We start from the raw sequence: 52932 nt of genomic DNA, 5'->3' as shown, positions 1-52932 counted from the left end.
TGAACTCAGGTCTCCTGACTCCAAATCAGTGCCGTCCTCTAAATATTACTGAGTCCCCATAGCTGGAAAACCCTGGGGGGGAGGAGATGTCTCTCTATCTGTCCTTATATCAGGCTGAAAGGTGGACACATTATTAACAAAAGTTCACTATATTAAATCTGGGCTCCTGACCTCCATGGCTGGCAAAATGCCCTTGACAACCAGGTCACAAGTACTTCTAGGGTCTCCCTCCTCTCTTCCTCTCCTGGCCTAGGTACTCACAATCCCCAAGGGAAAGAACAATTCTACCTGTAGTTGGAAGCATTTACTTTCTAGAAAACAGTCATAGCTACATTTATAAAACTAGGGTACAGACAGCTGGCACTACTCACTGGTCCTCAAATGCATCGTCCCTTTTCCTCTATTGAACCTTTGCTTAGTTTCTTCTCCTGAGTGCTCTCACCTCCATTTCTACCTGTTAAAATCTTACCCATACTCAGAATAGCCAACACAATATTGAAAAAAAGAACAAAGTCAGAGGATGGACACTATCCAACTTCAAGCATTCTATTGCTTGCAGAAGTTGCATCTCTTGTGGAAAGTATTTCAACCCGGATTAGGTCTTTCCCAGCCCTGCCACCAGGCAGCTCCTCAGATCCTAAGGCACTTGGTTCAGCACAGAGCGCAGCATCCTCTCCACAAGGTGTGGCTGGGACCAGACAAAGGACTACGAAGATGGGACCCTCCCCTCCTCCGTTGGTATCTCTCAACTTCCAGCCCAGCGCTGTATCTCCTCCACCACCTTGGGCGTCCTTCGGCGCCTGCTGGGCTCCGACTCCTCGTCTGCCCCGAGAAGCGCCTTCAAGAGGGTTGGCCAGGGGCTGCCACCTCTGAAAAGGGACAGTTGGCCTGCCCTTCACAGTGCCATGGAAGCAGAAGCTAGAGTTTTTCCTTCCGCGGCTCCATGCCTGAGGTTGGAGAAGAGCGCCCTCTAGTGTTAGTTCTTGGAAGAGACTCAGCGGCTTCCTCCAGCCTAGGTGAGGCCCCAGGGATCGGGTCCAGCAGGGATGAGAGGGGCGGTGCTTAACTGGGTGTGGCAGAGAGATGGAGAGGGTGGACAGACCCGACTCTTCAGCCCGGAAGCCCGGCGGTGCCTACTTGGCCTCTCGGGACTGTTCATGGACCAAACGCACCTGTTTCTTAACCCTTCTCTTGTAACGTCCAAAACTCAGCTCTAAGTCATCTGGCCACAACAAGCTCACCTGCCTCTGTGACTGAAGAAGGGAAAGGTGAGAAAGGCATCAAGCAGTGCGTCTGGGTATGAACGAGGGCACCCGGTTGTTGGTTGAATGCACCAGCCCTGGGGTGGCCTCCGTCTGAGCCTCCGTGGTGCTGCATTGACCAGTAGATCAGTAGGGTCTGCTGCAGGGTTGGGGGAGCTTAGCAAGGTGTGAGCAGGCAAATGTTGGGTGGCATGCCCTGTGAGGATGGTAGCAGGACTGCCTGGTGACGGACTTTTCAGGGCCCCACCGCCCCACTCTCTGAGAGGGGCAATCTACATTTTTTCCAATCCTCAGTAAAGTACAACACAATTCAGATTAAAACCTCCCCTCCTTTTCCTTCTAAATAGATTAGCTTGCCTAAGCCCCCTCTTTAGCTGCCAGCAGCCACAGGAAATGATGTCTGTGGTTCTTAGAGGGCAGAGGCTTTGGGAAATGAAGTGGGGAAATCAACGTCACCCAGAAACTTGTTAAATATGCAAATTTTCAGGCCTTATTCCAGACCCACCGAATCAGAAATGGGGGTGATTCTTTTGGCACACTGTGGCTTGAGAACCACTGCTCCAGGCTGTTCTTAGGGCCCTGTCTGGCTTCAAAGAGAGGAGAGAAGCAAACTCATGGCAATTCTCCCTTTGCTGCTCTCCCCCACCCGCCAGGCAGGTTGTCCTTTCCAACCTCCTAATAACCATTGCTTTTTCAGGTGTGGCTATTGCACCTGGATGTGCCCAAAAACGTAGTGGCTTGGCCTTTGTTTGATGGTTTGCCTAGCCCATGCCACCTTTCCCAAGGACTTCATCTGATGGCCCAGTTTAGTTTTGTTTTAAAGAAAAAGTACTTATCTCTTCAGCTTCTGATATGTATGGCTGATTTCCAGTTGGAATAAACTAAAAAGGATCCCATTTATTTTTTTAAGGGTAATTATGTCTCCAGGAAGTGACAGCTATAACAGTCCAGAACATAAAATTCTGTAGAAACTGCTATTTCCTCCTACAGAGGGCTTTTCACATTTCCAAATGGGTCTCAGCAGAAATAGTTCATCTGAGCCTGAAAGAATATTGATTCACTTTTCAAGGCATACTGAGCCTAACAGTTTTTCTTGCACGCCCTGCTATTGCAGAGAGCAGTGTTGTGAGTACAGACTTGTCAAATGGGGAAAGAACCCTTAACCTTCTAGCGGAGGGCGTTTCTTGACTAGATATAAACTAAAAAAGGAAATGAAAATAGTTCTGGCTCTGTGGACCTCAAATTGTCTTGTTCTGTGTCTTTTTTCCCTGATGAGCTTTCTGGACCGCTCAAGGCACTCTTCCCCAAGCTTTATTTTGTATGCAACATGCTACCAGGAGAGAGGCTGAAGCCTTGGAGTGTGGGGCCGAGTTCCTGGGATGCTGGGCAGGAGGGCACACCCTGGAGAGCTGACTTCCACTTCCTGACATGACCGGTGAGCACTACCCATCTGAGCTCTGGCGCAAGCTGCCTTGGCTAATATTGAGGGGGAAAACACTCTTAAGAACGGGGTAGAGTAACAGATGGAGACAAAGAGAATCAAGAACAGAAGTGTCTTTCCTCTAGAACACTGGTTCTCAGCCTTGAGCTGCACATTAGACTCATGTGGGAAGCTTTTAAATTTCTGAAAACCAGGCCATACTCTGGACCAATTAAATCAGAATCTCTGGGAGTGGTACCCAGGCATCAGCATTTTTTTAAAGCTCACCAGGTGGTTCCAATGTCAGCCAGGGATGAGAACCATCTTTTCAGCATTCGCTCCCTCCAGCAACTGCTGGTTCTCCTGCCTCCTCTCAGGAGAACCCTGCACGAGGGCATGAGCCCCTTCGGATTTGTCTCACCTCATATTTCCTTCATTCTTCTGGCTTTGAGGGCCGTGATGTAGAATCAGGGTCATCTTATGCTAAGTGAAAATTGTAGTCTGGACTTCTTTTGTTCAGGAGCCCTTATTTCCCTTTGGATCTTGTGTCTTTATCAAACACTGAGTTGGAGTCCCAGAAGAAATCATTGGTTTTATTATTTAATAATAAAATATAAAGACAGGCCTATCATTTGACTTTGAACTTCTTGGTCACTTCTGGTTGAGTATGATCAACAAATGACCCTTTCTTTGGTAAGGCAGTGCTTCATGAGAGTAGTTAAAGAAAAGCAGAGTCTCAACAATAGGATAGACTCTTAATGTTTTATTGTACAAATATGGTGTCCCCTTTCAAATGTATATCACCAGGACCCCTTCCAAGCAGCCATTTTAAAGTTTGCTAACTTATAACCAACCAGAAGGTCTGCCTTGCTCTCCCCCTCTGGGCATAGTGAGGTCTTGTCTTTTTTATAAGGCCCCTCCTTTTCTGACGACAAAGCCATTCTTAGAAGGGGTCTTGGGTTGAACTTGTATGTAAAAGACAGCCTGTGATTTTGGAGTCTTCAGGCACTTGGGCGTGGTAGTCACCAACTTTTGCCTAATGAACACTCTCCTCTTTGTTGCAATGTGGCTCTTCTTCTAAACATTAAAAGCCTTTTAAAAATTCTAAAACAGGTTCCCCTACTCCCACCCTCAAATCCCATCCCCCTCACATACATTAATTCATCATACTCTTGGCAGGAACAAGAGCATGATAGACCAGCAGAAAAAGCGGAAACACACTATAGGTTGTGGACCAAGTAAGCTGTGGGACACGAGTAAGCTCCTCCCTCTCCTTTACTCCCCTCTGCTGCCTGGGATGCCTCCACTAAGCGCCCTCCCCAGCCTGTTTTCAATGAAAAAAAAAAAAATTCCGTGTCATTTCAGAGAGGGCCTATACACTGGCCCCCGGGTATGTATCAAAGGGGGATTGGTTTCAGGACTCCCACAGTAGATACCAAAATCCAAGGATGCTCAAGTCCATTATATAAAATGGCATCATATTTTCATATAACCTGTATTTGCAAATAGGCTACAGCAGGGTGTGCCTACACATCACTTCATTCACGTGGATTCAGTGTAGTGCTCAGTGTGTGGCAAATTCAAGTTTTGCTGGTCGGAACTTTCCGGGATTTTTTTTTAGAGAATATTTTCCACAGATGTGAAACACACAGATATAGGGCTGACTCTATTTTGAACCTGTTAAATGTCTATTTCGTTTTTGTGTTACTCTTCCGAACCTCTTTTATCTTGCCATAAAAGTTGAGTTTGCCGTTTTCATTCCTAGGGAGGATGGACTTACTCTGGACACTCTCCAGTCCGAGGGCCCGGAGACTCTCCCTGTCTCAGAACAGGAGAAATCATTAAGATTTTTGCCTTAGCCCAGTTCCCCAGAAAATGGAGGCTGAGGCAAAGCTTGCATGCTAAACCTTTACTGCTGGGAGGGGTTGCGTTCCAAAAAAGTGTAAGTGAGGAAAAAAGGAAGTGAGGAAGCAAAGCAAATCCAAGGTCGCTTATTACCACACGGACCATAGCTTCTTAAGCAAACACAGCTGGTCGCTCAGGGAATGGGTGTTGGTGCAGGGGCTGGGGTATGAGGCTAGCTACGCAAGATCTGACTTGGGGGCACTTTCTCGGGATGACAGATGTAACTCTGCGGCAAGGACGCCAGGGGATGAGGTTCTAGGGTGGCTCCTAGAAGCCCTGAAAAGTGATAGACAATGCTGAGAGCTGAAGTGGAAATGCCCGACTTGCCTTGGCAGATGCAAGTGAAAGAATAAAAAGGCTGAGGAAAGTGGGCTTGCTGGAACGGATAGAGAATGTGAGGCCAGAAGATCAACCGGGGAGTACGTTCCGTGGGTTGGGGTGGGGGGATGATGTTAGCCCAGGAAGGTGAGGGGAGTTTTAATCTTATCTAACTAGTCATCTTTATTTTCTAAAATTTCTAGAATAAGCTCTCAGTATTAAACAGTAAAGCAAGTAAGTCACTGAGAGTTCCTCCCTCATGTGCTGAGTTTTCCTGGAGGCAGAGTGCAGATTGTACGAGAGGATGGACAACCTTCAGGGAGTTTGAGTGCTCCAAGTCCTAAGACGTGAGGGGCAGGAACAGTCAGCTCTTTGCGGATGAGGTGTGGTGTGGCGGGGGAGGGGACAGGCCCTAATGTCAGTTCAGCAAACATTTGTGCAGCACTGCCTGTGTATCAGGCACAGTACCAGGCATCGATGGTACAGATACTAATCCGATCTGGTCCGTGCCATCCAGGAGCTCCCAGACTAGTAATGAAGAGCTGTAATCAAGAGCTGGCCCTGGAGGACTTCATGCCTGGCTAGAGAGCATCTCTTTAGGCCTGAGAATCAGGGGTGTCGATATTTACTCCTGAGATGGGCTGACTTTGAGTTGTTTCCTAGTAAAGAAAAATCCTCTGATCCACTGCCCACATCCGTGATACTAGGCCAGGTCAGGGCCAGAGCTCCTCCCTGAGGTCCTGCACCGCCTGGGTGTGAACCAGCAGTTAGAGGGGCTCCCACCTACTGCCCAGGCTGGCAGCCTTCTGGGGAAATCCATGAAGAAAACACACTGCAATTGTGTGACATATTTCCTCCGAAGTCTCTGTAGGGTTTTGGCCACCTTGGAAATGAAGAGGAGAAAGACCCGGAAGCAAATGGCTGAACACAATTCCACTGGATTGGAAAGGAGATTCTCGGACTCGTGGTTGTTTCTCCCCAGTGCCTCGCATGCTGCCTTCGCGTGACAGGGTCTCAGTTGCTGTCGTTGATGGAGGCTGGGTTGTTATTGGCTGCATCTCAGAAATTTTACTCAGTGCCTTTTTTGGTATTATTGTAATTAGGAAAGTATTAAAGGCTCTGCACAAATTTAGACAGGCACAGATATAAAGTAAAAACTGCCCCTCATCAACCTCTGCTCTTACTAACCAGAAGTAATGACTCTTAATTGCTTCTTATAATTTTCCTTTTAGAAAATTTCCTAGCAAATGTAAGCATCACACACACACACACACACACACACACACACACACACACAGAGCTGGTCATACTATACATCAGATCCTTGATTTGCTTTTCTCACTTAAAAATATATATTGAAGCTTTTTCACACCAGCCTATCCCATTTAATGGCTGCAAAATATATTTCATTGCACAAGTATACCATAGTTTAGTTACCCATTCATCATTTGGTGGCTATTTATATTGTTTGCAGCTTTTTGATATCATAGTGTTATAGTAAACATAATGATGCATACACCATTGGGTACTTCTACAAGTAAATCTAGATGATATTACTAGAAGTAGAAATGCCAGGCTGACTTTTGAAAGATATTGCCAATTGCTCTCCCCCCAAATTTGTTTGATATAACTAGTGTATGTACCTGCATATTTCTCTACATCTAGTACCTCCCTGGGACCAGGGCCAGAAGGGCCCCTGCCATGGGGTCCCAAGCTCTATTCTGGCTCTCTTTTGGGTGTACCCTTCCCACAGTGCCTGGGTGTCAACGGGTTGTGTCCACCTAGAGCCTGCATCATTCCCCTTCTTGACTGTGCTCTGGGTATCTGGGACCCCAGAATTTCCTTTCCAGAGAACCCTAAGCTGACCTCTAGTATCTGCATAGGCCTCTTCTCAGATCTATCTTCTAAATTATGTATGGCTGGTACTCTCATCCCTAAGCCCTAAGGTGGCCATGGGGTAACCATATATGGGGTGTATACAGGGCTTGGATGTGTGGGCTGGGGTATACACACACACACGCACACACACACACACAGAGCCATGAGCACAAGGCATCTCACAAGTGGAGGATGGAACTAGGGAAGAGAAAGATGGGGCAGGCTGTGGAGTAGGGTCTGGGAGCTGGATCTGGTATAGGAGTCTGAGGATTGTGAGATTTCTAAATTTGAACCTGGCCTTTCAGATTGAGATACATTTAAGGTAAGAGAAAAGAACATTTTATTTAACAGTTTTCTTCATTTGTGACCTTGAAGTATTGAATTATATGATATGTGGGTGTATACATTTGTATTGTTTGCTTTACTTTGCAAATGTTAAGGGTGTGTCATTTCCAAATTTTTAAATCTCTGCCAATCTATTGGTAAAAAAATGATATATGCAACTGTGGTGGACATGTCTTTAAAATAAGTAAAGTTGAGCGTCTTACGTATGTCTCTTAACTATTTACTTTTTTCCTGTGCACCGCCTTTTCATATCCTTTCTTTCTTTTTTAATCTTTATGTTATTTATTTATAATTTTTTTTGTGTGTATTAAGCTAATTAGCTGTGTGTCATATGTGTGGCATATGTGTTCTCCTCCCCTTTTTCTGTTGTTTATGTTTTGATTTTATTGAGGATATATATTTTTTTGCCATGTAAGTGCTTAAATATTTTATGCTTTCAAATTTATCCATCATTTTTTTCTTTTCCCTATTTTCTTTTCTCTCTCTCTCTCAATGGCTATTGTTTACATGCTATTTATATGTTCTTCTACAACCTATCTTACTCTAAGATTCCTTTAAAACAAAAAAATATTTATGCATTTTTCCCCCAGCACATCTTGGACATACATTACCTCCTGAGCCAGTCAAAAAACAGCTGCAGAGAGAGGAGAAGAATGGCAGAACAACAACAAAAATTGAAGGAATGATGGCCAAAATTTTTCCAAATTTGATAAAAACGGTAAACTCACAAACCCAAGAAGCTCAGTGCACTCCAAGCAGTAAGTGGTATAGACCGTGTGGGTCAGGGGCCAGATGGCTTGGTGGTGGCAGGAAGCACAGGTATACATTGCAGAAGGAGCTGCCAAAGTCTGTCCCCTGCCAGTGTCCCTGCCACCAAGGAGGACCCATCATCAGCTGACCTGGATCTTTAAGAAGGTCACCAAGTTACTTGGCCTGGGTCTCAAAGACCTTTAAAACTACATGTGGGGTATCCAAAGGACTTGAGAGATAGAGCAGTTGTCAAGAAGGCAAAGGTTCTAAACACCCTCTAAGGATTGGATTGACTTTAAATGCCATGGCGCATTGGGAGCAAAATGATGCATTTTATTAAGGGAATAATTATCTACAACTGCATGGTATACAAATTTGCTCAGCTCTAGATTTTAGAAGTATTTTCCAGAGTCTTATTTTAATTAAAGCCCATTACATTCAGTTTTCTATTGTTTCTGGCCCAAACTAAGTTGTCACACTCAGATTAATTTCTCCTCGAAGAGAAGCAAGGCAATTATGGGTGTACACATGGTGAGTAACTCATTACTGGCAGAGACTATTGATATTTTAAGGAGTATTATTTACCTAAAATGCTCAGTGACACTGTTAGATGATTATATTTAATTAGACTATTAACTCAATATACGGCTTAGTTCTTTCTCAGTTAAATGGAGAGCTCCACCTCCAGCCAGTTTGGTTCATTGCGGCAGGTATCTCACAAGTGCTGGTACCACTGTTGGGAAAGGGTGCGGGGCACTTTTGTGGCCCTCCACCTTGCCTCCTGCTTTTCTGTCCTGATCACAGCTCTTTGAAACTTGAAAGGGCAGTGCGGCACATGGAGAAGTCAGGAGGGCATCACATTGGATGCAGCTCAGCTCCAGGTCCAGTTGCTGTTGCTAGTAGTTGCAGGGGACGCAGCCCACCATCCCTGCGGGAGTCGAGGAATCGAACTGGCAACCTTGTGGTTGAGAGCCCACTGGCCCATGTGGGAATCGAACCGGCAGCCTTCGGAGTTAGGAGCTTGGAGCTCTAACCGCCTGAGCTACCAGGCCGGCCCTGGATGCCTGTTTTTTGACTCAGAAGTGTTCAGACCTGCTGAATTGCTCATTTCTAATTAGACTCTGGAGTAGAAGTACTTCACAGCTTTGTCATTTTTGACGCAGGCAGCCCTTTAAGATCCTGTCCCTCAGAGAACTTTAAGCTGAGAATTTCTCTAATTTCAAAGTCAGCAGCCAGGACCTTGGAAGGAGGGAAGAGGTTTAAGGTGGGGATGAGAATGGCTTTGCTGGACTCTCACCTAGTTCAGCTGGCCCTACCTCCTGGGAGTCTCTGGTGCATCCTGCCTGTCTCTGAGAGCTTATTAGTGAGCCCCTGGAGGGCAGGGCAACTGGGAAATAAAAGGAGCAAAACCTCAAATTGAACAAACCAATTCCTCGTTAGCAGTCTTGGGAAAGGTCTGATGAGAACCAGGCCTGGAAGGTGGACTGAGATGCCCCTTTCTTGAAATTCTAGAGATAAGCTTTGTAGCCTCCTGCCCCCAACCCCAGCCATTCCTGGGTCTTATCTTTTCAGAGTCTTTTCATTTCTACAAGCTCCTCCTTCTCCTTCGGCCACTGGCTTGGGCCACAGCTTGCTTCCTGTTCAGAGCCTGCATCCCCATCCTGAGTCAGGGCCTTTTGAGATGACCTGCCTTTGCATGTCCTGAGCCCCCAGTTGGAGCTGCCCTAGAGGGCAGTCCTCACAGCCAGTACCTGGGGGCCTGGTCCTTGCTCGTCTCCCTGACACCCCCTCCTCTGCAGCACTGGCACAGAGGGCTGGGCCAAGATGCCAAGGGCGGGAGGGGAGGGCTTCTGGAGGAGTCTCAGGTTTTTGACTTGGGTGACTGGGAAGGAGAGAGAAGGGAGGGGATACAGGATGGGAGGGGCTGAAGGAAACATCCCTGAGGAAAATGGCTAATGAGGGAGCCGATAGACAATAGTAAAAGAAAGAGGAATGATACTAAAAGTAATTATGCTCCTTTTTATTTAATTGAGATTTTTCTCTTTTTTTCAATTAATAGTATATTGTTTACTGGAGATGCTTGGGAAGGAAGGCCCCATTGTTCAAAATACCTCTTCCAGGGGCCTGAGAATCTATCAGTTGAGACTCCATTTTTGGGTCTTGAAGGCTTTTTGGTCTTTGGGGCTCTTTTATGAAAAGCTAATATGCCTCCAGAGCCACAGTCACCTCTGAACAAAGGCCAGTGAACATGCACCAAACTTCCCTGGCCATTCACCGCTCTGCCCACTTACTCTTCTCCTGCCCCTTACCCTCCCCCCTGCCCCCATCCCTGTTCACAGGCTCTAGGCCATAGTGCAGCTCTCTGGGACCACAGCTATTCCCACACATGCTGAGCTTTTTCACATCTAAGGGACATAATTTGTGCTGTTGCCTGTGTGTGGTGTTCCCTTCCTCATCTCTGCCTGGCCGAATTCTGCTTAAATATTACCTATGTAGTATTCCTACCAAAAATGTTTAACCTGGATCCAATCATGAGGAAATAATCAGACAAACCCAGATTTTTGGATGTTTTACAAAACAACTAGCCTGGACTCATGAAACTGTCAATGTCGTGAAAGAAACCCACCCCCCTAAAAGGGCACAGTGCTGTTCTACATTAAGGGAAACTAAAGACACCTGACAACTAAATAGAAATCATGATTCTTGGTTGACATCTTTATTTAGGGAAAAAAACTATAAAACTGTAAAGGACATACTTTGGACAATTGAAGGAATTTGAGTGTAGATTACTTAGATCATATTATTGTTCTCAATGTTAAATTTCTTGAACGTGACAATTGTATAAGGTTCTGTAGGAAAATCACCCTGTTCTTTTGAGATACTTGCTGAAATATTTGGGAGTGATGTGTCATGATATCTGCAACAAAGTTTCAAATCACTCAGCAAAGTGTGTATGCGTATGTGTATATATATATATATATATAGAGAGAGAGAGAGAGAGAGAAAGCAAATGTGACAGTTAACAATTCATGAATCTAGATTATGGCTTTATGGGGGTTCTTTATACTCTTCCTTCATCTTTTCTGTAAGTTTAAACTGCTTCAAAATAAAAATTTGGAGGAAAAATATCTTATCTATTATTGAATCTGAGTTTGAAGGCAGTCACCTCCTCCATGAAGCCTGTTGTTTAGCCTCAACCTGAAGGAATATCTCCCTCTCCCATCCTCCCAGACCCTATGGTTTTGCCTGTTACATCATCTGGACCCAGCTGCCCTGGAGTGGAATAAACTGCAGTTGTGTCTGTCCCTTTCCCTGGGCTGTGAACACCTGGGAGGCAGTGGCCGCAGAGACATCAGGGGATGGAGAGGGTGAAAAGCAAGCCCCGCTGTGTCCCAGCTTGGCCTGGGACCAACCCTCCTCCCTCTGACCTGTGCTCCAGGCCCCTGATTAAGGGCCCTTCCTACTCCTGTTGGGTCGTGCCTCCCAGGCAGAAAGACAGACCAATTCCAAAGCAGAAGAATCTATTTCAGTGTAGCTTCAGGGTCCAATCAGGGTAGCAGACTACTCTAGTGGGTGTATTTGTTCGGGTTCTCCTGAGGAACAGAACCAATGGGATGTGCATGGATGGAGAGAGAGAGAGAGAGAGAGAGAGAGAGAGAGATGTATTTTGAAGAATGGCTTACAGGATTGTAGCAGCTTTGCAAATCCAAAATCTGCAGTGTAGGTGGTCAAGGTAGAGACTCAGGGAAGAGCTGCAGTTCAAGTCCAAAGGTGGTCTGCTGGCAGAATTCCCTCTCCTTCTGGGGAGGTCAGTCTTTTTCTACTAAGGCCTTCAATTGGTTGGATGAGGCCCACCCGCATCATGGGGCTATTCTGCTTTACTCCAAGTCCACCAATTTAAATGTTAATCACATTCAAAACACCCTCACAGAAACATTCAGAATAATGTTTGACTAAATATCTGTGCACTGTGGCCTAACCAAGTTGACTTGTAAAATTAACCATCGTAGTCCGCTCCCGGTCACCCTGGCATCCATACACATCACTTAACCACACTTAATCTCCAAATAAAGACAATAATAAGGTCATGGTTCCACCTAAAATGATCCACTATCCTGTGGACAACTGAAAATGCTCTAACCGTTTCCCCAGAAGAGGAGGCAAAGTCCCTGTGATGTGTACTCTTCTTGGTATCCCGTAACTTCAATAATCTGATGTAAAGTTAACAATATTACAATATATATGGTATAAAGTCAAAACATCTTATGTTACATGATAAGGGGATACAAAAGGAAAGAAAATGAAGACAACACACACACACACACCCCAAAATAAGGAAGACATACTCATGACAATTAGAATCCTTGTTTCTGTAACTGATTACATGGCTATCTCTGGTATTTATAATTACCTTTTCCCACTGCCCTTTCCATGTTCCCTTTGCCCTCAGCTGGTCATGGATCTTTCCCTGGTGGGGTGACCCTAACCTTCATCCAATGAAGGGTCTAGGCCATTAGTAGTTCTACCTAACTTTGGTGGTTGTAATTTTCCATTGACTTGAATCACAGAGCACGGTAATACTAAGAGACAACCTAAGGGAGCTCCTGTATTCCAGATCTACTCCTCCTTACCTCCATTGTGACGTTCAAGGAGTATGTTTTGGCACCGTCTTCTTGCAGCTGAGCCTTTCCAAAGCCACTTGACTTTCCAAAGCCACTTGGAAATTTTTCTCAGGTCCTCATTCTGCGTCATACTTAGGGTCCTCTCTGCATATTTCTCATTCTGTTTAGGTCAGTTACTGTGCTTATTTATGCCCACACATACCTGGCAGGGAGACTCAAGATGAAGTTGGTTGAAGCTAACCTTTGGCATCATTTTTTCTCATGTGTCCCGAAGCAGCGGCACCTACCCTTGATCTTCTGCTTGTTAGAGGACCAAACTCACAGACATTTTAAGCTTAAAACAAACAGTTACAAAGCTGAACTTTGCCTCCATGACAAACACACAAGCATCCAGAACTCCAAATATTGTATTCTATCATTAGTTAGCTTTGCTTATCATATGAGTGTGAGAATATCCCTTCCCAGCTAAAGGCAAGCATTGAAATAAAAGCCGGGAAGAGGTCTCCAGGGGTGTCTTTTATATCCTACCAACTGAGAATCAAGAGAATTCCAAGTGTATCCGGCTTGTAACTTGCTTGGAGAGGATCCCGTGTGCTGATAGTACTAAGGGAGACTTGTCACACAGACCGCAGACAGGAGACGGCTAAGGTGAGAGAATGCTGACTGTGAGAACCACTATCAGCAGGAGGAAAACCTTCTAGTCTTAGGAAGTGCCTGGTGTGAAGGAGGCGTGGGTTGGGGAGAAGCAAATAGGTCCTTGGAACCCGCAGCAGCTTTGCATTCAATTTCCCCTCTGAAATAGTAGGTTCTGTCCCTGGGAGCAGTAAGCAGAAAATATAAACAATACACATTCATTGGGAAAAAAACTGATGAAATATTCATCTAAATAAGCATATGGTTTTGTATCCTGGTTTTTAAAACTGTTTATTGTAATATATTAAATATTTATGGAAATAGTGGAATTTGAAGTTCAGAAAATTCAATCATATCGAAGGGTTGATCATCTTGTCTCATATTTTTGTCTTTTAAAGTTTATATGAATTAGAGCCTAGAATTACTTTTCCTAATTGAAGGCATCAGATCTGGGCATCTGTAGTTGTCCTCAGTGAAAGAAGTTTCCATGTCACAAAGTAATTCCAGCTTCTGTTAGGTTACTTACAAAAACAATGCCCGACTGGTTATAAAAATATTTTGTACTCCAAATAGCCTTATCAGTGGGGACTTTTATCCTTTTTTTCCCAAGGCCCTTGCCTTGGGACAACCTTAGGACAGTTGGTTTAAAAAGCCTTTTTAATAGGATAGACTTGGGTGGGATCTGTCTCTGCCACTTCCTACCTGTGTTGCTGTGGGCAAGTTATTTGTCCTCTCTAAGCCTCAACATCCTCAGCTGCAAAATGGGGATAATCTTGGGCTACTTTTAGCACTGTTGCAGAGACTAACTGCAATAACGCACACAAGGCACTTGACATAGTCTGGTACATAGCGATCAGTCACTCACCAACTACCAAGTTGTATTTCTGAAGACGGACCTGCACTAGGTCCCTGCATTGCATTCCAAGAACAAAGCACAGTGCCTGGGATGTAATAAGGGCTCAAACCCGTAAACTGAAGGAAGGAGGGAAGTTTTATGGGTTGCTGTAGCTTGGGGTGGGATGGACAGAGGTGGGGACACAGTTGTTTTTTTCATCTCCTCATACGCTTTTCAAAGATCCCAATTACCTCAAAAGAACTTTGCTTAAATTTCCAGTGTATAATTTCCAACTCTGTGGCTTCATCATTTTAATTAAATCTGTTAGAGTGAAGAGACAGAAAGGGGTGTGGGGGTGTGGGTGCTGATACTGCCCCTCTTTTTCCCTTAAGGTCCCAGCACTTGTTTTCGTTGCTCATTCACTACAGGGAAAACTTTGGGCCTCCAGTTCTCATTTGCAGAATTCAGTATTACAGTCATGTTACGAACAAGGGCTCTTTTTAACACGCTAGATTCTGAGCACCACAGCTTTGTTTTAGAATACATTGGGATTTTTCTTTCCTTCATTGTCAATTATAGAAAAAGCCATTTAATACTTCTAAAATTCTGCAGGTTAAGGGTAAGGTTTCCACACAATAATTTTTTTTTTTTTAAGAAAATTCAATTACACCAAGACAAACAGAAGAACCTGTGGCTTTGGATAGTAGATGGTGTTATTATTCTCTAACCCCAGCAGAACTGAGCACAGAGCGCTGCACACGAGGCTTCTGGAGGGTTTCGAGGTGGCTGGCTCAGCGCAGGATTTCACCTGCACCATCTGGCATTCAGCGCTTAACACAGGGCAGAGAAGACCAGGGGCATTCAGAGAGGGGGCAGGGAAGATGAGGTAATTACTAGCTTGAGCTGGCACTCAAGACAGGTGTGAGCTGGAAGGCAATTAGGAGCTGACACAGGGGACAGGAGCAAATACTGTGGCTCTCTGGGCAGGGGGATCTTCTGAGGGTGTTTCATCCCAACTGAGTCATTTAGGAGGCGACCTCTTACGAATCCTGTCCTGAACCATCACCAGAACTCCCACTACTCTGACATGTCCCTTTTTCAGAAGACTTACAGACTTCTGATGGTTCATTTAGTTTCTGCACATATCTTATTTCCCTCCTTGAAGGAAGGGAATAAGGGCTCATTCCCTCCAGCACCTACGTAGTTTGGTAATTAATGAGATGAAATGTGCTAAGTACCGCACAGGAATTGCTTTTATGGGGGGTGAGGAGGAGAGTAGGAAGGAGACAGAATCTTGGTACAGGCTATGTTGGGAGCGACTTGGGTCCCGCACAGTTTCTGCTTCCATGTTCAGCCCCAGAGCTGAATCTTCCCAGTGTCAAAGTCAGCAGCCAGGACCTTGGAAAGAGGGCAGAGGTTTAAAGTGGGGCTGAGAATGGCTTTGTTGGACTCTCTCCTAGTCCAGCCCTTCAGCTGGCCCTGTCTCTTGGGAGTCTCTGGTGCATCCTGCCTGTCTCTTAGAGCTTATTAGTGAGCCCGTGGAGGGCAGGGCAACTGGGAAATAAAAGGAGCAAAACCTCAAATTGAACAAATCAATTCCTCAGCAGTCTTGGGAAAGATCTGGTGAGAACAAGTCCTGGAAGGTGAGCCAAGATGCCTCTTTTGGGGTAACTATTGGCTTAATCTTGTCCCTCCCCTCATGCCGTCGCCCGCCCCCCCAAAAAAAACCCCACAAAAAACGAAAAATGGAGTCTGAGCAAGGACTTGTGTACAGGTAGTTTATTTTGTGAATGAATCCCAAGGAACAGGAGTGGAGGACTGGGAAGAGTCAAGCAAGCAAGGAGGAAAGACAGGCAATTCAAGGGTGCAATACTGAGTGGACCAAGTTGTCGCTACTATGGGCACCCAGGGCTCTATTATCTTAGGAGCTGTACAGAATGTACCTTGGAATTGCCCACCGGAAGAATGGAGAGCGGAGCATTTCTCCACCAGCTCCTGTTTGCCTTGGTTAAAGGTTGTCCCATGAGGTGTTACTTCCTTTACACTTCCAGGTTTATGCACCTGTCACAATGGCAGGGGGTTTCTACAGGGGTCCCAGACTGCAGTGGCACATAAGCCCTGAGGCAGCAAGATACCAGGTGCAGCTGAGGCAAGATGCTCTTGGATTATGCCGTATGTAGCTGGTTGCCACAGCATAGCTGGTATAAAAAGAAGGGCTGGGAAGATGTGAGGTCAGCCACAGGAGGAGTCTGATACAACCTCAGACAGGTCAGACCTTGTTTTCCTGTCTGCCATAAACAGAGCTATGTTTCCATTGACTTCTCAGTCCAAAGTTAAGATCTATGGTTTTCCTAGGTGGAAATATTCTTTTAATTAACTGCTTTTCTGGGAATGCATAACCCTCAAAGTGTGACGTGGTGACCCAATGTAGTGATTCATTGTTATGGTTGTGGCATGATGTACGTGGAGACTCCTCTGAAACACAGCACTGCAGCAAGTACTCTGGCTTGAGTCTGTCTGTGAAATGGGTACAGAAAACCAAGTGCATCATCCCTTCATGATTCTTTCACTCTTCAAGGCTCTATGTGCCAGGAGCTGGGGTAAGGAAGACACTGTCTCAGCCTCAGTAAGTTCACGGAATGGAGCTGGCAGGTTTCTTTAAAGCCCCACCAGGATAGTACCTCTTTTCCATTTTCATTTGCTCGGTCCCTTTCCAATCAGTCTTTTTTCTGTATTCGACCTAAACTAATTTGCGGGGACAGTTTCCTTTTCTTAGTCTGTTTATTATTCTAGAAATGGCGGTGGCAGCCTGATCTGTGCCACTGTCCTCTGATGTTCTATTGTTGAATCTCTGGGAAGCTGTGCTAATTATTTTTAAAGACGCCTAGGAGCAAAATTTTAAATATATTTCATCTGCTCAAAAGACACTTAAAAACTAACTGATCAACCCTAGTGACCTCCAAAGACAGCAAATATGCATAGGAGCTGGAAGGAACCTCGTCTTCACCAGGGTTTCCTTACTTCCTGAAGCAGCACCTTCTTTCCCCGCGGGCTCCTGGAGGGAGAAGGCGGTGAGATCTGCGCCGGGTTTAGGACCGAGATGGGCAGGCAGCAGGGGGAGCCTAGCGCGAACAGGCAGCTGGATGCCTAACGATTGAGGGGCAAGCTCTGCTGGAACAGGGCCAGACCAGATGCCCCAGCGCCAAGGAGGTGGCGCGGGAGCACTCCCCGCCCCGGCGACGCCAGCCGTCGGGCCCCGCCCGTCCGGTCCAGCCCTAACACTGGCACGCAAGGTGTCTAGGCGCGTCCGGTAGCCGAGGCCGCGAGAGTGCCAACCGGTAGAGGGGTTTCGTGGAGAAAAGGGCGGCAGCGCCCCCACTCGGTCGGCCAGTCCAGGAGCGCGGGTACCTGTAAAGCGCCGGATTAAGGCGAGCGCGCCAGCTGAGCCCTCTGCAACCGGGGCCCCCTGACCATTTGGTTTGGGGTAAGAGGAGTGGTGCTCGTCTCTACAGCTGGGGTGGGATGCGTCGGCGCCCTCTGCTCAGTTTGGGTTGGCCTTGCGCGGTCCTTTAGCTGGGTCGCCCGGATGCGGGTGGGAAAAGGGGCACAGAGTCTGGCAGGACGGGCCCTGCGGCCGCCGTGGAGTAAAGGTAGGAAGATGGATCGATCCCGCCCAGACCTATCTCAGCGGTAGATGGGCCTCACCCGCCGCCCTCCCTGGCCTTGTATCCGCGCTGTGGGAGCCCGGCCTGGCGTTTATTATTCGGAATAAGGTGCTCTGCAGGAGGAGGCCCAGGTTGAACACGCGGCCCCGAGATTCCCAGGTACAAACCTCCGGACTCATACTTCCCTGCTGCGACATTTTACAGAAGGAGACCCTGTCCCCAAGAGGATAGGAACAGGCCAAAGTCAGGGGCCCAGCCTGGACCGAAGCCAGTAGTCCTGCCTTCCAGCTCGGGGCTCTTGGGCATTGCTCCATTCTCCACCGTATCTCCTCTGTTCTGCCCGGCACCCGTCCTCATCCTCCCATGTCCTCCAGGAGGCTCTATTCTCGCGGATTTGGGAAGTACTCGCTCCCCTCCTGCTGCGGCTTCAGGAAAGATGCTGGACAGCGGTCAGGCCGCCGGTCCAGCTGCCTTGAGCACTAGCCGAACCGGCCTCAGGACTGGGGGAGGAGGAGGTACCAAACAAGGTGAAGGCGCCGCGGGGGTAGGCTGGGTACCCTGGGGGGGTGGTGGGCCCGGGTCGGCCAGGGCCGGGAGCCAAGGGGGCGCACCAGCGCTAGGACTCTGGGGCTTTGTCTGGGCGGTGCCGCCTCAGCCAATGGGAATGCGGCTCGGGCCGAGCCCCCGCGGCTCCCAGCCTCCCGCTGGCGGGAAGGGAAGACGGCCTTGAGATTGGCTGCGCCGCACGACGTGCCGCGGCGGCGCCTGCGCATCTTGGGCGTTCGGCTCTTCGAGCGTTAGATGACGAGGGCTCAAGACTGCATAGTCCCGTCTGTCTGCGCGCCTTGGTTGCGCTTCCCCCGGGCGGTCGCCTCGGGGCCGCGCCTTGGTGGGGGAGGGCTGGTCTCTGCGCGCGTCGTTGAGCTCGGCGCGTTTTTTTCCATCCAGTTAGCCAAAATCTGAAAATAGCTGATGCAGAGTCACAGTCTATCCGTGCGAGCGGTTGCAGAGCACATATTTCCTTGTGGAGGGCCGCCTGCAAGCCTCCTGCTGCCGGGATCCTTTATGACGCAGCAAATGTCCTACTTTCTAGGACATTTGGAGCCGGGCCCTGCACAGGGCATGTACCCCTGGCAGGCGAGGAAGCTGACCTTTTGAAAGTTTGTGGTTTTCATATGCTCCCTCAATACACGTTTATAGAGCACCTTCTTCCTGTCAGGTACCAGAGTAGATATTTTGGAGGTCTTATAAGTCAATGATTCAACATGTGGGTCCTATCTTTGGGGGCTTCACAATCCAGGTGGGGATTGGTGGTTAGGTGAGGGCTGTGAATGGCTGTAAACAGAAATACCTCTAATACTCCCCTCCCTAGGTAAGAGCTATTATAGAGGCACAGAAGGAAAGCATGAAATGGGAATGCAGGGAGATTGATTTTTTAAATTAATTTTATTTATTTTTGTCAATTACAGTTGACCTTCAATATTATTTTATATTAGTTTCAGGTGTATAGCAGAGTGGTTAGACATTTAGTTTACAAAGTGATCCCTGGGATTTGTCTAGCACCCATCTAGCACTACACATAGTTATTACATTTACATTATTATTGACTATATTACCTATACTGTACTTTATATCCCTGTGACTATTTTGTAACTACCAATCTGTACTTCCTAATCCCTTCCCCTTTTTCACCTAGTCCCCTAACCAACCAGTTTGTCGTTTGTATCTATGAGTCTGTTTCTGTTTTGTTTGTTCTTTCACTCTGTTCTTTAGATTCCACATATAAGTGAGATCATATGTCATTTGTCTTTGACTTACTTCACTTAGCATAATACTCTGTAGGTCAATCCCTGTTGTCGCGAATGGTAAGATTTCATTCTTTTTTTTTTTTATGACTGAGTAATAGTCCATTGTATAAATGTACCACTTCTTTATCCAATCGTCTATTGATGGGCACTTAAGTTGCTTCCATATCTTGGCTATTGTAAATAAAGCTGAAGTGAACGTAGGGGTGCATATATCTTTTCAAATTAATGTTTTGGATTTCTTTGGATAAATACCCAGGAGTGGAATTGTTGGGTCATAAAGTAGTTCTAATTTTAATTTTTTGAGTAACCTCCATACTCTTTTCCATAGTGGCTGCACCAATTTGCAATCCCAACAACAGTGCAGGAGGGTTCCCTTTTCTCCACATCCTCGCCACTTGTTTGTTGATTTATTGATGATAGCCATTCTGACAGGTGTGAGGTGATATCTATCTCATTGTGGTTTTAATTTGCATTTCTCTGATGATTAGTGATGTTGAGTATCTTTTCATTGGTCTATTGGCTGTCTGTTTGGTCTCCCTGGAGAAATATTCAGGTTCTCTGCCCATTTTTTAGTTGGATTGTTTGTTTTTTTTGGTGTTGAGTTGTTTGAGTTCTTTATAAATGTTGGATATTAACCCCTTATCAGATGTATCATTGGCGAATATCCTCTCCCATTCAGTAGGGTGTCTTTTCGTTTTGTTGATTGTTTCCTTTGTTGTGCAAAACCTTTTTAGTTTGATGTAGTTCCATTTGTTTATTTTTTCTTTTGTTTCCCTTGCCCTAGAAGATAGATCAGAAAAAAATATCACTAAGAACAATGTCAGAGAGTTTACTGACTGTGTTTTCTTCTAGGAGTTTTATGGTTTTGGGTTTTACATTTAAGTCTTTAATCCATTTTGAATTTATTCTTGTATATGGTGTAAAAGGCAGTCCAGTTTCATTTTTTTTGCCTGTATCTGTCCAGTTTTGTCAGCACCATTTTTTAAAGACTGTCTTTACCCCATTGTATGTTCTTGCCTCCTTTGTCATGGATTAAATGACCGCATAGATGTGGGTTTATTTCTGGGCTCTCTATTCTGTTCTATTGATCCATGTGCCTGTCTTTATGTTAGTACCATGAGATTTTGATTATTATAGCCTCTAGTATAGTTTGATATCAAATAGCGTGATGTCTCCAGTTTTGTTCTTCTTTCTCAAGATAGCCATGGCTATTCTGTGTCTTTTGTGGTTCCATATAAATTTTAGGATTATTTGTTCTAATTCTGTGAAAAATGCCATTGATATTTTGATAGGGATTGTATTGAATCTATAGATTACTTTGAGTAGTATGGACATTTTAATGGTGTTAATTCTTCCTATCCATGAGCATGGTATATACTTCTATTTATTTGTATCTTTTTTAATTTCTTTTCTTCAATGTCTTATAATTTTCTGAGTGCAGGTCGTCTACCTTCTTGGTTATATTTATTCCTAGGTATTTTATTTTTTTGATGCAATTGTAAATGGAATTGTTTTCTTAATTTCTCTTTCCGATAGTTGTTATTGGTGTATAAAAATGCAACTGATTTCTGAATATTAATTTTGTATCCTGCTACTTTACTGAATTCATTTATCAGTTCTAATAGTTTTTTGGTGGAATTTTTTAGGATTCTCTATATACAGTGTCATGTTATCTGCAAATAATGACAGTTTTACTTCTTCCTTTCCAGTTTAGATGCCTTTTATTTCTTTTTCTTGTCTGTTTCCTGTGGCTAGGACTTCCAGCACTATGTTGAATAAAAGTGGACATCCTTGTCTTGTTTCTGATCTTAAGGAGAATGCTTTTAGCTTTTTTGAATATGATGTTAGCTGTGGGTTTGTCATATGTGGCCTGTATTATGTTGAGTTATGTTCCCTCTATTCCCACTTTGCTGAGAGTTTTTATCATAAATGATTTGGATGCTGGATTTTTGTCAAATGCTTTTTCTCCATCTATTGATATGATCCTATGATTTTTATTTTTCATTTTGTTTATGTGATCTATCACATTACTGATTTGTGGATATTGAACCAACCTTGCATCCCAGGAATAAATCCCACTTGATCATCGTGTATGATATTTTAAATATATTGCAGAATTCAGTTTGCTAATATTTTGTTGAGGATTTTTGCATCTATGTTCATTAGAGATCTCAGCCTATAATTACCTTGTTTTTTAATATCTGTCTGGTTTTGGAATCAGCGTAATGCTTGCCTCATAGAATGAGCTTGGGAGCCTTCTCTACTCTTGGATTTTTTGGAATAGTTTGAAAAGGATAGGTATTAATTCTTCTTTGAATGTTTGGTAAAATTCACCTGTGAAGCCATCTGGTCGAGGACTTTTGTTTGTTGGGAGTGTTTTTGATTACTGATTCTATTTCATTAGTTGTAATTGGTCTGTTCAGATTTTCTGTTTCTTCTTGATTCTGTCTTGGAAGATTGTATGTCTCTAGGAATTTATCCATTTCTTCCAGATTATCCAATTTGTTGGCATGTAATTGTTCATAGTATTTTCTTATAATCCTTTGTATTTCTGTGGTGTCAGTTGTCACTGCTCCTTTTTCACTTCTGATTATATTTATTTGAGTCCTCTTTTTTCCTTTTTGAGTCTGGTTAAAGGTTTATCAACTTTGTTTATCTTTTCAAAGAACCAGCTCTTGGTTTCATTTATTTATTTATTTTTTTAGACTCTATTTCATTTATTTCCATTCTGATATTTATTTCCTTACTTCTACTCACTGTGGGCTTTGTTTTATGTTCTTTTTCTAGTTCCTTTAGGTATAAGGTTAGATTGTTTATTTGAGATTTTTTTTGAGGTAGGCCTGTGTTGCTGAATTTCCCTCTTAGGACTGCTTTCGCTGTGTCACATAGCTTTGAGGTCGTTGTATTGTTATTTTCATTTGTCTCAAGATATCTTTAGATTTCTTCCTAGACTCATTGTTAACCCATTCATTGTTTAGTAGCATGTTATTTAGCCTGCATGTATTTGTGTGTTTTTCAGTGTTTTTTTTTCTTGTAGTTGAATTCTAATTTCATACTGTTGTGGTCAGAGAAGACACTTGATATGATTTGAATCTTCTTAAATTTATTGAGACTTATTTTGTGGCCTAACATGTGTTCCATACTGGAAAATGTTTCATGTGCACTTGAAAAGAACATATATTGTGCTGCTTTGGGGTGAAATCCTTTCAAAATATCAATTAAATCCATCTGGTCTACTGTGTCATTTAAGGCCGCTGTTTCCTTGTTGATTTTCTGTCTGGAAGTTCTATTCATTGATGTCAATGGGGTGTTACAGTCCCCTACTACTGTGATTGTAGTACTGTCGATCTTTCGCTTTATGTGGGTCAATATTTGCTTTATATATTTATGTACTCCTATGTTGGGTGCGTAAGTATTTACAAGGGTTATATCCTCTTGAGAATATTCTTCTCTGTCTTTTATTATAGGCTTTGTTTAAATGTCCATTTTTTCTGATATAAGTATTGCTACCTAGCTTTTTGTTGTTGTTTCCATTTGCATGAAATCTCTTTTTTCATCCTTTTATTTTTAGTCTGTGTGTGTGTTTTGATCTGAAGTGAGTCTCTTGTAGGCAGCATATGTATGGGTCTTGTTTTCTTATCCATCCTGCTACCCTGTGTCTTTTGATTGGATCATTTGATCTATTTACATTTAAAATGATTATTGATAGGTACATAGTTATTGCCATTTTATTATTCATATTTATTCCCCCCCACCCCCTGGCTTCTTCTTCTTAAAGAAGTCCTTTCAACATTTCTTATAATACTGGTTTGGTGGTGATGAACTCCTTTCTCTTTTTCCTCTCTGGGACAGAGATTGATTTTTTATTTAGGGGATCAGGAAATGTATTTTGGAAGAGGTGTTATTTGAATCAGTTGGGTCTTGGTCAGATGATGATGTCAGATTTGGTATAGGACTAGTAAGGTACACAAATTGGTAAGTACAGGGCTTGTTGAGCGTTGGTGTAACAAATGTTATAATGGATAGATGTGAAAAGTATCATTGGAGATAGGATTTGGAGGGACCGGGTGAGGATGCCCAGCTTGTAGGCTTTGATTTGAAATGTGGTAAGCACTTATGCGTAGAATGGCTCCTTAATCGGTCAGTTGGACTAATGTCATTTTTTATGTCTGCACCAAAATCTTAAAAATATCTTTGATTCTTCCTTCTTTTATTCACATCCTACATTTAATTTGTCCATAAATAATTGTGGGCTCTACCTTCAAAACATAGCCGTATATTGTGCCCCTGGATTACTGCCGTAGCTTCTAAATGGTCTTTCTGCTTCTGCCCTTGTCCATCCTCAGTCTATTCTTAACCTACTGAGAGTTATTGTATTAAAATATATGTCTGACTATGGTATTCTTCAGATGAAAGCATTTTTGATTCATTCGAATATTAAGTGCCTACTGTGTATAGGGCACTGTTACGTATTGGGGATACAATGGTGAACAAAACAAAAACCTCCGCTCTCAGAGCTTACATTCTGATGGGACTGAAAGACAGCAAATAAGATAAATAAGTACAATATGCATAATATTATGATGTAAGTTTCCAAGGAGGGGGAAAGATGGAAGTAGGGAAGGGGGATAGAAAATATCAGGGGTGGCCACAGAATGTCTTACTGAGTAAACATGTGAGTAAAAGACTGAAGTGAGAGGATGAGCCCTGTGGATAGTGAGGCGAAGAATGTTCCAGGTAGAGGGGAAAGTAAGGGCAAAGCCCCGAAGCAGGAACTTGCCTGTCATGTTCCAAGGACAGCAGGAAGGCTGCTGTCACCGAGGTGCCACAGACAAGGCAGGGATGAGGTCAGAGAGGCCATGGGGCTCAGATCATGGAGGGCCTTGTAGGAAATCTACAGTGATTTTGGCTTTTACTCTGAGCAAGAATTTGGTGCAGGGGAGACGTAATCCAATTTATATTTCAGAGGATCACACAGGCAGTGCTGAGCAGTGTCTGAAGAGGGGTGTGGAAGAGGGAGCCTCGTTGGAGGCTATTGCAATAATCCAGGCAAGAACTGATGAAGACTCAGACACAGACAACAGCAGAGGATCCTAGATACATTGTGAAGGTGGAGTCAGAATTTGCTGACAACTTGGCTGTTGAGTTTTCGAGAAAGACAAGAGTCAAGAATGGGGAGTATTTAGAGGAGCAGAGACTCAGGGCCATAGCACAAGCTCAGTTTTGGACAGGTTACATTTGAGATACCTATTCAGCATTCAAGGGGAGATGTTGGATGGGCATTTGGATACGTAAGTTTGGAGTTCAGAAGAGAAGGCTGGTTGGAGATAAATATTTTGGAGTTGGCAGAACGTTAATCATATTTAAAGCTATAAGAGCTCATCATGGTGGTGAGAAGAGACCAAGAACGGAGCCCTGAGACTCCGTTGTTTAATGGTTTGACCTGAATTTAGTAGGCAAGCCCTGTTCACCCAGGGAAGGAATGCCTGCTTAATCTGACACTTGTAATTATGGCTATTTTGGCAGCTCTGGTGACACTTTCTCTTGGGGAGGGAGAGATGAGGAGCAGAGAGGGGGAGGCCCATCTTTCTGTTGTCATTACAAGTTCTACAACATGATGTTCTCAGAATAAGGGGGAAGCTTAAGGATAAATAATGATTTGCAGAAAGAACCTGCTTTCAGGGTGTTTTAGCCAATATTGTTTTGGCTGGAAGTCATAGAAACTTTAAGCTTGCTTAAATTGCATGGAGAATAAATACATTGCATGCTGTATAGAGCTGGAGAACAGGAGGGCAGAGGGGCCTCAATAGCAGATCTGCCTGAGGAGGCTCTGTGGTTGTTTTTTCCTCTCTCCACCTTCACCTCTGCTCCTTTCTGCAGGCGTGCCTGACTCTTCTCTGCAGACTGGCTTTCTCCATCTCTCTGGCTTTAGGCCCAATGTAGCATAGCTGCCTGCTCCCCACTCCAGCAGCCGGATCACATGTCCCTGCCCCACAGAAGCTGAGTTGCGTTCTTTCTCAATGCCAGGGGACAGAGTGATAGGTTCATTTTGGGTCATGTGTCTCTCCCTGACCCAGTCCTCTATGGTGGTGGTGGTAGGAGGTCTCACTGTCCAACTTCAGCTGCAGGTGCCAAATTGTGTGGGTGAGAGGCAGGTCCAATAAGACAGGAATCAGGTGAGCAGGACAGATACCCAAAAGATGACCACTGCTGAGAGTGTGACGTGTTCCCTGAGGAGAAGTGGCCACCAACCAAGTCTAATCGGATGACTGGATTGTTCCTCAGGCTAATCCAAGTGTCTGCGTTAGGTTTGCCTTCACTGAGCTGGGCTACAAAGTTATATCCTTGGCTTTTATTGAAGGTGTCTGTTAAACACAGATATATGAGCGTTACCTCTACTCTTAGGATCCAGTGGTGGTGAGAACATTGTCTATTATATCATTTGATGTTCCTATATAATGTGTTTAGACTTTTGTTCCAGAATACTTATTTCTCTAAGGAATGACAAGCATCTTTTTTTTTTTTTTTAATTTATTGGGGTTACAATTGTTAGTAAAGTTACATAGATTTCAGGTGTACAATTCTGTATTACATCATCTATAAATCCCATTGTGTGTTCACCACCCAGAGTCAGTTCTCCTTCCATCACCATATATTTGATCCCCTCACCCTCATCTCCCACCCCCCTACAAGCATCTTTTTTGAACAAGGGCTTTAAAACTTGTTAGGTTGCCCTTTTGCATGACCTTAAGGAAACCCCCATTAACCGTGCAGTTAGCATGTATAGCTGAGCTGAGCTGGAACTTTTAGGCAAGATTATACTAAGCAATCAGAAGGGAAATAGCCAAAGGATATATACATCTATCTGGTGAGGGATCTCAAACTCAAATGCCTGTAGTGTCCAGGCAGTTAAGTAAGGTGATCTGGGTAGGCTTAAGATCGTAAGTGCCAACTGTTTGTATTGAGTTCAAGCATTTAGCTGTCTCATTACATTGCCTTTTAAAACACTAGGCTGGCCAAACAAAATAGCCAAGTAGAATACAGCCTGCCGGTGGTCAGACCTTGGAGTCTCACACAGCTTGCTGATCTTAAGCTCCTCAGTGTCTGGGGTCCCTACGTAGGATGGTTCCCTACTGACACCAAGCTTGTCTTCCCCAGTGGGACAGGGCCTTCCTCTCCCACTTGGTAGTGCCAGGGCCCATCCAGACTTCATGTCCAGGAACATGTGACTTTTCTTTCCTGCCTACGGCCGACTCTGTGTTCATGTTTCTTGCTGATGCCCGACCTCTTCCGAGGAATGTCTGCCTCTTGCAGACCCTGTCCCACAGGAATGCAACCAGCTATATACTCTGTAAGATAGTCCTGTCAGGATGCAGTAAGGGAGCCCAGCATCACGACGAGGATGCACGCACTGTTCCTTTGGAGAGGAGGTGCTTTCTACAGGTCACGTTTGGGTTTGAAAATGGAAAGGAGGTGCCCTTGAGAGCAGACCCAAGTGTTTTCAGTTTTAGAAAAGTTTCTCCCAGATGATAGATTGATATGTGAGCATCTTGATTTTGCAACAGTATCTTATAAATTTGGTCACTGGGAATTAAGCCCCCTGTCAGCTAACTGAGTTCAAGGCCAAGGAGACTGTCCCCAAGCGCCACAGGTGCTCTGCCTTTCTCCTTCAGCACCCACCTCCCACAACCATTTGTTTCTAAACCAAAAGGCAAGTGAGTGGCCTTTCAAGTTTGAGAACTTAATATTTACAGACACCAAAGCCCAGCACAAGGCATTAAGATGGCAAACAACCCTGAAGAGTGTGTGGGAACCCCACTGCCTATGGAGCATTGTGTTTGGAGTGAAAATAGCATCACGTTTAAGAAACTTGAAAAAGAGATGTACAATTCTACCATTCCGCATAAGAGACTGCCTTGTAAACAGTGCATTATCCGAGGGGCTGAGCTTTTACGCACTTTAAATTATCTAGATATGGCCGAGTCTAAGGAAAATGAAATGGAAAGCAGGCCTCCATTTGGAGATAGCGTTGAAGCCTTCTCTGCCACAGGCATCGAGTAGAAGGAATGGAAAGGGCTTTACTTACAGAAAACTGGATTGGAAATCACCCAGTGGTGGTGACCTCAGACTCCAGTCCTGGCGAGGGGAGGTGGAGATGTGTGATCGGCCAGCTGGTCAGTGCTTGGCTGGTTTTGGGGCACCCAGGTAAAGAATCTGAGTCTGGTATGCGCCTGCGCCTTCCATGAAGGGCCAATGGTGGGGGTGGGCTGCGAGCACACAGCTGATCCCACTCAGCAGAGACTCAGAGTGCCTCTTTGTGTCAGGCTCTTCTGGGCCTGGGGGATTCAGTGGTGAACAAGATGGCCTCGCCAAGCTTATGATCTAGAAGGGGAAGATAAAGTAATGAAACGATAATTTTGGATTGAAGAGTGACCTTACAGAAAGCAACCTCTGTGTGTTGCATGGGTGTTGGGGACAGCCTGTCAGCCATCTAGAGGGAGGAAGAGCAAGGGCCAGGGCCCTGAGGCAGGATGGAGCTGGGCATATACGAGAAGCTTTCGGAGGGTCAGTACGACCATAGTCAGCGAGCTCAGGGGAGGGCGGTGCCAGGCAGGCGTAGGAAGGGAGGCAGAGGCCACTCCAACAGGCATGGAAAGGAGGCGTTAGGCAATGATGTCACATAACCCGACTGGTATTATAAAAATCTTTGGGGCTGCTGTGCAGGGAATGGAGTATAACAAGTAGAGGGAGTGGAAGCAGGAGCCATCCAGAAAGATCACACGAGCCAAGAGATCCCCATTTGTTTTCTTTTCCCGAGGATTACACAGGATAAACCTCCACCTGCCTACTGCAGTGAGCTTGCAGTGTTTGCCTAGTTAATGAACTTATTGCAGAAGTATTGGCCCAGGCAGATGGTTATCGCTTCGATCTGGGTGACAGCAAAAGGGCAGGGGGGAGCTCCCTCCCAGGCAGAACCTGTGCTAATAAGAACAATATGACCAACCACAGGCAGGTGTGCAAAGGAGAGGCTGGACTGTTCCCCAGGAAAAGAACACCATCTCCTCCGGCTGCGGTTGCCTTCCTCAACTGCCTCCCAGGCTCCGCTTCCCTCTCTCAGACCAGGAGGAAGCATCATAACAGAATTAACCAGAACAAGAAGGCAGCAAGTGCACACACTGATCAACAGTTACTAATGCCCAAGTAGTCATGGTGCTGAGTTGCCTTTAGGTGAAACCGAGTGACACATGGCCTTGTTGTAATCAGGTTGACACAACCTTAAAAGGGGGGTAGGGGGGTGGGAGAGACTGTGTATGTTTATATTGATCACAGTGTGTCTCACTGTATAGCTTACGTCTCCATGCTGTAGTGAACTACTGCTGAGTTCAGCCTCAGAGCCAGACCTTGTGTTTGGTGGGGCTGGAGAGAAAAGTATAGAGCTGAGTCAGACGGTGCCTGGCATGGGGTTGGAAAAGCTGCCTGCAGAGGTCTGTGGGCAAATTGGGAATGAAGGCTGATGTCCTGAGTCCCTACAGATGGATGATTTGCTGAACATGGGGAACATAGACAAGAGGATGAGGTTCATGGAATTGGAATCCCTGAGAGGGTAGGTCCCCGAGTCCCCCAGTAGTTGCTACAAAACCTGGTTTGAGGATTACTGGTCTGGTCCAACCTCCTCATGCTGCAAATGGGTAATGATTCGTCTAGCGTTGCCTAATGAGTTGGTGGAATAGCCAGACCGGAATCCAGATTTCTAGACGTCTCAGCTTTATGACTCTTTCTTTCCATCACATGAGGCTGCAGCTTGAGCGGAAGTTGCTAGAGGGGACTGCCTGGTGCAATGACAGGATGTGGGCCAATCAGACAGAGCCCAGTGTGACTTTCACAGCCTGGAAGCAAAATGGCCATTCCTGCCTAAAGCCCTGAAGGCAACAAGGCAATGCTGAGAGTGCATTTTGTGTTTCAGGACCTGCCAGGAAGAAGCCGACCGTTTTACCTCGTGTGGCCACAATGCTGACTGCCCGCCTCTTCAGACCTCTGTCACAGCTCCAGGGGAAAACTCTGAGTTTCTCTGATAGAGAAAATGGAGTGAGGTAAGAAACTGAAGGGTGGAGGTGGCCTTGAGGGTCACTGTCTGGGAAAAACGTCTCCTTCACACATGGATGACGACGCAGGTGGTAACAGGCTTGACTCTCAGAGACGTCTCAGTACCCACGTCTACCAGCGAAGAAGATGCAGAGATGTCCTCAGAAGACGGAGACCTCCCAGAGCACACAGGGCACAGCAGAATATCTTTCATCAGATACATTTTTTTAACTTTTTATTGAAATAACTATACTTTATACAAAAGTTGCAAAAATAGTACAAGAGTTCCTGTATCCTCTTTATCTAACTTCCTCGAATGTTAACATCTTGCAAAACCTTAGTGCAATCATGAAAACCAGGAAATTGCCACTGATATAATATTAACTAACCTAAACACCTGATTCAAATTTTGCCAAGTGGCCCACTCATCGACCTTTTCCTGGTCCAGGATACAAACTTGGGGCCCACAGTGCATTTAGTTGTCATGTCTCCTTACTCTCTTCCTATTGAGGACAGTTCCTGAGTCTTTGTCATTCTTGACCATGACACTTGGGAAGAATGTTCTTCAGTATGGGTTTGTGTGAGGTCCCCGTGTTTAGATTCAGGTATGCACGTTTGCAAGAATACCAGCCGAGAGAGGTGGTGCCCTGTCAATGCATCCCATCAGGAGGCTCGGGATAAGATGTTGATGTATCTCATTACTTTGATCACCTTATGCCCTTTTCAAACCTTACACATGAAACCAGTGAACTAAAATACCCTGAGACTTCAGTGAACTGCTTGTGTGATTTAGAGAAAGCATTAAGTGAGTACAAATTAAACAAGCAGCTCTTCTTCATTGAGAGCTTCCAGGATTGCCTTTTCCAAAGGGGATTCGTGTGTTCTGCTACCTCATTTTCCTCTGTTGCAGCCAGAGCAAGGAATAAATAATGCCTTTTTCTTTTATATTTGAGAGGAGTGAAATTAAGTGTTAGGTAAAATTCAAAGTCCCAGCGGCTAGAAAATTGATGGGTGTTTTCTATCCAGGTAAAGATTTTTAGAAGAACATACATTTAGGCTTTTAGCAGCATTTGCTTAAAAGCATTTCCGCGGGATACAGCAGCTTGGTTGGAGATGGGGCTTCCACTACCAGAGAACACCATATAAGAAGCATTAAAGTGGCCCTTCCAGCAGAGGGGACATCTCATCGAAGAGGGAATGGAGCCTGGCTCTGCTGAAAGGCTTTTGAAGGTGATTTACTGCAATTTTTTTTTTTTTTCAGTGAGTGAGTCATAGAAATGGTAAAAATCTGCCTTAAATATGGCTTTTAGAAATTTCTGGAGATTATTTTTTATAGAGGAGAAATCATCCCAAAGGAAGTTAAATACTTTTACAAAGGTTTTATCCTCAAATTAAAGGGAAGTGAAGCATTAGTCAAGCCTCTGGCTCATTGGAAGGGGAAAAAAAAGGCTGTCATGGGGAGTCTTCTGACAGGACTGTGGAAAAAAGCTGGGTAGGCTGAGGAGGCTGGGGCCAGCGTGGTGAGGGGCAGAGATGGGTCAGAGTGCATTAGCTGTCCGCAGAGCAAAGGCACCAGCCGAGGTCTGGGAGGGAGACCCAGGTGTGTGAGGAGATGGAAGGGGGTAATCACTGTGCTTGGGTCAGACAGGAGGTCTTTGGGTGGGGAAAAACTTTGGCCTGATCATTTTGCGTGAATCTCAGTTGCAAAGGGCCTCATACTTCTTTTCCCACCGTGGGTGGATCCTGTGATAGCATCCTTACAAGTGACCTTACAGCTTTTATCTGAGTATCTCCAGCGATGGGGTGGTCAGTACCTCTCACAACAGACCTCCTGTCTTTGGATGGTGCTGTTACAAAGTCTTCATATCAAGCAGAAATCTTTTCTCCTCTAAATGCTGCCCCTTGTTCCTGGGTCTGCCTGCTGTATTTATACTGAAGAAGTTAATAGCTTATCCTTAGGGACACCATGCCACCCCAGCACCCCTCCCCTGACTTCTCATTCCATCTGCTTGCTTTTTCATTGCTCATCTACCCTGGTCTCCCCACTCAGCATCCAGGTCTCTCACCTGCGTGATGTCCATTTGGTCTGTGCTCCTTCTTGAGATGTGATGCCCCGGACAGAACACCCCCCATGTGTACCTGCCTCAGAGCAGCTGTCAGTACACAGCATCTGTCCCGATGAAAACCTCCTGTGCTCCTTCTTGAGATGTGATGCCCCGGACAGAACACCCCCCCATGTGTACCTGCCTCAGAGCAGCTGTCAGTACACAGCATCTGTCCCAGTGAAAACCTCCCCAGGAGTGGCTGGATGTGGTCCCTGCCCTGACACCTGACAACCTGCTCTGTTTACTGACTCTGCACAGCCCTTTGAGTTTGGATACAACTTAGCAACATAAAGGAACAAATTATTGATACATGGAACAACCTGGATGAATTTCCAGAAAATGATGTTGAGTGAAGAAAGTAATCCCCACATTCCATTTATATAACCTTCTTGAAATGACAAAATTATAGAGATGGAGGACAGATTAGTAGTTAAAGAGGATGTGGGGAGGATGGGAAGTGGATGTGGCTCTAAAAGGGTAATGTGAGGGATCCTTGTGGTGGAAATGCTCTGTGTTTTCGCTGTATTGATGCCAGTATCCTGGTTATGATATTGTACTACAGTTTTGCAAGATAACATTAGGGGAAATTGGGTAAAAGGTACAGGGCATCTGTCTGTGTTATTTCTTAACTACATGTGAATCTACAATTATTTCAAAATAAAAAGTTTAATTAAAAAAAATACTATCAGGAAGCAGCATAAAACCTAAGGGTTAAGACATGGAATTTGCAGAAGGCTTTGTTGACAAAGCAGTATCTCTTGTAAGGTCTTCCTAAACAGTGACAAAAACAGTCACTGCAACAGCTGGCCCCCTTTCTTCCAGCCTAGCAACCCTAGAGGAAAGAGGACCTCTTCCTCAGTAGAACCAGCATGTTGTCCCCAGGGGCTCGGGCTGGGGAGACTGTCAGAGCTGCTCACTGGTGGCTGAGGGCACTGAGTTGCTTCTGCCCCAGGAACAAGGTCTAGGTATGACCGCAGCCTGTGCTCATGGCTTCCTTTTCTCTTGCAGGCGCACATTGCTGTTTCACTCTGCCTCCTTTGTCCCTATGGGCCGTCGTACGTATGCTGATGCGGTGAACCCGGTGAGTGGCAGCCTAGCTACCTGGGACCAACCAGCCAGGTGGTCAGAGCCCTTCCCTCCGGGCCCCCAGGTCCTGAGCCACCCTCAGAGCAGGGCTTTAGAGCTTTCAGAACACTCGGAGCTCTTTCTCACTTGCTTACCGACCCCCCCCCCCCCCCCCCGCCCCATCCCCCCAGCACACACTCCAAATCTCCCATCAGATGAGTAAGGGTAAAGAGTTTAGACTCTGGGATCTCTCAGGCCTGGTTTCAATTCCAATTCTATCATTAAGTATGTTGGGCATTTGAAAAAGATCTGTTTCCTCACTTGTAACATGGTGTAACAACCATAATTATTATATGGAATTATTGTGAGAGTTAAATGAGAGTGAGGCATGCACAGTGCCTTGTACATGGTAAATAACGATGAAGATGATGGTGGTGATGGCGATCGTGATAATGGTGATGGCAGATGAGGAAACTGCGGTCCAGAAAGGGGAAGTAAGTTCCCAAGCAACCTTATTAGTTGGTGGCAGAGTCTCAGGTAAAACTCGGTCTCCTGTTCTAAGTCTAAGCTTTTTCCACTATACTATGGTGCTTCTCCAGTAGCCAAGTGGGGAGCGCCAGGGCTGGCCCACTCAGGAAGTACTAGTTCCTGCCCAGAGGGGGCCTGGTCAGTGCCCTCAGCATCCTGGTTCCTAACACGGGGTCTAACCTTCTAAAACAGGTGGGCAGCAAAGCTGTCCTGGTCACAGGCTGTGACTCTGGATTTGGGTTCTCCTTGGCCCAGCATCTGCATTCAAAAGGCTTCCTTGTGTTTGCTGGCTGCTTGATGAAGGTAAGAGATGGGTCATCTTTCTCACCACGGTCCTTCACACGTAGTCATTGTTTTGTAGGGTAGTTTTTTTTTTTATTGCAGAATACACATAACATAAAATTTACCATCTTAACCATTTTTACGTGTATTGTTCACTGGTATTAAATACATTCACATTATCTAAGTACCACTTATAAGTAGAATGATATAGTATTTGTCTTTGTGACTGGCTTATTTCACTTAACATAATGTCATCAATGTTTGTCCATGTTGTAGCATATTACAGGATTTCTCTTCTAAGGCTGAATAATGTTGTGTTTTATGTATACATTATATATTTTACTTATCCATTCATCTGGAGATGGACTCTTGGGTTGCTTCCATGTTTTAGCTACAGTGAATAATCCTGCTATGAACAGGGGTATATAAATATCTCCTCGAGACCCTGCTTTCAGTTCTTTTGGGTATACACCCAGAAGTAGAATTGCTGGATCATATGGTAATTCTATTTTTAATTTTTTGAGTAATCATCAAACTGTTTTCCATAACAGCTGCACCATTTTCCATTCCCACCAACAGTGCACACGGGTTCCAATTTCTCTGCACCTTTGCCAATACTTGTTGTTTTCTTTTTTTTGATAGTAGCCACCCTAATCGGTATGAGATGGTATCTCATTGTAGTTTTGATTTGCATTTCCCTAATGATTAGTGATGTTGAGCATCTTTTCATGTCATTGATCATTGGTCATTGGTCAGTCATATATCTTCTTTGGAGAAACGTTTATTCAAGTCCTTTACCCATTTTTGAATTGGGTTGGTTTCTTGTTGTTGTTGAGTTTTAGGAGTTCTCTATATATTCTGGATATCAATCTGTTATCAGATATATGATTTGCAAATATTTTCTCCCATTCTGGGGTTTGTCTTTTTACTCTGTGTAGTATCTTCTGATGCACAAAATTTTAAATTTTGCCTGTTTTTCTTCTGTTACCTGTGCTTTTGGTGTCATATCCAAGAAATCATTGCGAAATCCAACATCGTGAAGCTTTTATTCCATGTTTTCTTCTAAGAGTTTTATTGTTTTAGATCCTTGATCCTTTTGAGTTAATTTCTGTATATGGTATTACATAAGGGTCCAACATCATTATTTTCTGTGTGGATATCCAATTTTCCCAACACCATTTTCTGAAAAGACTGTCCCTTCCCCCATTGAATGGTCCTGGCACCTTTGTCAAAAATCACTTGACTATATATGTGAGGTTTTTTTTTTTTTCTGGGTTCCTTTGGGACTCATCCAATGGAATTTATAATGCATGAAGGGAAGCACTGGGACATGAAGCTTCAGAAGTAATTAGGGGACAGTTTCCCCAATTAGAGAATTATTCAACTATCACCACAGTTCACTTTTAGAAAATTTCCATTTCTCAAAAATTTCCTTCTTGACCATTTGTACACCTGCCACACCTACTTCTAGTCCTGGATAGCCACTTGTTTCTGTTTCTTCAGATTTGTCTTTTCTGGACTATTCATATGAATGGAATCATACAATACACAGGCTTTTGTGCCAGGCTTCTTTGACTTAGCATTACATTTTTGAGATTCTTCCATGTTGTAGAATGTAACAATAGCTAATTCCTTTTTATTGCTGGGTGGTATTCTGTTGTATGAATATATTACTTTTTAAAAAGTCGTTCACTTTTTAATGGATATTTGGATAAAAATGTTGGGATTTTGGGCCGTGATGAACAATGCTGCTATGAGCGTTCACATACATTTCTTAATGTAGACTTGTTTTTACCTGGTTCCTTTTATTGGAATTTAGCAACCAACATCTGGGCATTAAGCGTGCTCATTGTTAATGGAGCATTGCTGCTCTTTGTCCCTCTCGGTGGACGTGTGTGTGTGCGCGCGTGTGTGTGTGATTATTTATACACACATACATATATACATATGCACACACTGTATCTATGTATCTCCTATCTACATTTCCTATAAATATCACACACACACACACACACATAATTCATGAGGTTATACTAACCTCCTATTCCAGTTCAACACACCAACATTCTTTCTTGCTTCCCTCATTCCGTTTTTGTTTCTTTCTTCTCTTGCAGTTAGAACCCTGATTCCCAACTATGTCAATATATTTACTCATTTGGCTGATCATACGGTATACACACAATAGCTTCAGAATTGCTACATTCATACCATTACAAACAGCAAACCTACTAAGTAGTTATCTTAGTTTGGATCCTGCAAGAAGCAGATGCCAAAATAGGATTAGCTGTGCAAGAGATTGATTTGGGAAATGCCTATAATAGCTACAGGGGAATGGGGCAGGTAAAGACAAAGAAATCTTTTAGATTGCAATGCAGGTCTGTGAAAAGAAGTTGGAAGGAAGGAGGATTAGGTAGGTAGAGCTTCTGACTGCAGTGTAGTCTGAGAGTCTTGGCTGGGATGATGGGGAATCTCCAAGTCAAGGTTAGAGGAGAACTATTAGAGGAGACCTGCCTTGGGCAGGAATGGCCCAGTGTACCTGCCGTGCTCAGCCGTCGGCTAAGAGCAGCCCAGGCAAGTGTGGCTGTGACCGTGGCATTCAGCCACAGTGGATCTGAAAGTGTGGCAGCTGGAGACCTTCTGTCAGCTGCTCCCACAGCCAGTTGTCCTGAAAGGAGGGGTACTGTGGTCACCACAGGGGAGCTTTAAGTTTTTTTTAAGTGTTTTTTATCTATTGATTGAAGGTATGCAAAGTAGTGTGTTTAATAGTTACTTGGATTATTTTTTGTCTTTATCAGTACATTAGTTATTTGAAATACAATTTGATTCATATGTTTGTGTTTTGTTCCCTTTATTCTTATTGATTTAATTTGATTTGAGAATATGTAAAACAATAACAAGGCTCTAAAGACAAAATTTTTTTAAAAGGTACAGTCAAAGTAGTGTTACTCTCCCACCTTTTCCACTCCATTCTTTAATTTATCCCTCTTATACAAATGTTGGTATACAGCATATACCTTTTTATAATTAAAAAAAATTAACAATATATCTTGGAAAATACTCCATATGAGTTCATAGAGATCTGTACTATTTTTTAACAGCATCGTGGTACTCCACTGTGTGGGTGGACAATAGTTTACTCCATCCGTCTCTTACATATGAGCACTTTTAGATTGTTTTTCAATATTTTGCAATTATAAATAATGCTGCAATGAATAACCTTGTGCATATGTATTTTTGTATTGTTGAGGGTTTTCTCTTTAGGGTAAATTCCTAGGAGTGAGTTTCCTCTTAGGTTAAAGTGTTAAAAATATATATTAAGAAGATATTCCCAAGTTCCTATCACAGGAGCTGTGTAACTTGACATTCCTACAAGTAATGTATGGACATACCTGTTTTCACAGAACTTCACCAACAGAGTGTGCATCAAGCTTTTGATTTTTGCCAATCTGATAGATGAAAAATGTATCTCAGTGTAGTTTTTTAATTTGTGTTTCTCTTACTGTGAGTGCATAACCCTGTTCTTTAAAGGTATGACCCAGAAGTTGCACATATGCTACCCATGCTCTCCCTCTATTGGCCAGAACTTAGTCACGTGCCATGGCCTTACCTGGCTGCTAGGGAAGCTGGGAAATGTAGTCGGTATTCTGAGACAATATGTACCCTGCTTAAAGTCAGGGGTTTTACTACTATAGAAGAAGGAAAGAATGGGTATTTGGGACAACTTGCTGTCTCTGCTCAGCTGTTTCCACCCTCTTACATCATTCACTCTTCACTCTCTACTGGATCACACACACACGCCAACATAACCCCACATCCTGTGTGTACTACTACCCCGTTTCTCTGCTTATCTTTGTAGAAAAGCACCCCTAGAAGGTTGTTTGTACGGTCTATTTTCTTTCCAACCCACCTAGATCGGGTTTTTGACCCTACCACTCTGTTTATTTGTTCATCTATTCAACAAATATTGATTGAGCGCCTGCTATGAACTGATGAAATTCTGTGAAGGTAGAGCGTATGACAATTCAGTGAAAAGTCATTGCCCTTGTGGAGCTTACATGGGGGTGGGGTGGAAGATAAGCAGGGAATAAGATAAATAAGTAAATTGCTTTCATGTGGGGTGGGTCAAACCACTTACGCGAGACGCAGCCTCACCCACGGAGAACTTTCCACTGCTGACGTATGCTGGCCAACCTCGCGCTTCCTCCTGTATTCCCCCTTGCTTCAGTTCCAGTTGTAGGTGCCCCGGGCAAGCCCTGGGCTAAGAGTAGGCATTTCTCTATCATTTCATCCTCTGGCAGCTACTCCTGTCCTCTTGGGAGATGCATCACTGTTCCACGCACCACTGAGAAAGTCACTGCCAATTAAATTATGACTGACAGTGTTTAATTTTCACATTGTAGCTCATCCCTATTGTGAAACACTGTGTCGTAGAATAGATGAAATGTGATGATACAACCTGCCTCATGGTGTGAGCACTAATGAGACAACGCATGTCAAGTGCTCAGCAGTCTGAAGCACAGTCAACAATAAGCGACATCGACTTGATTCAAATCCCCGGCAGCTCACTACTGCCCACCTCCCAGCCTCCTGTCCCACTACTTCCTCAGGCCTCTGCTCTGCCCGCACTGGCTTACGGCCACGTCCTCTTACCTCTGCCTGAAGTGCCCCTTCCCCAGAGGCCCTTTGGTCCAGGTCCTCAGTTGTCACTGCTTTTGGAAAGTCTTCCCTGCCTGCCCCACCTTCTGTGCATCCCCCCACCTCCCACAAGGTCTCCTGCCGCTAGTACTTCCCCTAGTACTTCCCGGATTGTTTGCTTACTCAGCTGTATCCTTCCCTAAAATGTGGATCTTTGAGAACAGGGGCTGAGTTATTTATTTTTGTGTCTCCAGATCAGTGCTGGAACGTGATGGAGGCCCCAAAAATGTTGCTGACTGAGTGATACTTTTCTCATGTGTAATAGTACCTGAATTCGTTTATCATTGAACATGTTTTTTTAAAAATGATTTCCTGTTTTCCATTAACCTGAGCAGGTGAGGACAGGTGGCAATGTCCTTATATCCAACAGTAGCTGGAAAAACTGGGCACCTGTTAAGGGATGCGGCTGAGTGTACAGAGCCTGGTTAGTGACCAAACTGGAAGTAGAGGCTGGCACTGGCCTCTTACAAATTTGGGGGTGACAGGCCCTTGGCTTAGAACATACGTGGCAAACTGCAGCCTGCTGATCACATGTGGCCTGTGGATATGCTTTGGCCCACGCATCTTTTTTCATTTTTTGTTTTTTTTTTTGTAGTTTAAGTAAATTGCCAGCACTTAAAAACTTAGGAGATTTCACATAGAAATTCCAATTACAAGCTTAAAAATGTAGGCATCTGCAACCCTGGGCTTACATACACCTGTGGGCGACAGCTGGCAGGGGTGGAGAGGCCAGGCGTGTGCGTCACCCCCGAGTGGTCTCCCCCCTCACCTTGTGATACCCACATGCCGGGCCCTGCTAGTAACGAGTTTGCAACCTCTGCTTAGAGAAAGGATCCTGCCAGTGAGGCCTGGGGCTCACGGTGGTGTCTATGGCACCTAGTTTGGTGCTTGGTATGTCATCAGGGGTTGAATAGAACCTCCTGTGATGGAGCAGGTCCAGAGGGCCTCCAGAGACCACCACCTGCAGTTGTTAGTAGCCCCAGGCTTATGCAGGGACTTGGGGCCAGCTCCCTGCCGTGGCCCTGGTCTTCATCCTGGAAGCAGGATGGGAAGGAAGCAGGTGAAGCAGCTCCTCTCTCCTCCTCAGGACAAAGGGAATGAGGGGGTCAAAGAGCTGGACAGCTTGAAGAGTGATCGACTGAGAACCATCCAGCTCAACGTCTGCAAAAGTGAGGAGGTGGAGAAAGCGGTGGAGATCATCCGCTCCAGCCTGCAGGACCCCGACAAAGGTAGGGAGCACCTTGGGGCAGCTGGGTAGTGCACGGGCTGTTCCGGGGGTGCCCTTTGTAAACGCCACCCTCCATTATTGTTCACTCTTCCGCCAGCACAGTAGGAGGAAGTGGGTTACATGAAACACACCCATGCAGTAAGGCAATGTGAAAGAAAGCCGGAGGTAATTTCAGAATCTACAGGAATGATGAGTGAATGTGCTCTGGTTCAGGTCAGGTCAGCCAATGCCTACTGAATGTCCACTCTCATGCCAGGTGCTGGGCCAAGTGTTGGGGATACAAAGATGGCCAAGAAAGGACCTCATTGGGGGCTGGCCCCATGGTTTCCACATCCCCTCTCAGGGCGGGGCACAGGACAGAGGGACTAGCCTAGTCTTGGGGTGAGCAGGGAATCGGTCATTTAGGGCAGATTGTGGCAGAACGCGCAGAAGGGCATTCCAGGAAGAGAGGAGAGCGCGCATAACGGTGGGACGCGCACATGGTGTGCTAGGGACGGCAAGCCAGGGGTCAAGTCTGGTGGAGATGGTAGCAGCAAATGAGGTGGGGAGGGAGCTTGATCAGGGCCTGGGGTGCCAGGCGAGGGAGGTGACCTCTCTTTTAAGGGCAGTGGGAGCCACAGAAGGGCATTTTCCGAGGGAAATGACCTGGTTAGACTTGTGACAGCTTGCTCTGGGGGCCATGATGGCAGTGTGGAGTGGATTTAAAGGGGGACATAGGTATGAGAGTCCTGACTAGGCCAGTGAGAGGAGGGTCAGAATCAAGGAGTATTAAGGAGACGTACCTGGCTGGATTTGGTGACTGACACACATGGAAATGAGGGAGAGGCAAGAGGACTGTATCCTGGACATCTGGTACCCCCCCACCCCGGAGGAGCAGGCTGAGGGATGGGGTGATGCTGAAGTGCCCATGGGATGTCCGGGGGCGGGGGGTGTCTGGTCTGGAGATCAGGTGTCCAGGGTTGGAGGTGAGACTAGGAGTGGGTGAGATGCAAGAAGGGACTCCTGGGAAACATGAGCCATTAGGGCCCAGAGCAGGGGAAGAGATAACTGTCTGGGAAGTTAGGTACACTGCCCCAGAAGCTAAAGGGACAGAAAGTTTGGGGGACGGTAGCCAACAGGGTCACATGCTACAGAAAGTCCCCGTGATGTAAGGACTCCGATGTCCTCCGAGTTCAGCCCCTGGAGGACCTTGGTGGGAGGGGTTCTGATGCACAACAGAGGGGAGGGGATGCCATTCAAGCAGAACCCAGTGTGATGGCGCTGCCTGGCCCGGGAAGCCAGTGCAGTCCACTCACTGCATCTCGGGCATTTACCTTTGAGCTTCCTGCCAGCCCAGGCAGAAAGGGTGTGCCTCATGCAGCTCTGCTTTCCCACAGAATGGGGTGCCGGCAGCTCTCCTGAGTGGCAGCTTCAGTGGCTGGTAGGAAGGAGGGAAGTGGATGGGGTGGCCAGGCCTGTGCTGGGCCCTCTGCTGAGCGTTTATCAGGTAGAGATGCTGTCATCCTCAGCGGCCACCTCAGAAGCTCCTGTGCTGTGCAGCTATCAGAGAAGCTGTTGCTCTGGCTGCCAGCCTGTCACTAAGGAGTCACCTTGTCAGCCCACTGCCACGCCCTCCCCCACAGCAGGCCATTCCCAGGCCTGTGAATTCCCGAACATCTGTTTAGTAATTAACAGGCAGACCAGGGCTCTTGTTCCGTTAAGAAAAGTCAGGATGGGTCCCACTGGGATGATTACCAGCCTGCTTCACCCCCTTCCTGGTGCTAAATCCCCCACCTCCCCCGAGCCTGCCCTGGCAGCTGGGATGTTGCCTTCATAAACTACTAGGCAGGGAAACAGCTGCAGTCAGCACCATAAAGCCACTTCATTACAGCCTGTGGGTTTGGGGGGATTTAAAATGCCTTTGGAAAGGAATCATCATTGTAGTTCTGAGCACAGAATGGGGCTGCAACAGGGCTGGGGGCTGCTTGGCTCCCTGGTTCTTGTACCCTGCCTCCAGGTCAGAACCGCTCCTTCCCTGGACTGGTCTGACCTGTTAGCCTAACTGGCAAGGTGGAGTGAACCCCGAGGCACTAGGGGAAGGTACTCAACGCCCCTGCCCTTGGATGGTGCTCAAACCCCAGCCCAGTACCACCCTTGATGCGTTAACCTTTTCCTGATGCTTTTTTCTCATGATGTATTCTGGCGAGGGTTGATAAACCACTCACCATGACCTTAGTTAACCAATACTTCATTTTTTGGAAAAATATCTGAAGGTTTTTAGGTCTGCAAAAGAAAATAAATCTGTTTGATATGTGGTTTTGCAGGTCTCCTCCTGCCCTCCCCCTGCCTTCCTCCCTGAGGTCCTGCCCCCTTCCCCAAGCTGTCTTTGCCTGGTAAAGCAGCTGGAATTCTGCCCTTCTCTGCCTATGCTGTCTTTGAACTCCAGCTGGCGCCCTCCCAGAGCTTTCCGACCATTTCTAAGTGGATGGCCGCTTCTCACTCAATTCCCAGGCAGGAAGCTCCCAGGAGAGAAGGGCAGGGTACATTTTGATCTCATGTTTGGTGCCGTTTCACCTTGGTTCTGTGGAGCAGTTGCTGCCAAAGCCAGGGGAGCCAGCCACAGGGGGTGAGATGAAGAGGATTGTCTGACTGGAGCAGGTGAGCCATCTGCCACCAGCCCTTTTCTCCCCAGTGGACTGGACACCTGGGGTCTGTGACCAGCACTCCCCACTTCTACCCCAGGGAAAGGCCGAGTGAGTGGCCAACTGACAGACTGTGGGCATTGGTCTGAGCTTGAAACCACTTCCCTCACAGTCAGTAAACATTTACTGAGTACTTGCTGTGTAGTTGGTAGTGTACTGAGCACCAGAAGGAGGAGTTTGCAGTTGGACACGACCAAATGGAAGTTGGTGGCTTTATGGCAGGACCTGTGAGGAACCATTATAGCTCTGGGGACATTATGCCATGAGCAGGGAAGACCCTACTACGTATCTGGGACACCCTCAGACTGGGAATGAGAACACTGGATTCACTCTGAGCTTCACCTCTTACTAGAATCGTGACCTTTGGATTGTACCTTCACTTATGTGGGCCTCAGCTTGCCCATCTGTGAAGTGGGAGAGGTGCTTTGACAGCCGTGTAATGCTCACCTGGATCTAACTGCTGAAGGAGCATGGGTAGTATTTCAACAAAAAGCTGCTCTCAGGATGAGGGGTGGGGGCGTGAGCAGAGACCAGAAATGCAGAGGCAAGAGGGGCTGCCATGTTAGAGGAGTGGCAGGCTGTCCAGGCTTCAAGAAGGCAGAGGACCTGAGCAGGAGTGGCTGAGAAACCTGGAAAAGGTGGCTTCGCGTATCCCTCTAAGGAAGTAACTGACTGAGGAGACTCTGGCTAAGGATGGAGGCGGAGGAGACAGCCTGAGACAGGGAGACCCGGGAGAGCGTGTCCAGTAATACAGGAGGGAGGGAATGAGGACCCAAACTAATGCTGTGGAAACAGGAAAGAAAACACCCATTCTAGCGATATCACAAAGAAAGACAACAGCAGCACAGGGTTAGCATGAGGCCTTTGTCCTCACACAGACCTGGGTCCAAATTCCGTCCTGTCTGCTTGTTAGCTGGGTGACATTGAACAAGGCACTTAACCTCTCTGAGCCTCATCCAGATATGGGACAATTTAATATCTACTTTATTGGTTGGTTGTGAGGATCAGGTGAATTAATAGATGCAAAATGTTTGGTTCAGGGCCTGGCAGGTGTCCTTTTGATCTTTATCAGTAATGTTAACAGAACTCATTAGAAGGGAGAGAAGTGAAGGAGCTGGAGAGTCAACAATGAAAGCGAAACTATTAACACGGAGGAGGGCAGGGTTGGGCAGCTTGGAACATGCTGTGTGGGTGTGCTTAGGGTGACCTGGGGACCTGTGGGACCTGCAGGTAAAAGTGACCATCAGGAGGAGACTGGGGTTAGGAGAGGGTCATGACTGCGAGGGGTACATGGAAACCCTCACACAGGCGGGGCTGCTGCAGGAACACAGCTGTCACCCATTTACTACTTACCAAATCCGCCAAGCTATCATCCAGGGGCAGTGTGTTTTCATAGGCCAAGTTCAATTAAACTTTCGTGGATGTCAGTGTCAGATGTAATTAATTTGTAAATGGAAAAAGCATGTATTTTAAGTTGTGTGATACTGTCCCATATGAATCAAGCACAAAACACCTGGAAAGTTCCATGAACATAAGGAAAATGAGGCTGCCTAAGCACTGAGTGTAATTTGAAAGAAGGTAGACATTGGGGGACACCTGTATCTAGTGGGGCAGGTAGAAAAAAGGTGGCAGGGAGGGTGGAGGAGATGCTTGGGTATTAATAATGCCAGGGGAGGAATGAGTGGCAGGAGCCATGAGTGATGCTCAGATTTGGGGAAGTTGAGGAGAGAGAAGACAGGCGGCGTCCTTAGCATGTGGCTCTCTAGATACTCGAGAGCCCCACTAGGGCTGGGACCCAGAGTGACAGGGAAATGGGAAACTGGAAAGCGGAGCTTGTGTTTTCAGAAGCCTGGCTGCACAGGGAAGGGGAGCACACAGTAGCATGGGTGGGGAGCATGGTTAAGAGAAGATTCTTTAGGATATGGACACATGGTGTTTGTATTCACCCAACAAACCTCATGTGCTTAACATCGAAGGGAAGGACACAGGGCAACGGAAGACTTGAAGTTGCATAAGAGAGAGGATTGATGGCTTACCATCTGGAAGGTGGAGGGTGAAGTGTCAGTCTTGGCAAGTGGCGAGAGGCCTTCTGGGAAGAAGAGAGGGGGATGGCTGTGGGAAGTCTGCAGCAGTGGGGAAGGGGAGGGGGCGGCAGCTGTGGCGGGTTGTAGTGCCTGCATCAATGCAAGGTCGCCAGTGAGCTGAGAGCTGAGGCTTCAGTTTGGGGAGTGGGAGAGCTTCACGAGCACTTTGTTAACCAGCAATTTCCTTTCCCTAATAAATGTCCTTAATTTTCCATAATTGAAGGAGAAGACACCAGAGGTCAGTTGACAAAGCTTTAATTTGGGTATCATGGAAGGGAAGCAGCTAGATACCAATTATAGTGTTTCCCCGAAAATAAGACCTAGTCAGACCATCAGCTCTAATGCGTCTTTTGGAGCAAAAATTAATATAAGACCTGGTATTATATTATATCCAATATTTTTTTTTAATAAAATGCTCTTTTTTTTTTTAAAAGTTCTTTTTTTTTTTTTTTAATTGGGGAAGGGGAACAGGACTTTATTGGGGAACAGTGTGTATTTTTCCAGGATTTTTTCCAAGGTGTTGTCCTTTCAATCTTAGTTGTGGAGGGTGCCATTCAGCTTCAAGTTGTTGTCCTTTCAGTCTTAGCTGTGGAGGGCGCAGCTCAGCTCCAGGTCCAGTTGCCGTTGCTAGTTACAGGGGGCGCAGCCCACCATCTCTTGCGGGAGTCGAACCAGCAACCTTGTGGTTGAGAGGACGCGCTCCATCCAACTGAGCCATCCAGGAGCTCAGTGGCAGCTCAGCTCAAGGTGCCGTGTTCAATCATTAGTTGCAGGGGGCGCTGCCCACCATCCCTTGTGGGAAATCGATCGGCAACCTTGTGGTTGAGAGCCCACTGGCCCATGTGGGAATCGAACCGGCAGCCTTCGGAGTTAGGAGCACAGAGCTCCAACCGCCTGAGCCACTGGGCCGGCCCTATATCCAGTATTTTATATTATATTATATTACATTACATTACATTACATTACATTACATTACATTACATTATATTATATTATATTATGTTATGTTATAAGACCCGGTCTTATATTATAGTAAAATAAGACCGGGTCTTATATTAACTTTTGCTCCAAAAGACTCATTAGAGCCTGTGGTCCGGCTAGGTCTTGTTTTCAGGGAAACACAGTACTGTGTCATTTATACAAACTCCATGATTAACTCAGAAAGCAAGCAGAACCAGAGTTCCCACAGGCAGGGGGACAGCCCCCAGGAGGGCAGCCCTGCCCTGCCCTGAGGCTGCGATTTGGGTGGGTAGGAGCACAGGGCTTTCAAGGCCACAGGAGACTAAACCTTGAGGGCCCTGCTCTGTTCTGAGGCTCCAGCCCATCCAGTCCTTGCACCCCAAAAAACAGCTCAAAAAGGGCTCTGTGAAACATGGCTGCCTCTTCATTGTCATTTCCCCATTTAGCTCTGCCTCTGACATCCTGGGCACAATGAAGCCGGTCCTTTCCCCTGAGGGCCTCCGTATCCCTAGTTGTGAGATTAGTTCTCAGACTAAGTGGACTCTAAGGAGACTTCCAGCACCAACATTCTGTGTCTATAAAAGCCAGCTGTCCCTTTGCTGGTCTTGCTGGAAACAGTCAACCCAAGTATACTTGGAGAGTGTACATTTGCTCCAATCCCGTACTCAGCCCCGGGGGACCATACAAGGCTGAGAGGTGTTCTCTATTTGCAAAGACCAGGTATATATATATATATATATATATATATACACACATATATATATATATATATATATATATATACACATGGGATATTGATGAACAGGGTCATGGGGGCTTATCATGCAGCAATGCATGGTTCAGAGAAGAGAGTATTGTTAGGTGGGTCTCAGGGTGGAGCAGGACAGGGGCGGGGATCCAACCCGAGATCGAGGCTTGGCTGAGCCTCTAACTTTCTGTGTGCCTTTGGGCACTGGGTCCCTTCTCTGGTCCTCCAGAGAGGGCTTGGCCTGAAAGACTCCTGAGATTCTCTTGGCTTCTGGTAAGAAGGAGAAAGCAAGTGAAGGCTCAGAGGCAGGGATGAATACACAGGTGCCTGGGTGCAGCGGGTGGTGATGAGACTGGCTGGAATAGAGTGGAAGTGAGTAAGGTGAGGGGGAACTCCAGGCGGGGGCACTGGCAGGGCTGGGTCATGATGGGCCCAGACACTCCATTAAGGCAGAATGAAGATAAGGCCTGGACAGTCTAGACTTAAGGGAAGGTCATAGTCAGCACTTTAGGCCTCTCAATCACCTATTATTCTTGGCAACTCCTTGGGTAAGAAGCTGGCAAGTCCTGGGGAAAAGGGATGAAAGTAGGGAGGGGAGTGGCCTGCAGGCTGATGGGTGATAGAGCCCACGTGGTGACTTCCATTCTGTCCTCTCCTGTCCAGGCATGTGGGGCCTGGTTAACAACGCGGGCATCTCAACATTTGGGGAGGTGGAGTTCACCAGCATGGAGACCTACAAGGAGGTGGCGGAAGTGAACCTCTGGGGCACAGTGCGGACAACAAAATCCTTTCTCCCCCTCATCCGAAGGGCCAAAGGTGAGTTGGAAAGGGGCCTTCCTCCTGCCCACTCCACGTGCCCCACCTTTTTGTTTTTGCTCAGAATGGAAATAGGTCTCAGCAGAGCCAACATCCATGGCCACAGTCCAGGGAGGCTGAGCACATGACTCCCGGGGGCCATGCGGGACCTGTGGGTGCTGGTGAGTGGGGGTGCAGTGGCCCGCGGGACAGAAACGGAAGTATGATTTGCAGAAAGTAAAGCAGGTAAGAGGTCAGCCATCTGTGCAGCAAAGGCTAAGCTATTACAGGTTCCTACTCTGGGAATTGAATCTACAGAAATAACGACCCTTGTGCACAGAGCTCTGTGTACACATCACGGTATCAGTAGGGGTGTGGTTAAGTCAATTTTGGTATATCCGTTCTGTGGGTTACTCTGCATAGCTGAAAAATGAGATCATTGTGGCAGTACGTTAAAAAAAATAGGAATAATCAAGATTAGAAATAAGGAAAACAGACAAAAGACCCAAACCATGTTAGGTAGCCAAATATATGCAAACTACCTAGTCACTGACGCACATTTTTCTCCCCAAAACAGCAAACAATTATGGCAAAAAGGGGAAGATCCATATGACCTCTCCCAAGGTCCCAGAAATGACACGATGAACCCAGAGAGCATTGTAGGACTTTAGAAGGAAACCTCAACCCTTCAGCAACTTAGAGGTTTCTGAAAGGTGCCCACAGTGCCCAGGATGTGGCTATGCCTTCACTTTCTGGGTGCACAACCAGGGCAAGCAGGTCTCTGGTCTGCCTGCTGTCTGGATGGGCTTCCCCTCCACCCACCACCCCCAGGGCTGGGAGAAGCTGTGGTAGCTCCTAGCACCCCCAGGCTGGGCCTGTGGGAGAGCCTCTGTAGTCACCACTCTCTCCCAGTGCCCCAGACCCTGCCCACATGTTCTAGCCCTGAAGTCAAGTTCAGAACTCTGCCCTACCCCTGCCCGCTTGCAGACAGGGCACTGCCAGATGATTACAGTTTGGGGTGGAAATGCAGTGGGAGAATGTGGACGAGACACAGCTTAGTTGTGTGCTGTGCATTAAACTGTGTCCTCCTGGTATGCAGCCCTGCTTCTCACTCCTTCTTCCTCCCCTGTCCTGCCTGGCACAACTGCTCACCAGGAAATATTGGGGACGCTGATGCTGATGGGTGGGGCTGAGCTGGCCTTGACTACCAATGAGAAGGTTTGCTGACGCTGGGTGGTTCAGAAGGCTGGGCCCCAGTCTGGCAGGAAGCAAAACGGGTCCGGGGCAGGAGGCCAGGTTCTAGCTAGGCTTCTGAGGCCCCGGGCCCTGTGCCCCACCAGACAGAGCCTCCTGAGCAGGGCCTCACTCTCTTCCTCCACAGGCCGCGTTGTCAACATCAGCAGCATGCTGGGCCGCATGGCCAACCCAGCCCGCTCCCCGTACTGCATCACCAAGTTTGGGGTGGAGGCTTTCTCTGATTGCCTTCGCTACGAGATGCACCCTCTCGGCGTGAAGGTCAGTGTGGTGGAACCTGGCAACTTCATCGCTGCCACCAGCCTCTACACCCCGGAGCGCATCCAGGCCATCGCCAACAAGATGTGGGACGAGCTGCCTGAGGTGGTGCGCAAGGACTATGGCAGGAAGTACTTTGATGAGAAGATCGCCACCATGGAGACCTACTGCAACAGTGGCTCCACGGACACGTCCCCCGTCATCAACGCTGTCACCCACGCCCTGACAGCCGCCACCCCCTACACCCGCTACCACCCCATGGATTACTACTGGTGGCTGCGAATGCAGGTCATGACTCATCTGCCCGGAGCAATCTCCGACAGGATCTACATACAGTGAAGAGTTTCCAGCTGGCCTCTGTGGGGAGCCCTGGTGGGCGGGAAGAGGGGTGAGGGAGGAAGGATTATCTACCATCCCAGGGGAGCCCCACTGCCAGTTTTAGCGTTAGGCAGAGGGAGCAACCCAGCCAAACCTGTGTGCAGTGAGTGGCTCGGGCCTCCTCATTCGGGGTGCGGGGTGGTGCACAGAGCCCCGACACCTCAGGGCAAACATGGTGCAGCTGTCTTTCTGGAATTTATTTCATACAAAGATTTTGAGGAAACATCTCTATATTAAAAACAGATTTATTATAAAATAGAATCCAAATCCTTTACATTTTAAGCCAAAACATCAATTCAAAAAATTTATCTCCTTTGATCCTTAATCCAGCTTCATGAGTAAAGATATTTTTTTTTCTTTTGTGCACAAAGAATTTGCAGCCCAAAGAGGATACGTGAATAATCCTTTTATTGCTTATAAATGGTCCAAGTCATGTGTTCCTGCCACTGCTGTAGAAACACTTTATGTTTTGTATTCCAGGGCTGCTCTGGAGACCCCTCAGAACTCTGTGACATTGCCTGAGCCTCCTGTACCCTGTGCACCTCTTTGCATATCCATGGTGCTGGTGTGTGTGACCTCAGCCGGCAATTCAGAACTGACCTGTGGATGGGGGTGGGGCATTCTGCATATTTCCATTTGAGATTTCTCCAACCTCTCTTAAGACTTAGGACAGATTTGTGGAGGTACTTTTTGACTAAGAGGGTGATTTGTTTTTGGTTTGTGTCTGCTTAGTTTTGCCTGAGACGGGATGCTTGTTAATGGGGCATCCTTGGCAAGAGCAATGGTGCAAAGGCACACACCACCACCACCACCACCACCACCACCACCACCACCACCAGCACCACCACCACCACCACCACCAGCACCACCACCACCACCACCACCACCACCACCACCACCACCACCACCACCCCTTCTGTTCTGTCGGGCTCACAATAGCCTTCGTTGATGGCTTGCCTTCATTTGTGGCTTGCATTCCTGCTGTGGCCTTATTTTTAATTAAGCCAAGTCACTGATAGGCAGAGTCTGTGTCACCACTTCTTGGGTATGGATTTGAAGGCTGCCATCCTTGAAATTACCCAGGACCAAAATCTCTCCTCCAGGTGGCTGCAGGCCTAGGACAGGGTCCTGAGTGCCAGCCTCACAGATCAAACTATGTAGCGCTTCTGTCCCTCCCTGGAAGGGCCAGGCCTGCCGCTAGAGGGCGCCCTGCCGCCGCAGCCGGAGCTGACTGAGCTTCCGCCCAAGCCTGAGGTCTCAAAGGGTTCGTGATTCCCCACCTTGGAAACCGTCTGGACACTAAGACACAAGGCCCTTTAGAAACAACGTTTCTGCTGCTCTAGTAGCTGCCTGGCTTAAACGTGGAGCCTGGTGCTAGAAGGCATACAGTAGGAAACTGGGCCGCTGGAACTGGCCAAGGGGCTCAGGCAGTGCCAAGGAAAGGGGAGGGGGGAGATCTCACAAGGAGTAAATTTATCCTATTTTTTTGGCCTTTGTTTCCTCTCTTCAGTAAGGGGTGCCCTGTACCAGCTCCCTTCGCAGGGTGAGGCTGAAAGGGCCTGCGGAGATGACCGGTGGGCAGGCAGGGCTGAAACCCCTCTCCCTCCCCCCCCTTCCCGCCCCCCAGGGCCCAGAGAAGGACATTTGATGGCCATCGTGTTTACATACCAATAAGATCCTTTTGTATCACAGAGCTTGCCTTTCAGAATCACATTTTTACATCTTGGGAGATTTTGTTGTCATGCTTAATTTTATTAAAGGAAAATGAATGCAACACTTGTTACATGTGTGCATGGATAGCTGGGAACAAGCAAGAAGGGGAGGTGGTCACACACTCTGGACCAGAACCAGTAGTAAATTAAACACCAGAGAAGCTGCACCCAAGTCCACTGCTGTCTCCAGATGTAAGACAGGGTTGCTACCTGATTTTTCATTTTCATCCCCGTGATTGAAAAGCCCAGAGTATCTCCCCTCCAGATAATGTCAACGCTAATTAAAACCTCACATTTACCATTCACTTTCTGGCAGCTGAGAGCCGCCCAGGGTGCAGAGTCTAGTTTTGATCCTTATAAGAGCCAGCTGAGGTGGGCAGAACAACAGAGGTTGTTTTTCCCATTTTATAGATGACATAACTGAGACCCAAGAGGGAAAGTGACTCGTCTAGCATCACAGTAGATCTGGGCAGACCCAGTGCCAGTGTGGAAGTCTCCTGAGTGCTTCTGTTCACCATCACCTCACCCTGTGGCCCCAACAGCCCTGGGAACTAGGTGAGTCAGGGTCACCAGGCACCTAGACCCTCACTGCTTGTCTGTCGACAGAGAGCTGCTCCTCTGCTCTCTTAAGGGGGTTAGGGGAGGGGGAGGCCTCCCAGAGGCTGCCACCCGGCTCTCACTATCTAGTCCTGCTGGGAACAAATGGCATCCACAGGCAGTGCTCCTGCCTTGGGTAGGAGCACTGTCTCCAATATCCGTCCCTTGGAATGATTTGCTGGTCAGTGAGGCATGAGGATGCTTCCTGCAGTGCTGGCCTGAGCCCCCTGATGTATGTTCCTATCTCCCAAGCAGCAGGGACTCGTCAGTAGGGCCCTGGGCCAGGAACCAAGCATTCCTGATCTCATTTGATCTTCTCCAGGGCTTGTGAGGTAGGGAGAGAGTCCAGCACCTACTGCCAGTGCCGCTCCACCACCCCTGTGGTGTGACCTTCAGCAGGCAGCTCTCAGTCCAGGCCCTCAGTTAGTCCCTCAGGCAAGAGGAGGGGAAGCGTGCTGGCAAAGCCTAGGGCTGGGAGGGGATCTGGTGAGGCTCAGCTTGCACCTGGGACTTAGCCAGGTAGTACGTCTGTGTGTGGGACCTATGGTCTACTGCCTTTAGCTGGCACCAACCCTCCTGTGATGGCTGGAGGCTGGGTGAGGGCTCTTTTGCAAGATGCTCCTGGCAGTGCCTTGTTATAGAGCACATGCAGTGCTTAACATGCCACTTGGGGCCAAGAGGCCTGTGAGCAGGTGACAGGCCGGCCTGGCCCTGCCTGCCACAAACTGCTGGGCCTGTGCCTCTGCTGCCCACAGCAGGGGGTCTACCAAAGACTCCCTATTTGTGAGGCCTGTTCAGTTCCTGTATTTCAGACAGGGCCTGGCTCTGCAAAGCTGTGCAAATGTCTTCTGGTACAGGTGCAGATATGAGCAAGCCCAGGCTCCCCGGCTCCGGTGGCACCAGGCTCAGGCTGCCAGGTAACAACCAGACACATATGTATATTCTGGGCACATTACACAGTCAATTCACCCCTTCCTCTCCCCTGATTCTCAAAGCGGTCCTGGCAGGTAGGCAGGGTGGGGTTAGTATTTCATTTTACACGTAAGGAAATAGACTACCCGAAGACTTGTCAGGTGAGGGATACAGCCGGGCAGCCAAGGCAGATCTAACCTCCAGGCCGGAGTTAGTGATGCATGAAAAGCAGGGCAGATGGCACCAGGATATAAAATGAGGAGGGGAAATGCCTCAGTTATGTAACAGTGAGAAAAGTCTGTGAGCCTGTGCACAGTGACAACCAGAGAGTGCTGCACATGAGCCAGCTCCTGCTTCCGTCTCCCGTTTGGGCTCTGGGTGCCATTAGAGAGCGTGCTGGCGGCACCCACCAGCGGCCCTCCAGTAGGAAATCTGCGTTGACTGGGCTAACAGCACCCCCATCAGGGGCATTTCTGAGGGCATGCTCGAGGAACACCGAAACCCAAAGCTTTAACAGAGAGAGCTGGCCTCGAAGGGCTTGAGGATTATATATGCGTGTGAGCTCGAGAATCCCTTGGTGAGAAGACAGAACAAGGAGGGCTGTGAGGCTCTGTGCTCCGGTGGAGGCCAAACCAACCCAGAGCATCATAAGGCCTTCCCGGTGTGTGTAGGCCGAGAGGTGACTTCAGAGGTACGGGATGAGCATCTGCTGGGCCAGGGACCAGGGACCAGGGACCAGGGCTGGGGATTAGGGCTGGGAGAGGATGCCAGGACCCCCAGAACCTCAGAGAAGGAAAGGGAACTCATGCCAAGATCAAGCCTGACACTTGGCTTCCTGGGAGCTGACCAGGCCTTGAAGCCCTGCAGTGACAGAGAACTCATTACTTCCTAAGAGGGCATTTCCTTAGTGAGGGAAAATTTATCCAAAGACAGCTGAAATCTACCACTTCTAACTTAACTCTTTTGGCACTTGGCTGTGACCCAGAACCACACAGAACAATTTATTTTTTTTCAATATTATTTTATATTAATTTCAGGTGTACATCATAGTGGTTAGACATTTATATAATTTAAGAAGTGATCCCCCTGACTAGTGTAGTACCCACCTTGCACTATACATAGTTAT

The 52932-nt window shown here is 46.6% G+C and overlaps 1 protein-coding gene across 3 annotated transcripts; it reads left to right on the top strand.

Annotated features, from left to right (window-relative positions):
- Window positions 1-16679: 16679 nt before the first annotated feature.
- Window positions 16680-49428, top strand: BDH1 (3-hydroxybutyrate dehydrogenase 1). Of its 3 annotated transcripts, none has more exons than XM_033132300.1 (7): window positions 16680-17452; window positions 29406-29532; window positions 32638-32710; window positions 33415-33525; window positions 39287-39428; window positions 46564-46716; window positions 48077-49428. In XM_033132300.1, exons 2-7 carry the CDS (start codon window positions 29450-29452, stop codon window positions 48544-48546), a joined length of 1032 nt encoding a protein of 343 aa, XP_032988191.1. In that variant the 5' UTR covers window positions 16680-17452; window positions 29406-29449; the 3' UTR covers window positions 48547-49428. The 3 variants fall into 3 exon arrangements, with proteins under 3 accessions (XP_032988191.1, XP_032988201.1, XP_032988186.1); XM_033132310.1 differs by lacking the exon at window positions 16680-17452 and adding an exon at window positions 17475-17792; XM_033132295.1 differs by lacking the exon at window positions 16680-17452 and adding an exon at window positions 17874-18160.
- The last annotated feature ends 3504 nt before the right edge of the window (window positions 49429-52932 follow it).

This window comes from Rhinolophus ferrumequinum, chromosome 2 (genome assembly GCF_004115265.2).
Source record: "Rhinolophus ferrumequinum isolate MPI-CBG mRhiFer1 chromosome 2, mRhiFer1_v1.p, whole genome shotgun sequence".
In the NCBI taxonomy this organism is placed as follows: Eukaryota; Metazoa; Chordata; class Mammalia; order Chiroptera; family Rhinolophidae; genus Rhinolophus; species Rhinolophus ferrumequinum.
This window is presented reverse-complemented; position numbering and strand designations above follow the sequence as displayed.

Bases quoted from the DNA above. Each gene is read 5' to 3' on its own strand.
- BDH1 (XM_033132295.1), top strand. From the start codon at position 18,070: ATGCTGGACAGCGGTCAGGCCGCCGGTCCAGCTGCCTTGAGCACTAGC. The intron at 29,533-32,637 runs GTAAGAAACTGA...TTTCTCTTGCAG, and splicing joins GATAGAGAAAATGGAGTGAG to GCGCACATTGCTGTTTCACT. The intron at 32,711-33,414 runs GTGAGTGGCAGC...CTTCTAAAACAG, and splicing joins ATGCTGATGCGGTGAACCCG to GTGGGCAGCAAAGCTGTCCT.